Genomic DNA, 60948 nt, shown 5'->3' on the forward strand with positions numbered 1-60948 from the left:
CCAGGTATTCACTTGGGGTACTGATTTAGCACAGAAGTAGGGAGAGAAGTACCTAAAGTGTTGTCTTAATACATAGGTGATTGACATAGCTGTGACTGTGGTCAGCTAGGAGTGAGGAGGGACAATGTCCTTCTCTGACATTGCAATGGCAAGGGTCAGGGTGACCACTTTTAGGACCAGGACTGAGAGCCAGGGAGCTTGGGCAATTAGGTTTCCTTACAGAGGTGCTGGCATCATCCCTCATTGCACCCACAAAGCAATCTGACTGCAAGGATGCCCAAACTATTAATATTCAGGTAGCTTTTAAAATCTCAGGTTTGCCGTCATCCCCTCTCTTGCATTTTATTTCTATTCAATTAAATTTTTTTTCTTTCTTTCCTAGTCATTTGTTTGTGATTTTCTGATTTCAAACTTAACAAAGACAGGCCAGTTATTCATGATACCTGATTAATACAAGTGTTCACTGGGAGAGACCTAGCTGCAGCCTGATGGAGAAGGTTTGATGAATGAACTGCCAACCCTTTGAAAAACTTCACTGAATCTGAAACAAAAGGAAGGAGAAAACTTTTTCAGAAAAATGTTATTTTTTTTATTTGTCTGTTCAACTTCCACTAAAGACCTCTGGCAACACAGGAGGAGGAGAGGTGGTTATGCCTCTGCAGTAGAATGCCCAGATCCATGAGCACCCTGTGGGTCTGATCTTGCCTTAATCAAACTGATTCCCTTTTGAGGTAAGGGGACAGAATTTTATTTTGTGTTCTATTTTCCTTTTTTTCCTTTCCTTATTTTCCGGTGTAAAAAATATGATCTAATCTTTTCCCTCTCCTTCTTTCTATATGTTTCCATCTGCTCCAGCATTATGTACTTACCTATGGCATCTCACAATACCATTTTAAATTGTGGATTCAGTTCAATGAAATGCTCAAGCGTTGAACTGCTTTCCCATACAGGAATACCTTAATACACTAATAGCCAAGCACTTGTGTTAGAACTTCCTTCAGTGAACACTAGAAGACAAACCAACCAACCCAGAAAAGCAGTTTTTGCTTGGGAAATAAATTGCTTTTCACCATGCTATTAAAATACAGCTAAAGAGCAGTAGTTAAGAATTGTAATAAAATTATATTTTCCACAGTATTCAGGAGATGTACAATGATAAATTTTAACTCTGAAATTTCAAAATGCGTGAAAGTTTTCCTTAAAAGCCAGAAGACTGTCAGTACCATTGTTTCAGCTTGGAATGGCTAAAATCAGAAAATGTTTCGGAAAGGTACTATGTAATTTATTTTCTTGTATTCTAAAACTCCAGGTATTCTCATTTCTGTGGAGGGAACTTCAATTAAGAGTCTATCTTTATTCCTAAATATAAAAATAATATAGCTAAGAGCATAGAAAAAAATGCAGCTGTGAGCGCTCTTGCTCACTGGCAAGATACATGATTTGTATTTACTAATATTCTCAGCATGAATTGGCTGGAATCATTTAAAGATACTGATCAGTGACATACTGCTATCCAGTTGGTGTTGGAGGGAATTAGGAGGTGAAAATTGAAATTTAGAACAACAGCAATAATGAAACCAGACAAATTCTGCAGTTTTTTTATCTCAAACTCACAAACCCACTCTGAAAGAAAAGCATTCACAAGGATATCTTCATGCAAAGTCACATCATCTTGGATTTACTCCGTGATACTGGGAAAAACAATTGTTCTCTGTCTCCAGTACACTTCCTCTCTTTCTAAATTGTCCCTTCTTCAGTCAGTATCTCTTCCTAGGTGCCACCTGAATAACATCCTCCATCTTCTTTGGCAAGTTCCTCCATGAAATTAAAATAGCTCATAAATTAAATACTAAAATCAAACAGTGCTTAAAGGATTTTGAGGCCACACGGGACATGAAATTACTCCCCTCTCACTTGTGTGAGTGATGCTTAAGAAATCAGTAGCACTCCGTCAGAGTAAAATAGATACCATGGAAGAAGACATTTACATTAATCTCCCTTATCCTGCTCTTGCTCTTCATCAGCTTGTGACACAATCCCTGGCCCCAATTTGTCTGCATCTTTAGATGCTCTTGAGAGATCTTACTAGCTCTACTTCAAAAGAAATGCAGGAGAGTTGAATATTTTGGGTAGTTCTTGCTTGATTTATTAAATTGTTCAATTTTTTTCTTACATTGAATTTTTGTTGAAGGGTGCAAAAAGCATATGCTCTCATTCACTCCCTATTCCAAGCAGAGCACTGAATTCATTCACAGTCCACTCACTTGAAGCAAAAAGCCAGGTTCTTTTTGTAGTTCTTTGTCTTGTTTCAAAGCCAATTGTTTGCTTCTGCCAACTTGTAATTGCACAGAAAGCTTGACGTCTGTGAATGTGAAAGGAGGTTTTCTATCATTATATCTAATGGCTGTTCTGCTCTGTTGGTGATTATTCATTTACCTCTGATGTTTGCGTCTCTTGGCAGTGTCTGTTGGAAGACTTGCAGCAGTTTGGTGTTATTTCCTATTTGTTGTTCACAGAATCATTTGTTTTCTCTTCCAGGAAAACATCAACATCTTAATGCAATTTATTCTTCTGATTAATGAGAGAAGTAAACCCATACATTTGTCTAGTTTACACTCCTTTTATTCAATAAGCTACAGTTGTAGGTATTCAAGAGTATTTGAAATGAAAGCACACCATGAAATTTTAATCCTCATGTGGAAAACAAAATATTTTAGCTGATTAGTCTCACTTTATCCTATCACCTGCTAGAGAAAACAGAGATACTATGGAAAAGAATTTTGCAGTAATCAAGTGAGATTTTGTTTTCCTGTGCTCACTGTGATGCATGAGGAGCCAGCTGGCTTTTGTCTGCCATGAGCAATAGGTCTACTGTTGGGGAATATAAATCATGACACCCTCTTTGTGAATCCCAAGACCATGCCCAAAATACCATCATCCACTTCAGAGAGTAAAATCCACATTTCCTAATTAGTCCATTTTAAAAGTTCATTTAGTCTAATAGTCTTTTTCTATAAAGGCTGTAGAATTAAATTCCTACTTAGTAAGTGTGAAACAGGTCAGAATCAGTCCTGGTATTTACTGGGGCAGTGCCATGGACATCAGTGGAGAGATATATATTTACAGAATATATGTTTAATCCAATCAGTACTGGCTCAAGGTATGAGAAAAGCATTTTAACTGGTGTCCTGAAATCCTATGAACTTGGATGATGGTCTGAAAGAGGCACCCACCCCCTCACCTTTGGTTTTAGCAGAGAGTTTTTCACTTAAAAGGAATATAATTTCTTTAGGCCTTAAAGACAAAGCTTTTTGCTTGAATTTTTAGCAGGAACAACTTAACTACCTCTCACTGAATAAGTAATGATTCAATACATCTTAATCAGAGTATATGTCCTTCAGAGACTGAAGGTCTTGTGAAATTTCACCTGCAGCCCACTTGTAACATCAGTTTGACAAAGTTCAGCACTTGTTTGATACCATAAAAAAATGCAGATCCATGTCATCATCGTCTCCCTTATGCTTCCTGTGAAGGACATGAAGTTACTAGCCCAAACATCTTTTCTGGTATAAATAGGTATCAAATGTATAATTTCTCACAGTAGTTATACTCATTATTTACTACCTCCTTTCTTGCATGGTCTGATATGGTACAGGAATGAGAATGGGTTTATACTGTCTTCCTATACAATTTACATAGAGCTTGGCATCTTTGGCCCCATTTTCCCATGACAATGGAAGTACCCATTCAAGGGCAAGCTCTACTGCAAAGTTTTTTAGAAGAGAGTTGTTGAAAGATAATTCAGTTTTCAATGTTTTGTTTTGCTGGGAGTCTGGTGAGTGGCAGATGTCAAGGTACCATGGATATGGTCACCAGCACCTTCTGAATCCAAAGTGCTGCAAAAGAAGCTGAGAGTCCAGCAGCCCAAAACCTTCTCCAAAAAAATAGCCAGTACTGTACAGCAAACAAAAAGCCTGGAGCTTCCGTAGGGCAGACTAACAGATCTGCTTCTAGATGAAAATTCTCATCCTGTAAAATGTCCCCGAGGACTGATTCTGTGGGTATGAATAAGAGGCTCAAAAAGTCATATTTTTCCATGCAAATGAGTAATCTGTAACTTGCCTTCCCTTATTTTACTGCTGCTAGTGGGCCTCATCTGGGTCTTGCTGATATTCAGTGTAAGGTTCTGGTAACTTTGAGTAGATTTTCCTAAGAGGCTAGATAATTTCATGCAATCATTAACCACCTCTTGCTGCTTGGCATGCTGAAATAATAAGGGTAATCGAATATCACGCTTCTGGGTATACATTAATTGCCTGCAGGGCTCTGGAAGGATGTTTCCTCCCTGTACACCACATAGCATAATTGGATAGGTAATAGGCATTATGGGAGCCTTCCACCTTACTCAAGAATATCAGTGCAGAAGGCAAAATGTCAAGTTAGATGAACAAATGATTTAATCCAATATAGCAAGCCCTCTGCTCCTACAGTGCCTTGGTGAGCAACTGGTTGGATCGCAGATAGGTACCTGCCATTGTGTAATGAGGTCCTGAGTATCCTGGGTCACTATTTTTAACCTGAAATGCCAGCAAAAGCACCAAACTTCTCAAGATTCTCATTTCTATGGCAACCTCCATATAAAGTATTGCTCAGTTGTGAATTAAAATGTATTTATGCTTAAATGAGATCCAGGAGTGACTGTTCCTGGTTTTATAAGCACACCATCCCCTGAATCCCTTTAATCTTCCCTGTGTGCTGCTGAATGTCAGGTAATGGAGAGGCGCAGTGTGAGCTCAATTAGTTTAAAATCTTATCAGTGTAATTGAGCAGGATGAGCTGTATTAGTTTGCCAAATAGGACTCAACACTTTGAAGTTATTTACTCGTTTTTATATTCTTCCAAATGCAATTAATTGCATAACCATTAGAAAATATTATTAATTAATTAATGGGGTTCCAACATAATTGTATGTGATAGACATCCCCAAATGAGTCCTTCAAGATGACTGAAAGATAGGGAAGGGGATTGCCACCATGAATACCAAATCTCCTTGGCAGACTGACTCACCTATAAATCATGTTCAGGAACGATTAGGAAAATGGCCCATGCTAAAGATAACTCTAGAGCATGTACTGCCACACACATAGTCTCAGCATGGAGATGCAGCGTGTCATTAAACCAGAATAACCTTGGTGAAAACAGGACTTTCAAAAAGCTATCTACAAAGAATGACCTTAGTACTTTCATCAGCCTGAAACAGCATTTCACCAACTTCAACAAATTTCTGTCCTTCAAACTCTTTTTTATTAGCTAAACATCCTTCAGTATAATTTCAGCTAACTGGGGCCAAAAACTTTCCATGTAACAAGCCATTCCCTCTGGGGTTGTTCACCAAGAACCCCTGCCTGTGCTTGTCAACACACTGCTGCTCTTTTTTCTTCCCTTCACCACCCGAGTAGCCTCCTTCCAGGAAAAGTAAGGACATCGAAGGCGTGCTCTGGGCTGCTGTGCTGGCTGTCCTGTTTTCTTGCAGGCAGCAACGTGGAAGCCACACAAAATTATATCATTGACCATCCATTTTCTGAATTAAAGTCCAAGAGCACAGTTGTTATTCTGCCATTAGAAGTGCCATTGTTTATAGCAGCTGTAAACCCCTGAAAACCTGTGCTTATCTCAGGTCCTGAACTGCCTTACTAGCTAGAGCAGGCTGTTATGACCCTGACCAGTTTCCTGACATGTGCCCATTGCGCATTAGCAGGGTACTGCTGTTGTGATGAACATCATCTGGAGCAAGCATTCATTCAACATTCATGATTGGGCTGTCTAGAGAGCCTGTGTTTCAGCAGCGTGAGTACGTGAACTGGACCCCATCAATAGCCATTGTTTTTTTGGAAGGACACTGAGCACACATGAGACTCAGAAAGTGTACTCTAGCTAGGCAAATCCAGAAGAAATTAGAAATTTGAGAGGTTTGATCAAAATACAAGCTACAGAGCGTGACAGGCAGATCAGATACCTTCCACATGACATCTGTTACACAAATAGGTTTAAACCAGGTAAAGGATGAGATGAAGTGAAATTTGTTTTCAGAAAATTATAGTAGTGGAATATTCATTTTAGTTACACTTCTAAGTGAAACTGCTGTTTCTGCTGCATTCTGTCCTTCACTATGGGACAGTGTTGTTATACACAATTAAACACATTTCCAATTTGTGCTCCTGAGACTGTGGCAGCTGTACCTCAACAGAGGGTGAAGACAGACCAGATGGATAGAAGGTGAAGTGCTGTCAGTCCTTTGAGATTGAAGGTGCCACAGAAATGCAAACAGAACCTATAGTTTATAAGAGAAAATAATGTCCTGGCAGCCTGATGAAAGACTAACTCAGAAACCCTTCATCTTCCCAAAACTTAAGATTGGTTAAGATTGATATAGTTGCACTGTCAAGTGCTTCCTTTTTTTTCCTTTTTTTCCTTTTTTATCTTTTCTTTTTTTTTTTTAAATGAGAAACCAGACCAATCTAATCTGAATGAGGAAAGTCACCTTCACTGGTGCTCCATTTCATTTTCCTCAAGCAATAGAAATGAAAATGAAAATTCCATTTTAAAAACATGAAAAGAGGAATATTCTCATGAAGGTAGAAAAAAAATCTTCAACAGCCTCACAAGAAAAACTCTTTAAAACTGTCACTCATATCCCTAAAAAATGAAGCCATACAAAGCAGGATGTTCAAAGCCATATGTGGGTGCTGCTTTTTTTTTCAGCAAAGACCAGTAGAAACTGCCATGACTTAAAAATTCAAGAAATGCATAGCAAGGGAACTCTTGAGAAGGGAAGGAGAAGGGGGAGAGAGAAATGAAGTCAAGTTAATTTTGAAGACACTTTCAGAAAAGAATAAGAACACTGTTCCTCTGGAACTCACAGTTCTCCACGTTAGTCAGTAACAAAAGAAGGTGCTGACGTGTGGATCAACATTTAAATCTATAATACTTTTGGCACAGCACTGCTATTAGCTTTATCCTTTACTTCTCACTTTTTACACTGTACCTATTTCACATGCACGTGTTCCTATTTCTTATAGGCCAGATGTTGCATATTCTAAGCAGTGCAAAGTCCTGAAACTTTTAACATGAATCAAAAAGCAGGATATCAGTATGCTTCCATGTGTTAATCTTTATGATCCTAAGCAAAACAATCACCTGGGGCAGTAGGAATCCCCTGATCTCAGTGGTAAAAAACTCTTCACCTCACCAGTTCTAGCCCAGCCAAAAGCAATGAATTGTGTGCATATCTGCTCCCCTGTCAGATTTACAGATCTGCGCTTTGTGTGTGTTTTACAGTAAAGATTTCCACTCAGCCAATTTGACTTTTTTCTATGAATTGACTATGAAATGAAACAGATAAACAGATAAAGGGCAGTATGCCAAGGAAAGACCAACTCAATTGTAGTAAATATTGACTGAAACAGAATATTTCAGATTATGAGGCGCTCGCTTGGATTTTTCCATAAGCACCTGACACATATTCGGTATTTGCGTTCCCAGCATTCCCACCTGCTTTACAGCCATGCCTCTAGATGCAGTAGGAAGAGGAGCTTATTGCACTGTCTGCTCTCTAGACAGCTGAAAAAATTGCCGTTGCCCAAAACCATACAAGGAAATTTGTGTTTCTACAGGTTCAGGTTTTTCTCCAGTTACAGAGAAATAAAAGAAAGAATGGAAACAAATCCTGCATTGATGAGGTCAGTGACCTGAAATATCCAGGGAGAGATGATGAGCAAGGACAGAGGAAGCCTGCTCTCAACACCACTAAGTGCCATGAGGACGCATTGCACTGGCACTTGTCTGCACTGTCAAGTGAGATCAAGACAAAGGTGCTTTTAGGTGGGGCTCTCAGGAACTTTCCCCTTCCACAACAAAATGTTTCCCCTGCAAAATGTTGTCAGAGCTCCCTGAGGTCTCTTGTCAAGATGTCCCCATTAGAGGGTTAATCACAGAAATTATGTGATTCATGTAGGGGATGTTTGCCATTCCTCCGTTTCACAGTAACTTACAGATATTATAATCTGAAATACTATGATAAGAGAACACATTTTTCCCTTGGGAGTATCTTGTGGGGAAGTAGAAGAGACTATAATTTGAGGAAATTTGCCATTTACAATATGGCTACTTGCAGGGTAAATGTCTGCTCTTCACCAAGTGCAAAAGCATTACGATACAGTATAGAAGGACAGGCACATGGCAAAGGCAAACTGTAATATCCACAGAAGGTATTCTCAAAAAAAGGATCTTTTGTGGATTTCTGTATTTCCCCTATGTCATGTATGTTTTTCAGTCAGCAAGACACAGAACAACATAAAAACCCAAGAAACAGCAATTTCTGTTTGGGCCTGTATATGGACAGCAGATTTTGATGAGTATGTGGGTGACAGACTTTTTTATTAGGATCCCATAAACATCAGGATCTGTAAATCTAGAACCCTTTTCCCTCCATTTTCTTGGGGATGCTGGGAACATTTTGGCAGACTTGGTAAACCACTCACACACATCTGGGTATTCTCATAGTTTCTTCCCCTGGTATGTTTTGCCTCACTTTCCAGGTCTCTCATTTACTTTTCAATCTGGTTTCTCCAGCTATCCCATTTTTATACTATTAAATAGCAGTTTTATTTTGCGTTTCTCTTTGCCTGCCTGCCCAGACAGGCAATGGGTCAGCATGGCAGGCAGGTAGGAGGTCTTGGCTCTCCAATGCCCTCTGAAACATGATGGCAGGTGGCTGAGCAGGATCTCATCACAATATTCCAGATACATTTTGTGACAACTCTCAAAACCTTGCTCATATAAGGAGACTACTGTGGCTTTTTTTTCAGCATGAGTCTGTCTCTGGTTTTGTGCCTGACTGCAACAGCTGACATTTCTATAATCTCTGCCAAAGGCTAATCTCCACAAGCAGTGACAGGGGCTTCCTGTCGTGAGCCAGGGGCTCCCTACAATGGCTTTGCTCTCGTTCTCTCTCTTCTGCTCTCCCTGAGGGGAAGAGGTGCCCCAAGCAAGGAGTCTGGGCTGTTAGTGCCCACATCACTGCTGCAATGAGCTCTCACCAGCTTGGGCCCAAAGTACTTAAAAATCATCCATAGCTCTGAGGTGAGAGGCCAGTCTCTGCTGTGAGGCTGCCCTCAAATCTTCACCTCTCACACCCAGGAACTACCCAGCATGAGGCCACGGCCTGTCTGTGCACAATGGAGCTCTCCCAGACTACAATGAACTCCCACAGCATCTGAAAAATCATCCCTCAGCTTGATATCCACTTTCAGGTCATGATTTCACATGTCCTGTTTTTCATGAATATATTTCCTGAGGGACTTCAGCCTAGTTCAGAATTCCCCCAGAGCAGGACAAGTTGTTTGAGGGTGGCTGGTGAAGAGGGTTGGAACGGCTGCAAAAGCACATGTCCTTTCTCTTTCACTTTCCCCCCAGTAGCTACCATTGTTAGAAAACCACCAGTAAACAGTTTTCTGTGACTGCTCTTTAACTTAAAATATAGTTTTTTCGTTTAATTTTTTATTTCTCGACAATTTAGTTTGGTCATTGGGGAAAAAAGAAGAAAAAAAACAACAGGAAAATAAAATTCTTTACATTATAAACCCATAGAGTTTCTCTATTCTGAATTATAGCTTTTGCTGGCAGTACTTGGGTATCTTATATGGGCTAAGAACGGGAAAAAAGGAAATATTTCTCATGTGATGACGCAGCACCTAACCTTTCCTCTTCTGTTTTTTCCACTAGCAAATTTTCCCAAATTGTTGAATAAAACAGGGATTGCACATCACACTTTTTTTTGCCTCTCACAACAGATGACAGCCTCAAAAGGAGCTGAGATCCAAAATCCCCCTTAGGTTCTGGAGTGACAGTGGTGCCAGCATGGAGCACTTTCACACCTTGTATACATCAGTCACCAGGGACGGGATTTACAATGTTGCAGATTCCTTAGAGAGTTTAGGCTTCAGAGGACAAATATCACTTACCGGCTGTTGGTATCTTAAATGCTGATGTGAACTTATGCTAATACTTCTCTCATTTTTTCTGAAATACCAGACATTACTGTGATCTCTTTGGCATAATAACCTTCTTGTAAGAATATCTGCTTTGGAAATGAGCATAAAACATGCAAGTTCCTTTACCAAAAAGCTCTAGGTTAGGCTGCAGCATGGTGGGATCAAGTCACCCAATTTCCTCCCAGCCCCAGCATTATGCCAGAACTGTGCCAGTGTGCTGAACAGAATTCAAGTTTCATTGGGCCAGAGAGAAGGAAATCACAATACAGATGTTCATGGTAGGAACTGGAGATCACAATACTCATGGTTGACAAGGAGCTTGGTGGTGTCCCTCCTGCTCTCCAGAATGTTTCTGCTTTGTTGAGGCTCTTTAACACAAATTTCCTTCACACGCTATATGGTTCAGTGTCTAGGGCCACATCCTGGGAGAAACAGTCTTGAAACATTTTGGGCAGAAGAGTGACCTAGAATCCTGGGGTCCCATTTTCTAGGCCAATATTTTAAGCCCTGAAGAATTACAATGAGTATTACAAACTATCACCCCTGCCCCACTATCCTGAAAAACAAGGGTGAGTCAGCAACTTCATTACAAAGGAGAGATGTCTCCTCTAGGGATGACGCTATGCCCTGCATCCCAGGCAGGTTGAGGTGTTTGTCTCAAGGAAGTTCTATAGTAAGGGGGGCAGGCATCACATTTGCCTCTGATCTTTGATTTTCTATTAGGTATCTTCAGGTGACTCCTTAGTTGTTATGAAGGTAGTATGTGGGAGCTGGGACATCCAACAATATAGCCTCATCTGGTCCCTAAAAACCCTAAAACTTATGTAGTTCGATCAAGTTTTTAGCTGCTAATTAAAAAAGCTTATTAAGAAATTTCTTACTGTCTGCTTTGTAGCTGGGCTATTACAACTGCAGGTCACATACTCAGAAATAAAACTCTGAGGAAAGGGATGGGGACTGGGACAAGGACCTTAGAAGGCATTAGTCATAAACATGACCCTTATTCCTTTAAGTTATCCTCCATTACTTCTAGGTCTTTTATCTGTGCATATATGCAGCAGGATTTTTACAAATAAAATAAAATTCAGCAGAATTACATTAGTGCAAGCACCAGAGGAGACATGCAAGCAATGCTAATGTGATGATTGCTTTCACTTGGTTGCTTAATCACCCAGAAGCAGCATTTGGTGCCTGTAGGATTTTTGCATCTCTAGGCCTCTGTGAGATGGCCAGATGAGTGTAGTTGATCATTTCCCTCTTTGTGTTGGTAGCCTCTGACCACGGGCAGTGAACAAATGGAAATCAAAGGTAAGCAAGAGTTAAAAGAATGAAAACTATGTGGGAATGACATCCAGGCTTCATTTAATAACTTAATAAACCAGAAGGTTTTTGAGGCAGCAGAGGGATAGAGGAAAAAAATTTGTCTCAAGGAAAGCAGAGGTTTAGAAGTGACATTTTGAACCTCTACACCTAAATGAAGGCTTGGAAAAGGCTTTAAAACAGAACAAAATTTGTTTAGCTCCACAGCAATGCTGTTGAAGTCCTCATGCTCAGCAAAGCATTTGCAGGTGAGCTAGTGTTTAGCTTTGGGCTCAGGTTTTGTTTATTCCCAATGGAGTTCATCAAGTGCTTAATATTCTGTTATGTGTGTGCTTAATAGAGCATGTGTTCTCTAACAGAGAAGGTAGACAACAGATTAATTACACTGACTCTTTCAGTACAAAAACTTATGGATATGAAATGCATTGCAAAACAAACAAAATAATGTGGTTATTCCTCCAGCACACAGCAGACTTGTGGAGATTCTTGCCAGAGGCTACTGTGAATGCTTGAAGCTTATGCCTACATGAGACAGATAGCACAAGCACTTGAATTAGATTACTGAACAGGGAAATTACACCAGCTCTGGAAATCCCTTGAGCTACAAACAGTCAGAGAGTGGGGAGAGCACAGTACCCTTGATATTTGCCCTGGTCTCACTCTGCCCTTGGCTTTTGCTGTCATCCACCATCCAAGTGGGGTATTGGGCTGGGGGAACCTCAGTGTGACCTCATGCCACCGCTCTGTTAGTGAACCACTCTGTGCAGCTATGGCCTATGGGAAAACAACATTATTAGCCTCACTTTAGAAGGACTGATGGAAAAATCATGCTCAGCTGTAGAATTCAGATTCTTCAGTAGGGAGATTCCTGTCCACCTATTTGCTACAATTTCTGCACATCTCTTGGAGATGATTCAGAGCCATGCAGAATTGTCGCATGGTTTTGTGCTTCTCCCCACTGAGTTAAAGAACTATGAAGAAACAGGTGAAAAGAAGAAGCTCTGGCACTGAATTAGGTAGAGTGTTGTTCTTTTTTTTGGCAAGTCTAGAATAAGTAGTTACTAAGATAGGGTATAGAAGCCCACAAAGAATAAAAATTCCACAAGTCAAAGAATTTTCCTCAAAATTTCTGTAGTATTTGACTCTGTTCTAAATAGGAGGAGTAACAGAGACAGAAAGCAAGCAGAAAAGTACAAGAGTAAATGTGTACAGACTGGAGAAAAATCACACTCATGCATAACACAACAGAAATATTGCTAAAAACTGCAGGCTCTCTCCAAGACACTGCAGAGCTCATTTGTGTTTCCAACCACTACGTATTTGACACATACACCTTCATTCTTTTAGTGTGCAGTCTTGAAAACTCTGATCTTTGATAGGTTTGCTCTTACTTCTATTTGTTTTTCAGGGAGGCATGTGGCACATGAACACAGATGCTCAGACAACTCTGCTGGTGTGCACAACACAGTTCAGATATTGTTTGTGTAAAGAAGTTCCAACACCTATTATCATCCAATTGCTTGAAAAACAAAGTGATTTCACTTTACCACCTTGCACATCTTCTTTAGTCACAGAGTCATGTAACAAGAAAGTGTCCTTATTCTTTTCTAATGGCTCACAATTTGTGGCATTTGCTGGGGACTTTTCAGTTGCAGCAAACTTGTCTCATCAAAAATCATGGTGGAGAATGCAGCCAAGTACTTAGGCATCAAGTGTTAAGTTTTCAACTTGAAATCCCCAGGACTATTCTGGAACTTAAATTTCCAGAAACGGTGTGTGTTTTGTTAGATCCATTTACGTCTAAAGGAAGTGTGCCCTGAGCAGAGCCTTTCAGAGCACAGGAGGAGAATCAGCCGATCATCTGCCCAAGTCCACTGCTAAAAAAAAGGGAGGAAAGGTACATTGATGTGCATAAGCACGTTTTCTGTTTGACTTTAACAAGTTTTTCAAAATCATTGTCTCTCCTGCCTTGTTAAATGAAAAGCAGGTGACAGCAGGATAAACATTCTGGTAACTACTGCATTTCTCATCAATGCCCGTTTTACAGGTGTGGGGGTTTTAACAAAAATTTTAACGTGAAGAACCTTGGATCTTCACAGCAACACAAAAACATAACAGTTTAAGAAACAGTTTCAAACCTAGCTATTTTTTATATTATCTGTGATATCCAAGAATATATTTTAGTCAGGAATATAAGGCAATAGTTGAGTAAAAAGAAGATAACTGCACATTTTAAGTTTAGTAATACCCTAATAAACCTGACTTAAAAGCACAGAAATTACCCTATATATATCATTTGCATCAATTTCTGATATGATTCTTTGGGGGGTTGGTTTTTTTTTCTTTTTAAATCAGAGTGCCACTGAAAGACACCTTGAAATTACAGCTGTTCAGGAAAGAAAAATAAAACCATGTTTATAGCTAAAATTAAGTTATTGATTTCAGCTCCATAAGCAGAAATACACAAATGGCAGAGCTCAGCATTTTCTAAAGTGTACTCAAGTCATGTTCCCAGCAATCAAGAGAGACCTAATCAAATTTTTTCCTCTCAAAAATAATGATCTTGGCGGATTTTGTTAAATAGCTTGCCAGGTCTTGCTGTTCCCAAGGGTGTTGTGTGCTCTTGGTGATTGCTGGGTGCTGAGATGTATTTGTGCCTCACTGCTGCATTTCCTCAGTCCCTGTGTCTGCTAACTGCTGAATGAGATGTTTCCAAGTGCACTGAAATAACAGCGATGGTATGACTGCAGCTGTTGTTCCACTGCCCCCAGAGAGCAGGCTTTGCTTGCACCTCATCCCTGAGCCTCTGCCCAGATTCGTGGCTATTTCCCACCCATTCTTGGTTCACACAGCTCTCCCTGCACTATCTTTCCTCCCTGTCCTCAGCCTGTGTCACCAGCCCTCACTTTCTCCTCTGCTTATTCTCAGGCAACATGAGAGCTCAGGAAGGCAGGGCACCTGGCCACTTGCTCTGCCTTATCTCAGTAGACCCCTCCTTTCCTCAGTTCACATATTTTCCTACTCCTGTTTCCACATCTTCTTCTGATGGTCCAGTATATCTAGTTATTGCCTTACAAAACATTTTGCAGTCCTTTGCATGAAAATTGTTCCAAAGTAATGCATTTATTTTACCATTTAGGAAGAGTGGAAGACATAAAAAATTTTAGTTGCCTAGAGTTGTGTATCTAAATAAAGCTTAAGTAAAAAACCAAAAAAACAAATGAACAAACAAAAACCAAAAACAATAAAAAAACCAAACCCAACCAAAAACCTAAAACCACCTCACAAATGAGATCTTCAGTGATGCTAAGAATACCCTATCATGACTGCTTTCATCGTTCTTTTGAAGGGGGTGCTTGGATGGAAAGTGCCATGTAAGGCACCAAGAAAACGACACTAAGTCTGAGTAAAGACGACATGCATCCTTATTCCAAGTGAATAAGATGTCTCAGGTGGGAAGAAGGCATGTGTAGTGGGTTGGCTTCTGGATTTTTTTCTTTTAGGCCTTCCTTAGCAACGGGGGTCAGAAACCTAAGGAAGTATTCCATATCATCCTTTAGCGTAACACAACATATAAATAAGGCGCAGATAAGAGAGCTCTTCTCTCTTCCGGTGGCTGAAGACGACAGGTCTCTCCACAGACGGTTTTTGCTTGTATAGGCCAGGGCCTGCCTGCTTGGACCTGCTGTTATCTCCGGTCCCTCCGGGAGGGGTGAAGGAGTTGGTTGGTGCTTTGCACAGTTCTGCTGTCTTGTTCAGGGAAGTATTTAATTCGTTTTTTTTATTTATTCGCTAGCTCTCTATTAACGGTGTATATTTGGAGGATATTTGTTTTGGTTTTCTTTTTATCCCTGTTTCCCCCCTCCCTTTTCCCTTTTTCCCCTTGGGAGCTCCCTACTGTATGTACAATATATTCGAATTGTATATATAATTGTAAATATATGTAAATATCTATTTTTGATATAATCCCGCTTCGTTCGGGCTTCTTTCAGTTTTTCTGTGGTTCTTTTTTTTCCTCGCTTGAAAGAGCGGGAGGGAGGAGGGGACAGCTTGGACTTGGCAAGAAAGCCAGGCCAAACTGATACAGCATGATCAGAGTCCTGGTTCCTATTGCTAGACTGTGTGTTGCCTGTGAGTGCCACTGAACTGCAATACTCACATGTGTGCCAGGAAAGTATGTTGGGGGTATGAACAAGTAACTCTCAGTGAAATTTAAGATCATCATTTAGACCATATTAACATGGAATTCCAAAGTACCTGAAACATTGTCTGATCGAGAGCTCTCAGGCACCCCACAGGCACTGTGAGTGGAGGCACTGGGAAAGGCAGTTGGAAAGTAGTTGTCCATTTAGTTACTGTTAGGGGACTGAGGTTAAGCATCCTTTGTGTCATGTTAGGAAACAGAATAACTCAAGTATAGACATTAACTAATCCATTTCACCTGTAGAGTCTAGCTGGTGTCAGGGCCACTGCTACTGTGTTATGATTTTGCATTCTGGCACCCTGGTAGTAAGCACAGGTGTGGGGGGGTAAAAGACCTCTAAGAGGCTTTCCTGTTTCACCAGGACTGATGTGAAGAGAAAGACTCCAACAAGACGTGTGCTTGTTTAGACTTCCATCTGGAGCTATAATTTAAGCATAATTTAAGTGGTGCCCTTCCTATTAGCTCTTCTAAAGCATAGCCTTATCGATCCTCTTTCAGAACCACACATCTCTAAGCAAGGGATTTATGTGACTGCCAAACCACAGGGCACCAGCCACCACTTTTGTGCTCATGAAACTTCAGCAAATTAAGTACACTCCATGAGTAAGCACAAGAGAGGGTTTCCAACCGGTCTGTGTTCTTGAGAGCTTTACCCTTCTACGTCCCAACTGGTCTGTGTTCTTGAGAGCTTTACCCTTCTACGTCTTTCTTTATGCAGATAAATGTTGCAACTGCATTTTAAGTCTATATAATTTGGTGGTACCCCTTTAACTGGTTAGGGAACTTTAAATACCAGCTATACTTTTATCTAACACATTGATTATATTTTCAAGTGAGTCGTGATATTTGCTATCCCAATACAAAATATTTTTGCCTTTGACATTAGCTAGGATCACGCTTTTTATGTTTTTGCCTTTCTCTGAATATAAATTTTATATTAATTTCTTAATTCTGTGTTTATGTATTTTATTGAATTTTTGAAGATTGGATTAGTTTTCAGCATCTGATTTGTTGCAGTGACTTTGGGCTGGCTGCCCAACTTAACCATGGCTGATACCCTTGGATGATGGCCTGATCGTTAATTATTTCTCTGCTGAAACTGCACTACAACAAAACAAATTTTGTTATAATGGCATTAAGCAAAGACCACAGAAACCTGCCCAGCATTATAAATTTCTTCTTGGCAGCTGTTTTATGCTTTTTCATCACGTCACCTAAATCAAGAATGAGATATTATTTAATATTTTATCAGCTCATGAATAAACAGGCCTTCTATTTTCCTTGATGTAAATTTAACAACATCAGCATTGAAGTAATTATCAAATCACACTCATTATGCTGCAATCTTTATAAATTCAATCTCCCAAAAAAGTCAACATATTTAAGCACAAAAAGATTGAATCATACTGGGCTAAGTTAGTTACGAATCCTAGTTTTCTGGGTATAACAGTTCTTACTTCATAAGACAATATGTAAAAAGGCTTTCATACAATACTCATTACTCATCCTTACAAATGCAGCAATTTTTAGCCAAAACTGTTTGTAAACGAGTTGAGACTGGAATGAAAGACCTTGAGGTGAAAGTGGGTAGCAAGAGGAAAATATGTCTCATTAAGAATGAACACCCCATAGGTTCACTGTTAGCACAACTGAAGTGCCAACAACATGTATTTCAGTTGCTTATATCACAATCATACAATTATGCTAATATATGATAATGTCACTGCCCTTAAAAATATTGCTTTCCTCTACTAATTTAGGAAGGAGATCAATTATGAAGTCATGTGGTTCGGTCTTCCTGTTGGTGATGTTACTTTGTTGTTAAGAAACAGAAAAAGGATTAATTCCTTTCTACTTCCACCATTCCAAAAGTCTGCTCCCTCACAGCAGCCCCTTTCCCTTTAAGCTATATTCATGTGGAAAATAAAACACAAATTTTTTCTAGCAGAATGTTTTTAAAGAAATAACTGCAGAGGTGATTTACCACTGAGAATGTAAACAGAGTTGGAGACAGTCAGCTATATCCTATCCTTTGCTACATTAATCCAATTCCATTTTAGCTAAGGGCAGCCTGATGTTCATTATCCTTCAAAAAGGTAACTCTTGCTTGCCAAATATATACTTTTCCAGTTATCATCCTTCTAAATAGTTCTTCATTGTTTTCTGCTGCAGAGTGTATTTTCATAAGAATAATTCTTTTATAACTTCATCATTGGTTTGAAACATCTCACTGCAATTTAATGATGAAGAATAAAAGGAGCAACAGGGTAATACAGTAATGGTACATGTCTTTGGCTATTTAAAATCAATTTTTTTTCTCAATTATAGACCAGTCAAGTCAGTGGATTTTATAAATTAGAACTCAAAAAGGCCATCAAGATAGGTAATGGAGTAAGTTTGACTTTTTGCATTCTTGTTTTAAGTAAGGATTTTATTACCCATCCCTGCACAACCTACAGCCTATCTTTTTCCTTTGCAATTACCCAAGCAGGCTTGACTGGCACTCTCAAATTTTAATTCCATTCCAGAGCAGAAACATTGTTTTGCACATCGTTTTGTGCAGCACGCACAACTGAGTTGCCAGGTGTGAGACTTTCCAGCTACTTTGGAGTATAGCCTGGTATCAAACCTGCAGCCAAAGCTTCATTGTGCTCGATGCTGTACAGAGAGGGAAGACCATAAACTTACAACCAAAGCAAGTGCCAAAGGGACCAAAGTTCAAAGTGTGAAATAGGAAGGAGTGAGGGAGAAAGGAAGGTATTCAACAGTCACACCAGACAGACCAGTTCCCTTTCATGAGGTTGCATTACCTACCTAAAAATGTCATGGAAGATTGTCACTAGTACTTTTCTGATGTCAAAAGGAAAAATATTAACAATATTATACCACTTAAATCCCAATCCATCCCTCAAGGGGCTGTGCTTGTTACAAAATCACTTGTAAGAGCTAGAATTGCTTAGCTCCTTCATGTACATAGCCCTGGCAAAGAACATATACTACTGTTTGGCCTAATAATGACATTGAGATACTCTAAGCACCTGGAGTTATAAATGTTCCTATTTCATTCAGCAAATTCTACTTTCTTCTAAAATTTAACAGAGGTAAAAATATGGCTTAATGGAGGTAAAAACAGAGCAAAGAATACTGATGCTCATACCATCAGAGAACCATTTTCCCTGACTGATGCTCTTCAGTGATGAGTTATCAAAATATTTCTACCTGATTTCCATTATTGTTTGTGTATTAGTTTGACTTTGTGGGCCCACTCCAAAATATCCATTCCTGTCTCCCTGTTTCTAATTCTTTCTTTAGGAGCTGTTCTTCTCTAACTTTTGTAACACTTTATTACTAGAGTAGCAAGGAAATATACAAGTATATAAACAACAGCCTGTCTTCATCCTTTCATCCAAATTACATCAAGAGGCTAATCTGTGGAAAGAACTAATGATCCAATCAGCATAAGAATATATTAAAAATTGGAATTCTAATAGATAATTTCTAGAAGCAGATTTATTCTGTACTTACACATTTGGAGAAATTGGATATTTTTACATGATTGCTTTTCCTGTTGCTTTAGTCTCTGGTAATGATTCCTTTAGCATTTAAGTTCCTAGTTGCATTCAATAGAAATGGGTTTGAATGAATGTTGCTTGAGAGAGTAGCCTTCAATGAGGAAGGCAGGACGGTGGCAGTGAGGAAAAATAGGATGCTACAAATAGATACCAAGGGACTGCAAGCCCCTGAGGTCCCCCTGGGATCTTTTTGCATTCTTTGTTAATGTGATGCTATCAAGTTGCTTTTATGCAGTTCACCAGCCAATGCAATGTGTATATGATACGTGCTCCCAACCAGTTCAGCATACAAGCAAACTGAAGTGACAATAAGCAATGAATCAACAACCCTTTGCTGAAATGACAATAAACAATGAATTAGCAGCCCCTTGCTAGGGCTTCCTTGAATCTGTGACTCCTGTATCATTTGAATTCCTGCCCTACAAATGAAGCACCAGTCTGCTTCCATTGTCGATAAAATCAGAACTAGGAAACAGCCAATAGAGAGTGGCTGTACTTACCTAGTCATACACTTACTTGCTTGTGCTATGTTATGCACTGTTCAGTCACAAGAGCCCTAAAAAGAAATATAGTTGGCTGTGAAACAAGAACCAAATCCACAAGTACTTGTTCCAACATCTATTACAAGTTGCATCTGGTGGAAGGGTCTGTCTGTCAGGGATGCTTGGAAACACACTTGAAGATTGGGGTTTCAAACATATCTCAACAGAAATGTAAAACTTAAGCAAGTTGTACTCTCTGCTTATGCCATTCTCCTCCTCTCAGTGCTTGATTCTGAGAGGCACACAGTACCAAAACCTCACCATTTTTGCTTTAAACTTAGTCCAAATGAGGTAGCTCCTGGGCAGGCAGCTGTAGCTCCGCTATTTGCACATGAGCCCAACAGCCAGACAGCATCACTAACACACTTGCTGTGCTCTCTGCATGGGGCTAGGAGAAGAAACACCTTTTTTTGTCTTTGGAGATACCAGAGGTGCCATATCACCCACACACCTTTGCTGTGTTGTCTGTTTGAGATTTCGCACCAAAACTGACACAACACAGCAGACAAGACATCGCTGTGACCCTTAAAGAGGCTGGTCCCAGTTCTATACAGAAATATAAGTCATGACCCTTTTTGCTACTTGTGAAATTGGGAGACAAAGACATATGACAAAACGGGCTGCTGGAATTGTCATTATGTCTTTATTTAATAGAGAACTTTCTCATCCATTTTCTAAACAGGCAGTATTATTTCAAAAAACCAGAAACACAGTCATGACCAAAACGAAACGTAGAATAACTTAAATAAACATTTTTTTCTTTTGAAGGTGATTGAAGTATAGGATAAATAAAATGTATTATATTATTTTGGAATTTCTCCATAAGCAGTTCATATCTAACAGTTTCTCCATTAAGTATTCAGAAAATCAATATATATCAGCTAAACTACTCTGGCACTGACTGCATCTTTAGAGGAACAAGTTGGCTGGAAAAAATGAGATTTCACTGAAGAATAAACCTATAGAAATTAGGTTTCTTAATGTTTTTGCATCCTTAATCCTCTCCTCCTTAGGAAATACATTCTCTCCCTTCTCTCTTGAACTCAACCTACAGCAAATTGGTTTTACCTGAGCAGGGCTAGAAGCTGTTGGTGCCACTGCTTAGTTTAGCTAAGTGACCAGACAGCACTGGAAAACATTAGGGATCATCCACAAAACAAACATTAGCCTACTGAGGCTAAGCTCCTGAGAAACTCTTCTCAGAGCTCCTCTTTGCTCCTTTAGAGGAATGTATCCACTTTATTTACCCCAGAAGTAGCCCAGCATTAGCTTCAATCAGCTAAACCTAACATCCATGAACATCCACACACTGCTTGCACAAGGAGAGGCTTTTGCTATAGTGAAGATTCAAATCCAGGTCAACAGTCCAGAGGCTGTGATATCAATCATGCACAGAGGCTTATCACACAATTTCAATAGGTCCTGTCTTACCCCAGTGCTTAGATTGACTTGACACCTAGGGAGCCCATTGTACAGCACTGCACAGACCAGAAAAGCAAAATGTAGCTTCAACTCAGAGAACTCACAGCCCAGTATAATATAATAAATAGTGGTCCTTCCCCACAACAGAGCAAGACTGAAGCAGGTGGAGCTGTTTCCTCCCTTTGTGTCACATTCCAGCACAATCCCAACATCATAAAAGCATAGCTGTAGCTCATAATATTTAATATTAACTAGAAAGACAAAGAGAGTAAATTTTAGTTCACTGTATTAGACACTAGCTTTTTGTTTAAGAAACTGAGTTGAAAAAACGTTTTCCTTATGGTCTTTCTCATTAATACCTCTTGTCTACAAAATTACTACAAAACACTGCAACAATCTGCACTCTGCCTAAAATAGCTGAGCAGCTTTGATGATGATCTGCTCCACCCTAACCTGAAGATTAATTCAGTCAACCTTTATACTGTTTTTTTTTCAGAATGCCTTTGCTTTCTTGTCACTGAAATATTGTCAACTCTATTTCACCTCACATCTTGTTTAGTGTCTACCCTAAAATCTCAGTTCCTATAGGCAAGAGGCTAGAAGAAAATCTTAGTTTTGCTTTGTAGAGTTTCTAGGTCTCGCACCAAAAGGCTTGAAAACATGCATTGTATCAGCTTAAAGAAAGTAAATAAAAAATACTCCAAGGCACTTTTTAAACAAAATTCTCGTGACTTTTATGACAAGCTTATAATCTGAAGAGGTGAAGTTGGTGCCTGAGTCATGATTTCTAAGTCCTTGGGGTTCAAACGTAAGGGTTCCTCTTCACCTTCCTTTTTCTCTTCTGCTTTTCTACTCTTGTATTTGGTACGAGGAACGAAGATGCCCAAATTTCTGGTAGAAATCATCTTCAGCACGATTCAGAGCTTCCTCATCTATGTAGACAGCTGGTCTCCGGGAAGTCAAAAAGTACTGGACTTTCCGCAGGCTCCATCCCATCACGTACTTCAGCCACCCGCTGACAGCAGCTGTAGACCTGCCGACACCAGCATTGCAATGAACATAGACAGTGTGTCCATTCTCCAGCAGCCCGTGCAAGAGGCAGACAGCTTGTGGCAACATTTGTATTCTTCCTAAGGTTAAAAACAAGGCACGTTCATTTGCACTGGAGAAAGCTAGGTTCATGGCTGAGATTTTGTCTGTAGAGCCCCATGAACTGTGAATAATAATGGCAAACCTGATGTATTTGAGGTTTTTTCTTTTTTTTCTCAAATGACCTTCTACACTAACTTGTTCTTTTCTTGCAACATAGAATCAGATAACACAAAACTGTAAAATGCTCCAAGTCTTCTCTAAATATACATTCTGATTAACATTGGATGTGCATGGCATACTCATTTTCACAGGAACTGAGGCAAGGCAGCAAATTACATAGACCAGGACATCTTACATAGCCTTAAAGTTGGCAAGCCAAAAATGAAATGTTTTTTAGTACCAGAGGTTTGTGAAGCTACCTACATACTGCTGCTTTCCAAAACATTGTAATGAAGGCCATCAAGTCAATAGTGAGGGAGGGAAAGCAGAGGACTTAATACTGTTATGATTTTTTGCTGTACAACTTAATACTGTTATGATTTTTTGCTGTACAACTTAATACTGTTATGATTTAATTGTGCACTAAGCATACGGTTAAACAACACAGAACAGCCTTTCTCAGTCCCAAAGGGATGAATGTACTATATTTCCAGACACCTTTCTCCCTGCTATCCCAGGAATTGAAGCCGCAAACAGCAGAGCCCAACTTTTCCTCGTGGCACAGATGAGCATAGATGTTTAGCTCTTTCAAATCCCAGTTTTAAGGTCCCCTGTCTTCCCTGATGTCCTATTACTGAAATGACAGTTCTCTGTTTGAGGCAGTGGTATTTCACTGTGTTGAAAGCAGTCTCTTCTGCTGGTAGGTTGCTCACTCGAAAACACACTCACTTTCTAACCTTTTGGCTGGAAATAAGATTTTGAACTGAGTATTCCAACCAAGGACTTAAAAATACTAGTAATTTATGTTACAGCTCAGGTGCTATGAACATTCTAAGTTAATTAGAAATTATTATAAAATGTCTCTATGGAGATTATTGATTAGGCTGGGATACTACAGTTAAAGTAAAAATATTTGCTGGGGAAGGGAACAGCAGAGCACAGCTGTCTGACAGACAGCACTGTCTCTCCATTTTTAATCAGAAAGGGTGGCAAGCCATCCTGCTGTGCAAGCTTGCAGTCTTCCACCTACACAGTATATTTTCATTATATGGTCGGAATTCAAGCTGAAAGCAAAAACAGTCAAGCAGTTATTGATGTCGGACGGCTTTAAACTCAAATACATAATAATGCCAGACACAAAGTATTTTAGATGGCCTCTCTGCTTACGAGAAAATATGAATAATTTGTTAAAGACAGCACACAAATAAATTATAACTTGTGTGCTAAGTATATTTTTATGCAAAATTTACAAAGAAGAAAAAAACAAACTGTCATGAAAATGGCAGCTTAGTAACTAAAAGGGTTTGTTGCTACTAATTTACTGCAAGAGTGACCTAAACATTACCTTCAGTGCTCATGTCTGCAGTTGGCAGCCAGACATAGGCAAGACCTTCCTCTTTATACAGTTTCATGAGGATTTCAGGGCTCATGGGTTCTGGGTAGCGGTTGCAGCCCCAGGAATTCTGAACAATATCCCCTTCAGTCTGGAAGTTCATCACAGCCGTAACACCCAGCTCGTGCTTCAGCTTGATGGTCACATGCTCCAGCTGCCGAGGGCAACTTCCCAGCCAGATGTTTGGCAGAATCCTAGCATTGAGAAAATACTGCAGTGAGATTGATTAAAATATCTTAAAATGGAAACTGCCAAGTTCAGTGGTGTTCCAGTTCCAAACCTGCTTGACATCATCACACAAACACTGCTAAGCACAGCCTTTTCAGGTCATGCAGTAAGCAACTTCTCATTTCATTACAACTTCTTTTTTCATTGCTGTTGATTTGCTAATGTTTGAAGCTGGGGATCAAGTTCCTAACCTACCACAAACGGCCAAATGATTTGAGAAAAGAATTCAGAGCATAGTTAGTAGCACAGGTCTCCAAGGCATCCATCATTAAGCTTGCAGTAGAAGCTTAGTAACATCACAGATTAGAATTAGAAAACTCCGAAGATTCATGCAATTTGTACATACACACACACACAAAAAGAGACCTAAAGGAGTCACATGATCCAGATCTGAATTACTTTAGTAATAAATCAAACACATAAAACTCTTCCAACTTTGTAGGTACCACTATAAAAAGGAAAGTAGAAAAATAAAATCAATTTGAACTATCCTTCTGTAATGAAACTCAAAAATTAATCAGTAATTTTCTTCTAATTTTTCTCTGATCTTGTGGAGTCTAGTGGGAATCAAATGCAGAATTACAACATGTGTCTAGCTTCTCTCAAGGCCTGAAGAACCCCAAATTTTTCAAGAAAACTCAAGAGGTTTGTGTAGGATGGATAAACAACCATATTTTTGGTACTTATCTAAAACAAGCTTCAAGATTTCTGTGGTTTTCCCATTTAATTATCATAAAACTATTGTATGTCTCAACAGATTTTGACATTATAAACTGAATACTAAGAGCTTTTTAATCTGGTTAATAGGGTTTTAACTTGCACATGCAATTAAATTGATGGTGTCTACAAAAGATTATTTATATGCTCAAACTATTAGTGATCTCCTTTAATTTATTTTGCTTCCATAAACTTTGATTTTGAACACGCAACCCACAAACTACACAAAATATCCCTGCACCTGAACATGCAACTTTGCAAACATTATTAACTGCAAATCTGCAACAAAAGCAAGATCCTCAAACATAAAATGTCTTTCATGCATTTCTTATGGTCCTTTTCAATTTTAATCTCAGAAACAAATAAGGAAAGTTTTATGTTTATTCAGGAACCTATAAACCACCCTTCAATCAACAGGTAGCTATTTCCATTTCACTATCACAGCAATAAGTGCTTACTAGCATTTAATTAAGACCTGTAATTGACTCAAATTATTAAATACTGCTATATTAGTACTGAATATGGTCAAAAGAAAAAAATCAGATCCAGGAAGCACTAATTATTACTGTTTCCTGCATGTCAGCTGCATCCACAGTGAGTTGCATAGTAGCCACACAAATGCAGTCTTTGGCTTTAGCCCCTGTTTCAGTGGGACAACACACTTGATCTCAGCATATGGTAACTGAGACCAATTTAAACAAATATATTGCATAGCAAATAACCATTTCAACCCTGTTTCAACAGTGAGACTGTTTGAAGAGATTTGACTTAGTTGTTTCACATACATGTTCTGGTCTAGATTGCTTTGAGGGTACTTCCCACTGCTAATAGAAAATGCATTTGTTCGTAAGAAACAATAAATTCAATAAATCTGAAATTTCAAAAATTAAGATTTACATTCTTCATCACTTTTCTCACAGTCCTGAACACTACCTTTATAAAGGAGAGAAGACTTGGAAAGAAAGAAATCTTAATACACAGTCTTTCTTAAGCTACAAATTAAATTCAGATCATCTAATAAGAAATATCAGTACTCAGTCAGCAGTGGACTCCACAGCAGTCTGAAAGAAAGGAAATAAATACACAAATTGTATACTCCCATTATGTTCAAGGCACAATTCCACATACCGGTACAAGAAGGGAGCTTCTCAAAATTGCCCAAAATCCAGCACAACCAGTTCAAGCATTTCCACTGATCAGAGAGGGGTGAGCAGAGGTCCACTGCAACAACTGCTGTGCTGACCCACTTTCCACATGCCAGTCCCACAGCAAACCCCATCCTAACCTGAATGAGTGACCACTGTCAGGATTCTGCCGCAGGAATTCACCACAATGATTAGAGCATTTCAAGGTGGTGAATGGAAGTTAAAGTGCCCTAACAGATAGTGACAAATGGTTGGAGATGACCAATGCCCACAATACTTCATCACTGAGCAAGAAAAATGGTAGCATCATTAACATCTCATGACAATATGAGGATATCATTTCATGAACAAGAACATTAGTATCCTTCCTTCAAAGGCTTTTCTGGAGGCTCATATATATATGTAATTCAACTGATATTTTGGGAAACATCTAATATGCTAAATTACCTTGATAGGAGAGCAAAAGTGTGTTTTCTTGGATTTGATTGAATCAGGAGTGACTAAAGCATTTTTGAGATGAATAAAATTCTGGGTAGTACTCTTGCTTCCAGAAAAATCAAAGCTTTGTATTTTTTTTTACCCAATGATTATTTACAGGGTGAACATCACAGCTGTGCTATTTGCAAGACTCCTGGAATATACACTATTTGTTTATTTTGTTCTTGCAGCCTAACAGGTAAGACTCCTTTATTGCACAACAGTAATTGCATTTACCAAAAAACCTGATGAATTTACCAAGTTTTTATCCCTATCTTCCCTGTAATTAACTAAACTAGCAGCAGCCTTCAGAGACTGACCAAAAAAAATATTTAGGACAGCTAATTCTTATGAATTATTTTTATGATCAGGTTCTAGAGTTTAGCCTTTGAGAGGACCAAGATGTAGCCTTGACCTTGGTCTTCAAGGTCCTTATTTACCCACCTACAAATAACTGTAAAGTCTTGGTCTTGCTGAACAAGGCTTAGGCCTGACCATGCAGAAAACAGTAATGAAAAGCTGTCCTATCAGTCCATTTATGTAAAAGATAATCCTACTGCATGGTACCTATATTTCTATTTGGCTTTATCTGGTTCATACCTTACCTTTGTCTGACATCAGAAGGAAGGAATAAAAGGGTCAGTGCACATGTGAGTACAGAGATTGATGGAGAGTTTAGCAGCTATATTTTATATATATTTCCTGAAGGTGTAGCATGCAATTACAGCAACACATAACTTACAGTAAAACTTATTCTGCATTCCCAGAAGAGTAACATTTATAATTCAGTCAATTTACCCCCAGCATTTTGTGTTGCTTGTAGACATACAGAGGGGTTTTTTGTACCAATGTAATGTTATTACCCTGACACCACTACAAGCAAGCAGCCCAAAGGGAATGTAGGCCTGAAGTACAACTCAGTTAGAAATGTTTTTTGCAGCACTTGAACTACTAGAGACTCTTTCCAATTACAGCACATTCTTATTTCCTCCCCTGATGGCACTGGAGCAGGAACTCGTTCAGAATGAAAAATTATGACCTGTTTGTACCAAAAGCTTCATAGAAACTTTCAACTTTTAGCTGAATTTAAACTAGTTTTTAAGAGCAAATATCTGTTCTCTGTCTCATTTAACACACGCAAAAAGAGATTCCAAAAGTATTGCTTTGAGCATATTCAAAATGAGAATACAGGAAATCCTACCAGCTGTAGCTGAGATGCTCTTTCATCTTTTCTCTGCTCTCTGCCTTGTGACAAGGCACATCACTTTAAATGGGGATACCACTGGATTATGATGATCCAGAACTATCATCCTGCCTGTTCTCCTTCTTTTGCCAATGGCAAACAACATATAGCAGCTTATTCTTAGGTCTGTGTGCACCTTCCCTGAAATACCAAAGTATTTTCTAGGCCTTTCTTGTTCTTTTCTGCTGAACTTGTGACAGTGAAAATGCTAAGAGCACTTGCTAGAAAACAGAGAGGTTCCTGTACTTTTGTCAGAGAAATCTAGAAACATCACTTAGATTGCTGTGTAATGCCCTGAAATTTATTCAGAGAGAAGGATTTTCAAATCACCAAATTCTGCTCTCCAGTGGAAGATCTGAACACTTTCAAATATTGTTTGATATGTAGAAAGCACACTGATTATTATCCTTGCCTTCAGAAATACTTTTCTAATGTCCAATACAAATAGTGCAGGCACAAGTCATAGAGACACCTTCTTTTCTCCATAATGGACACAAAGAATAGATTATTCCCTTCCACTCTGCAAAATCCTTTTACTTCTCTTCAAGTTACTAACACACTCTGACACAGCTTTGTATTCTTCACACATACACATACATGCACACCCACTTGTTATATATTCAAAGCATCTGATCATTCTTGTTTGCCTTTGGCCTTTCTCTCTTTCTTAATATGTTATGCCCAGTACTGAAAGAGTACATTTCTGAGAAGACCCAAAGATTCTTACTTCTTATGCTTCAAAGGCTTTATCCCTCTTTATACTTCCCTGGCTGTCTTTCTACAGCATGTCATTGCTGACCTATATTCAACACGGAATTCGCTTTTCAAGTTAAGATCTCTCAAAACACATGAACCTACTCAAGGAGAGACCAAAGTTTGCCCCAAACAGAATTATTTAAGATTTTATCAGTTACAACTGCCAGTGGTGTCAAATAAAGCTAAATGAATATGCAGATGAGATTCACAGTTGATGAATGCATCTTAATAATATGTCTTGAAATAAATAATCTCACGTACACATCGTTGTGTTTTAAGTTAACTGTAATCAAATAGAAAGGGAACAAGTATATGCTTGCAGTGCTGCTAGGTGAAAATGTTGATTTATAAAGATTTCGAAGTGGTAATATGAGCCTATACAAAGTAGTGAACTGAAAGGAACAGAAAATTTATAGTAACCTTCCAAAAATCAGTGATCCCATCCTATGCACTCAAACTTTGAACTTTCTACTATTTTACTGCATAAAGATACAGAAAAATGAAAGCATTCAAAATACAGTACATTACAGATATTTTTTGTGAAAATACTTTCATATGAGGGCAGACTAAGAATTTAGCATTTTTAAGAGGGAATTAGACAACTGCTTAAAGATAAAACATGTGGGAGAGGCAAATCAACTGGTTTTAGCTACATAAAAGAGGTAAAGAATATAAAATTGCATGTAGTTTCACCTATAAAGCAACTACCAAGAGATGAGAAAGATGGCAACATTGTTTTAATAAATTTTTTTAGTTCTGCATTTTCCTCCAAAATACTGAAAACACAGGCAGACATCAAAACAGAGGAGTCCCTGTTTTGGTCTTGTACAAGAATTTCCTTGGTTTCCTTACATTCTCTTTAAATAAAGGACAAAGAGATCTCTCAGTAAAATGCCTCCTTATCAATGAAATAATAATGTAGAATAATAATGTAGGGGGGTTATGACACTGACATTTCATTGCACAGAGCACACGAGTAAATGGCTGTGGTCTTAATTCCTTCTCCTCTTGACTTACTGATAAAGTCTCCTTGCAGAAGACAAGCCAGTGGAGGTTTTGTGATGAGAGGCTTGGCTTCAGCAGGATTGACTGAGCACAGTCTGATGCACTCAACTGCCCAGCAAGCAGTCAAGCAGTACTGGCCAGAGTAGGAAAGCAAGGTTTTATGAGGCTATGGTCTAACTGATGGAACACCAAGATGATATAGACAGGCTTAATAAGGTCACTCTTATCAAGAAAGATGGAATAAATGGCCATAATCTTAGCAGAAGTCATCTGAGAAAAGTGTTGATTAATGATAAAACTATATCTTACTGAAACAACACAGCTGCAGACCTTGTAAAAACTACATATATTCTTGAACAAAAAATTGCTTTTACCTAAATGCCAGATGTAGAAGGAGCACAAGTAATCGCTTATAAATTTGTTCTGCTTTACCACTGAGAGAGTGCAGTTTGTTGTGAAGTTAAGGATTCTACCTCAGGGCTTTAAATGAGGAGAATTAAAAAGACTATAATGTAGTTCCAAGGTGGTTTTTTTCTTATCCTTCTTATTTGGCACTCTGATGAAAAGCAATTAAGGTCTGGCAAATTTTCTTCTTAGATGTAATTTGAACTACTTATCTAGCCTCTCACATGGGAGCAGTCTTGGAATCTAAAAAGAAACACCTGCTTTTATCACTTTAGAACAACGCTTTGTCAGCTTAGCAATACACAAAGTTTCTCAAGCCCTTGAATTCTGAGTGTTATACTTAACAGTATCTTATTTATTCCATGTTCACAAATTTGTGGCATAAAATTACCTCATTTGCTGATATGCCAAGCAAATAAACCATTAAGATTTGACCTCAAGCTGACAATGTGCTAAAATGAAAGCAGGTAAGAATAATATTAAACCTGCAACTGAAACACAGGGTTACCCAGACATGTATGAGACACTGAGCAACCATGCTAATGCCTAAGCTCAGCACAGCTATCTTCATTCATAACCTTCTGGTGACTTCTGATTCTGGAGATGCTATGTATGCTTTATGGATTGTCCTAGCTTTTAATTCACCAGGGATACAGGATAAGAAGAATCCACATGAGTAGAATTAAAGTCAGTCCCATAAGAGAAGTTTAGTCTAGATGGAACCACAAAGTTTTCTCTTTATGGCCCATTTTCCCCTTCCACAGCCACCCTAAACGTTCCCTTAACAAGGAGCATAAGAGCTTTATTAGAAGGAAGTCACCTCTCATAAGGACAGCTGCAGAGATCAAGAGCATTTCTAACATCCTACACCCTGCCACAGCAGGTGTATTGGGTCTGGCTGAGATGGAGTTAATTTTCCCATAGCAGCCCTCACAGTGTCATGCTTTGCATTGGTAGCTAGAAAGGAAGAATGGGGGTGGGGAGGGGATGGGGAGGCATTTGTTAGTTAAAGTGGTTGCCTTCTGAGCAACTGTTACACATGCTGAAGCCCTGCTTCCCGGGAAGCGACCAAATATCGCTTGCTAATGGAAAGTAGAGAACAAACATAGGGGTTTTTTCTCTTTGCTTGGGTGTACACAAACTTTCACTTTTGTTTCAGTAAACTGCTTTATCTCAACCTACGAGTCGTTTTCCATCTTATTTTCTCTCCCCTGTCCAGCTGGGAAAGGGAAGTGATAGAGCAGCTTGGTGGGCACCTGGTGTCCAGCCAAGGTCAACCCACCACAGCAGGGAAGCTATTTCATGAAAATACCTAAGCAACTGGGAAGTAAACCACATCCCCCACTGCAAAAAAATTACAATAATATTTGGATAAATAAGCAGTATCACTACTGTACTCAGTAATCACAGACCACCACTGGGAGAAATGGGAAGAAGGAAGAGAAACATGTGGACAGCCCAGCAGAGAGTGCCAGAATAATCAGAGTTCTAGGAGACAAGTTTTAAGAGAAAAGACTTAAAGGTCCAAGGGTTAATATCAGAATGAACATAACAGAGATATTCCAGCCTCAACCACTCTGTGATTCTGGTAAAAGAAGAACAGGAGTTGCCAAGCAAATATGAAATGGCTATAAAGGGGCGGGATAATAATTTGTTCTTCAAGCCTGCTGTGGAGAGAACAAGAAGAAATGAACTTAAATTGCACTAGGAAGACTTAAACTGAGATTAGTAATGCTTTTTAATGGTAGGAATAGTGAGGTAATTGAATGGAAGAGTAACAGGCCTGTCGAGTCTCATCACTGAGATGAGATCATATTTTAGATGAGGCTGGATAAACCTGGAATGATTTAAATGTAATTGAGATTGAGTTGGGGCAAGGAAATGGACTGGATGCTTTCTGAGGTCTCTCTGAGCCTATGATCTATGATACTATAATCATAAACTTTAATTTCCATTTCTGGAATCACTACTTATATTAATTTATCAAGCTCCATCTTGAAATAATTTAGGTTCCTTGTCCTTTCTGCCCTATTTGAAAGGTCATGCCAGAATTCAGACATCATTCCTTTGATGACAGAAACCTTGTTCTAATTTACACTCTAAATTCATTCAGAGGCAATTAATATCCATTTGATCTTAAAGCAGGTTCAATTTCAATAATTCTTCTTTCTCCTTTGTACTAATTCCTGAATGTCTTTTACAAATAGTAATAGATTCCCTTTCTCAGTCTTCATTAAATGTGCTGTCTATCCCAGGTACCAAAGTAGTCAAAATATGGTAGGACAGAGTTCCTTTCGAGCCAATTTATTTATTTTGAAGGAGCACACTGTATGTAGCAGAAAGCAGGATTTGCCTTTGTAGGGAATGACTCTTCCTGTACTTTCATTGGTACAAACATTCTCTGAAAACAGTATGACAGTTACAAAAATACAGCTTGAGAAGAGAATCAGGTTCCAAGGCTTGTACTGAACAACCCAAAAAGGGCTCCTCAATTGGCTTGTGAGGATCAATGCTGAAATGCTCCAATTATAGAATCTTGTCTCATGCAACCATAGTTGCCAATAGTTACTTCCTACATATGTCTCTGTGAGATTGCCAACATTCCCATTTGTTTTGAATTAGAACAAATACCCGGAAACGCAAGAACAACAGGCTGCTAAACTCAGCCAGATCACAATGAGCCATGAATCTCTTGGCATCAGGAATGAGAATTTCTAACATTAATGCTTAGCAATGGGAATGATGCCACTGCTGGCACCTGTAAGTTAGCTAAAGCATCCTAACAAAATTGACTTACACTGCTACAGATGAACTTTAAGTTAGTGCCTGAGAAATTTCAGGAACCGTTGGTAAAAATATATTCTGACTTCTTTCAGAGTTTACTTTTTAGCAGCTGCTTAGAAATCTAGACTGTGAAAATAATAAAAGATAAAATCACTGTTCCAAATGCAGCATTTCAGATACAATGGAAATGCATTCCAATGCTTCAGAAACAAGCATATATTAATGAAAATTACATAATTTCAAAGCACAGTTTATTGCAAAGTGGCCTTGTGATCCACATGGCAGCGTATGCACACATACAAAATAACGGAATCCCCTCAGAACCGCAACAATCAGAGGAAGATGCACATCCATCCCTTGTGGTATCATCCAAATACAGTCCTGATGAGATCTGTGTCTGTGTTCATTCCAGTTATTTATCCAGAGTTTCTAAATTCACATCAGCTAATTTCTATGAATTTTAAAGACGGACAGACATATTCTAGAGTCCACAGGCTGGGGGACAATGTCTTAGGAATATGGAGAAAAACTGAATCCATGCATCACCACAGTCAGATACATAAATATCTAAAATAATGTGTTTCCACAATAAATATCAAATAAAGTCAAATCAAAGGAACAACAGCTGTATACTGCTATCATAATAAAATTGTCAGAAAGCTTCATTTTAGCTAATGTACTTGGTTAATAGATTATAGACATAAGATTAATAACCCTGGTGGATGAGTTGTCAAAATCAAAGGTTGAGGCTGGAATGGTAATGGAGCTATTGAGAGGCCTCAGAACAACCTGTGTATGCCTTTTTAATGCAAAACTGCAAAGTATAGTGGAATCTCTTGAAGTCTGGGATGACAAAAGGGAAAAAAAGTCATGAGAGTTAAATTTATGAACAAGCAATGCTGCAGGTTTTATTGGAGCCCAAACACTGACAATTATTAGTTTTTTGAACTGCCTCTTTTTTTGTTTGTTTTTTTTTTTCCAGATTTCTTTCTTTTCCTAGCAATATCACTTCACCTGCCTGGAAACTGAAATTGCCAGCATTTGAACAAATATATTAAAGTGGTCTACTGTTACTAAAGTTTATTTAAATGCATTTACATTCTCAGCTGAAGCTTGACTTTGTAAAATACACCAGATAGCCTTATTACCAAGACTGTAAATACATTTGAGTAGCTTTTTTCCTCATTTTACCTTATCAGATTGAAGCAACTCAGTACTACACGGAAGCCAAGACATTCAGTCTTCTGCAGTGAAAGTAGTAGTTAACATTGTTTAGGAATGGTCTGCACACAGCCAACCTTCAAGCTGGCAGCCGGACTGCAGAAAGAAGGAACATTAAAGAAATTATTTTATTAGGGAAGCTGCATATCCTTATCAGATCTTCACTTTGGGAAAATGAAGGCTCTGGTTATAACTGTTTTAAAGAGTTTTTAAAAAGCAGTCCTAGAGAAGTTAGTTAAACAAAAAAATTTGAAAAAAAAAATAAAAAAAAAAAAGAAAAGAAAAGGCTCTACAAGCCAACAAACATCCACACACACAGACTAGTGCCCGGCATCCAGCCCCAGAACTGAGTGACAGTCATGGAGAGTCTTGCTGCTGGTCCACAGCTGATGGATGGTCTTTCAGGAGCGGAGAGGAGGGGAAGGGAGAGAAGTGAGGAGATGGGAGAAAGAAAGGGAGAAAGTAAACAAGCCTCTATTTCATTATTGATTTTATACATATTCTACATTTTCTTGTCTCTGTATTAAAACTGAAATATTTCCCCTCTATCCTCTTCTGGTTGCTTAAAATCATATATTCTGTTAGTAGGTTTTTCACATCAAAGAAAAAAGACATTTCATTTAAATTTACAAACCATGATGTCTACTGAACCAATAAAGAAGAAATCTATATTTCTTATAACTTGGCAATGTCTATGACATTTGACTCAATTTTTATCATAGTTCACAGGAGGACACACATTAAACTTCTGAATAACAGCAGGGATTATGTACCTGACTCCCTGAAATTAAATTTCTCAAAGTACAAGCATTAAAGGAGGGAATGAGATTTTTACATTTGGCCTCTTAATAAGTCCCCTGGGAAGACAAACACAGTTCATTTCTTTGTTGTGTTTTTTTTCTTGCAGAGAGAAAATTATAAATGGGAAAATAAAGCAGCAATTTGATAATCTCTGTTTACTCTTGGGAAATAAAATACTTATGTTTCTGAGACACACTTCAAAGGAACTAGAGCTACATTCAAGTTTCCTTGCTAATAAATAATTTTTTATCCTTTAAATAGAAATCTCCATATTTTTATATGGAGGTGCATTATTTGAATTATCTTGTAACTATCTAAAGCATTTAAGCTTGAAAACTTGCATTTGTATGTCTCAGCATTTATAAAAATTATTGAAGGTGGACGTAGAATTTATAACTTAATAGCTTCAGCTTACTGCTGTTTTAAATGAAGTATCTTTAACACTTTCCCCATTTCATTTGAAACAACTTTGTGGCTTTTTATGTGAGTTTTTTTTGACTTACAGTTATCTCTTTCAGAAATACAGTATACACTGACCAAGCAAACGCAAAAGCAGCTGGTGGTAAGAAACTATCTGATGGTGTCACCTTTCACATTTGGGGACTGAAAACTCTCTTGCTCTGATGCTTTTTTCCTGTAAGAGTCAGCTTCGGTCTGGCTGGGCTAATCTGCCCTAGAAGCCATGCCTGCAAAAATCACAGGACAGGGAGGCAGAGTGGACTACGCTGCAAACACATCATCCTGGTTCAACAGGTTCACCAGGTGTAAATGAAGGAGTTGTCTTAGTGAAGTTTTTCTAAAAACAACCACATATCTGAATTTGCTCCCTCCTGGTATTGCTATTAGCTCCTGGTAATAGCAATAAGAAGGACTACACAATCTCTGCTTTTGAAAAAGAGCTTCTGCTATCTTTAGATAAACTGTATTAAGAAATGCCAGCAATTACAGGGCACCTAAAAAATACATGCAAAAGCTAAGAGGAAATAAATATCTGCATGACAAGTGGAACATCAGTGAGAGAGTGATGCTGCCCCTTCCTCATCATCCCAGCTGGGAGTTAAATTGCCCAGGATTTCACAATCTCAGTCAATTTCATTCACAGCCAGCAACCCCAGCAAATTGCTTTCCAATGGAAACAGGACTTTACTACCTCACTCACAGCCTGAATGTTAAAGAGTGAACAGGCAGGAAAAAGGGCTGAAAACCACCAGAAGAAATACAGACAAGTGACAGGGAGACACAGTAAAACACACAGAGAAATTAGAAGCAACAATAGTTTCTGCTCCCTAACAGTGATACCCCACATAAAATTCATACTAACTGGGCTATCAACATTTTTCTGTTATATCCCACAGAGAAAAACAGAAGTATGGTTACTCCTCCAGGTTTTTGGATGGAGGGTTTCCAATCTTCCTTCTGTTTTTATCGCCCAGAATGACAGAGAATTGTAAGTTTTTCTTAAGAAGTAAGGAAATAATTTTGTGCAGAGGCACACCTATGAAAAGATCCATTTTAAAGAGCAACAGTGGTTTTAACTAAGTTATCCACTACCAGGCAGCTGATGAAAGGCTTCATCTTCCCATCAACAGCCAGTCTCTGCCTGCTGCCATTTTATTAAAGAAACACTCATTCCTGAGCAATCATCCCTCTAAATAAATAATTCTCAATCAAACACCCATTGCAAAAGCCAGATATGAATCACAGAATGTTAAAGAAAAATACAGAAAAAAAGTCCAGGAAAAACTCACAAGACTAACCAGACACCATGCTAAGATCCCCTTTAACTTGTTGGGTTTAGAAATTACTCAGTTAAATTGTGAGTTCCGTGGAGTTGAACCCTTATGTCAGGTTTTCTTCTAAAGTACCTTGCAAGCCTCATGCTTGTGGCATGTGAATAAAAGCAAGTTGCTTACACAAAGCAGCAGCCAATCTTTGCAGCTTTCTCTCCCTCTGCCATCTCACAACATTGGGCCCAGCTCAGCCATGCACATCCTACCAGTTTTTTTAAATGATTTTCAAAAGTTTTTAACATTTGTCCAATTCACTGAGCTGTCCAGAACCACATGAAGCCATGTACTTTATGTATCATTCATACATAAAAATGATTTGGTTTCCAGAGGAATGGCACATCTAGCAATCGCTGCCTTGTGCTGATGGGGTATTAACAAGTCCCTGGGCTCTCGCTGTGGTCCCATTCCTCCTCCTGCTGCCAAGCATGCTGGCAGCCCCACGGTGGCCCTGCACATACCCCATAAAGCCCAGTCCAGCCCTGCCACAGACAAAATGATACTAACTTCTGAAACAAAAGTACATAAAGAGCTTTGTTGTTGCAAAAGTTCTCTCTCTTTTGCCTCAGGGGCATTACTGCTCAGGGTTTCTAGCAATACTCTCAGGAAGTATGCTCATACCACTTCCTTAGACATCAGAGAAGCTACCTGGTTCCTCCTCATCTGAGCCACAGGGCAGTTTGAAGGGCCTTGACATTACTTCTCAATGTGGTTCAGAACGTGACTAGGAAGAAAGCAACTTTTTCAGACGCGTAACATCAAAAATATTTCCTTTATCTTTCTCGGCAGGGATAAGGAATGGAAAGAACTTCGCAACTCTGATCTTCCTCATGAGGAGTGTAACAGAGTTAAGCAAAAGAAGGCAAACAAGATGTAATGAAGGTGCTGTGGAAGCCATTTCTTTCTAGTACAGATGAGTGCTAGGCATTATGAAGGGATCGAGTGCACCCTCAGAAAATTTGCAGATGACCAGAGCTGAGTGGTCCTGTTGACACACCTGAAGAATGGGATGCCATCCAGAGGGACCTGGACAAGCTGGAGAGTGGGCCCATGGGAACCTCATGAAGTTTAAAAAGACCAAGTGCAAGGTGCTGCCCTGGGTTGGGGCAACCCCCAGTATCCATACAGACTGCCAAGAAGGACTTGTGGGTGCTGGTGGATGAGAGACTGGATATAAGCCAGCAATGAGCTTGCAACACAGAAAGCCACTTGTATCCTGGGCTACACCAAAAGCAGTGTGGCCAGCATGTTGAAGGAGGTGAGTCTGTCCCTCTACTCTGCTCTTGTGAGACCCCACCTGGAGTCCTGCATCCAGCTCTGGGGCCTCCAACATAAGAAGGACATAGACCTACTGAAACGGGTCCAGAGGAGGGCCACAAAGATAACCTGAGGCTCAAGCCCCTCTCCTATGAAGACAGGGAGAGTTGGGGTTTTTCAGCCTGAAGAAGTCTCCAGAGAGACCTAATTGCAGCCTTCCAGTACCTGAAGGGAGCCCACAAGAAAGATGGAGACTATTTACAAGGACATATAGTGATAGGACAAGGAGTAAAGGCTTCAAACTGAAAGAGGGTAGGTTTAAAGTAGATATTAGGAAGAAATTCCTGACTGTGAGGGTGGTGAGCTACTGAAACAGGTTGCCCAGAGAAGCTGTGGATGCCCCAACCCTGGCAGTGTTCAAGGCCCAAGTTGATAGAGCTCTGAAAAACCTGACCTAGCAGAAGGTGTCCCTGCCTACGGCAGGGGTATTGGAACTAGATAATACTTAAGGTCCCTTCAAACCCAAACTATTCTATGATTCTTTAATTACTTCAGAAGATTCAGTGATTTCTGAACCATGAAAACATTCTGTGTTTCATTACAAATACATTGTTTTTCATCAAAAGTGAGATCCCCACATCAGTGTGATGTGCCATTATTGTGCTATTAAGAATTATTCTAATTGTTCTAATAACCTAAAGCAATATAAAATATGACACTAAATAATTTATAAAATTTTATGCTATTTTAAACTATATATATAAACTGTTCAAAATTATTAATTTATCAATAATGCTGACAACATACATTGCAGCTTTATAGAAAGAACGGTAAACACTCAGAAAAGATTAATAGTAATGATGCCTGCCATTTGAAAAATTGCTGACATAAAAATATTAATAGTTCACAAGTTTGCTAGTCTTCAGACCTGTTTGCTGCCAAAGTCATTCCCTCCCACAATTTTATCATATTCACATAGGTAATGTACTGTTCATCAGACATTACTTCAACAGCGTCATCTGAAAGTCTAGACAATATTTTGTATCCCTCAGCCACTGCAGTAGACAACAATCCTGGCAGCCTGCTGGCTAATAGCCATTCATCAGGTTTAATAGGCTGGTCACTGCAGGTGAAAGTAATACTGGGAATTCACACACTGATGAAAGTCATACAAAAATCTTTAATCTAAAAGCTCTGAGATCTTTTTCTTCTGGCAAAATTTACATCACCCATTCTAAAGCCAGCTTTTGCTTGCTAATATGGCACTTGCAAGAAACACAATTAGAAATTATTAAGAAACATCCAGGATTTCCCATTTCAAGCTCCTTTTGACTGCTCAAGTGGTAGGTCACAGCAAGAGAACTGGAGCTGCGCAGGCAACAGCTATTTACTAATACTCAGAAAAACAAAATGACTGAAAAGTGAGTTTCTGCAATCTAGTTCATCCACAGTATTTGACAGGCATCATGGCTTGTGACTGCACTGCTGGCATGCCCTAACTCTATTTCTGTTCACAGGATTGAGACTTGTATCTAAATTGCCAAGAGCCTGGTTTAGGCTACCCCAAGGCAGGTGCCATCCTGACCACGCAAAATCGAATCAGTTTTCAAGTTTTTAGCCACTGTTATGGAGGGTACAGTGTGGGAATTTCATGAAAGGAGAAACTTCTTGTTTGCATGAGCAACAAATGTGGAAGAAAAATGCATTTGTTACCCAATACAGAGATCAGCCAAATTAAATTAATGGAAAAAAATAAGGACTTTAAAAACTGATCAAATTCTAGCCTCATAATTTGTCTTCTCATTCTTGCTCCTATTTCTTCACACTCCCTCTTAATTTTCAAGAACTTAAATAAAAAATTGCTTAAATGTCACTTCTTACACTAATTTGAAACCCATTTTCTTCAAAGCAGAGACTAGTAAAAGCATTTCACAGCTGTAGTTGAGGGTGATGTAGAAAAAACTGAAGATATACAAGAAACAAAAAATAGAATTACCCTTTAAGCTGTTCTATAAAAGGTGTTTCCCATTGGTAAGTAAAAAATGGCTCTAATTTAGACTAGTTTCAGACTATATCTCAGTATAATAAAAAAATATTCAAAGAGTAGTCAGATATCCTAGTTCATGGGATAAACATATCACAAAATGTGCCTTGGAATATTTTCATTATTTAGTGTATAATACGGCCAGATAACTTTACAGTTAGAGCCCCAAGTACTGAAATCAAAGGCTGAACTCCTATTGATGTTAAGTCTTTTTGATCAGGACTATTTTACCAGAATAAAATCGACAACTTTTGTTCCAGAGCTCATTATTTCTTAGTCTTTTCTCTAATATCACAAGCATTCTTTAGGCACAGGGGACAGCTAGCTCTCACCTTTTACTGTTAATTATGGTAATCTCTGTAGACATCATCACCTCTTCTCTTAATTCATAATGTAGGCATAAAATACCAGTGCAACTTTCTGTTACAGTAGCATAGGTCACAGCGCTCCAGGGTTTTTTGTGACAGCTTACTCTTTAAAGCCTTTTTTATAATTCAGTAATAAAAAAATACTTCAAAATTACATTTAAAACAGAAGGATATTTTATTTTGTGAATGAATTAAAACCAGTAAGAAGAAAAATTAAAGAGTAAAAACAAATAAAAGAACTGTTGCTTGTATTTTTTTTCAGTTGCACAATTCAAAGGTAATTCTGATTTCATACTGAACCAAATATACTCAGCCAGATTCTTGTCTTCCACCCCAATTAAAGATACTCTGTGCTCTATCAGCAGAATACTGCTCTAGTGCCTTCAAAAGGTAAATAAGAAGCATCTCCATTTTGCCCTGGATCATTTTTCATTCACTCACCTATATACATTAACACTTACCACAAATCAGGAACACACATTTTATGTGATGCTCCTGACCATTCCCACTTAACACTTAGCTCAGGTTATAACCTCCATTACTATTACTACAGCAGTGTTAAAGGAAACTTATCTTACCAACAAGCAGCAAAGCATTTGTAAAGACTACATCATAAATTAAGTTTCATTTGCAACCATCAAGAAACAAAAACAGTATTTCCAGGCACAAGAGTCAATTTTCTTCTATCTTTAGCTTTGTTTTGTCTTAGGGGAAAAAAATTAGGGACACAAACACTGATGATAGCAACACATTTGCCAGCTTCGTGATTTCTTGGATTATATCCAGTTACAGGAACCAAATAACTCCATAAACATGAAATATTAGTATTTGGTAGCCTTAATATTTAAATGCAAAAAAACTACTATAAAAAATGTACCTCCAAAAATTGTCAGGACCCATGGCTACTCATGCAGTGACTCCCCTGTTACAGATTGTGTATTTTCCTCTAAAACCTTTAGCAGCCATATAATGCTTCAGTTACAGGTTAGCTATCATTGTTGTCCGAGGAATTCACTTATAGAATCCAGGTTAGCTGCATTTTACATGCAAAGCATGTAAAAATTATTTTTCTTCCTCAGATTTGAGAAATATGACTCACAAAAAGCACATACCTAAAATTAATCTGAAAATAGAAAACTGTAAGTATAAGGCTTTTACTATTGGAGATATTCATTTCCACAGCACCTAATTCTGCCATCAAGCATCGTCTCCAACATATTATTGAAGTATTTTGTAATTTCAGTTGTCACTCCCTCTCTTGCTCTTATGCAATGCCTTTCTTCTGAGAATTGCAGAGGCTTTTATATTAATAATAAGGTATATAACATCTATGAATTAGGAATTTCCGCCTTTCACAGATGGAACTGAAACAGATATAACATGCCCCAGATTTACAAGTTTTCTGAAGTTATCTTCTCCCAGAAAAGATTACAATAACTCTAATTTACTTTGGAAAACTACTGTGTCCTAAGTGAACTCTCCTGCAATTTGAAGGCACCTTATTGCAGTAATATCTAACACAAAAGAAAAACTGAATGCTATTTTTTTTCTGAATCCAGTTTTGGTTATACGTGTCATTAAATGTCCAAAATAAGTGAATACTAACACCATGGAGGAGTCAGTCATGCCCCTTAAGCTGTAGGAAAACTCCATTTCACACTTACAAAAAATTAATTCATCTCTTACTATGCTTAAAAGCCACACCATATGCTCTCCTACCTGACCAAAACAAAGTGAGTTCTCTAAATATAAGTTTAAACATAAATTCACTGACTTATGAGCAATATATCTGTATCAAATAAGAAAAATCTGATTCCTCAAAGCACTGTCGACAGCCTCAGCATGATTCAAAATTATTTTTGGCACCAGTCAGCACACTCTTCTCATCCTGTTGCAGCCCCTTTAAAGTAGAAGCTCATGTTTTATGAAGCAGCGAGGTGGCAGCAAAACTCAGAGCAACTGTTCCTAACTGTTGTGATTAAGCAGAGGAGAAGTAAAATCAGTCCCAGGGCTCAGGTGAGAGGACCCTTTGACAGAGAAAAACTTTTCTCTCCAGCTAATTCACACATAGTAATCCTATTAAGTGGAGCAAGGTAGAGGCAGGGCTCACATCAAAAGTTTTCTTTGATAAATCACTTCTTTCCAGCCTCTACCATTCTGTAAAGATCCTACAACTGGTGACAGGACTCAGAATTTTTGGTCATAAAGCTCCTCGCAGTACTGCAGCCTCCACTACAGTGAAGCCTCTAAGCTTTTAACTTTTACAGGCACAGGGACTGGCTTTTTGCTTCTGTTTGGGTTTTTGGTTGCTTGGGGCCGGGGGGCGGGGGGGAGAGGTGGTATGTCGATGATTTTTCTTCTTTTTTTTTTATTACATTAATCTTCATAGTACTCCTCTGAATCAATAAATCTATTACAAAATAAAGGCATTTTCATCAACTCACTTCAGCTGCTATGCCAAAAATCCCCAAATCTAAATTACCCAGTATTTTTTGACTGCCCTATTATAAGAGCAGAATTGTGAATCTGCCCCCAATTATTAATAATTAAAAAAAGACATTTAAGACTGCATATCTTCAAAATACTAAAAGTATTTATGCAACAAGACTGTTACAGGGTATGCTTACTTAACATAGCTCAAAGAAATTAGATAAGAATTACTAAGATGCACATACAAAGTTGCTTTTCAATGAAGGTATGTGTGTATGAGAGGGGAATGGAGGAGGAGCTCCTCATCTGGAAAAGACTAAACAGCTCAGAAAAATTTTTTTTCAAATATTCTTTAGCAGAATTTGCAGCTTTTTACCTAATTTTTGAAATACACAGTCATTCAGATAAAGCAGCAACAAATGGATCAGTGCTGTCTCTGGAAGGAAAGATAAGTTAGCCTTTGGGACTTAGATATTCACTTTCTCACAGTTGTTCTTTCTCAAAAAATTTCTCTGCCAAACAAAGATTATTTGGGATTGACAAGTCTGTGCTTTGGAATAAACAAGATTTTTCTCTGATAGGATGTTGGAAACAGATGCTCAAGATCCAGATAACACTTTAGTCTGTCAGGTGAGGGGGTCTCATGGAAAAGGTAACAAGTCACACAAATACCTACATATGCGTGACAGTGTTTGTGAATCCATGATATTCCATAAGATACAAAAGAAATGTCTTTCCCTCACACACTGCAATTCTAATGAGAAAAAGACAATCCTACTTCCTACCCTATGAGATTGTGGAGACAAAGAGTTCAAAGAGAAGACAAGATGGTGAGGTTGGTGTAGCTGAAACAGGAGCCTGGAGAAATTCACACAAAGTAATGCTAAGACCTAATGAACGTATGAGGTGGTTTGATTTCTTAAAAAAATACATATCCCTTTGTGATCACTAACTGCTCTGTAAGCAACACCAGCTGTGTGCAACATAACAAGGCAGCCAGCATTTATAGAACCATTATCAATCCACAAACTTGCTGCCATATCCATTGAGTGGAGACGGGGAAAGAGGTTAAAAGGCTCCAAAATTCCTCAATACTCTGTTTATCACCAGTGCTAAGGCTGCTGCTCTAAATACAGCTTGTGCTTCATCTGCGGCCCTAAAGGGTGAATGCCCTCTTTGAGCTTTACGTCTCCTAATTCAAGCCAGGGTGCTTCACCGCAGAGACAGTGGGCTCAGGTGAACACTCTGGAAGTACAAACATTTTAAGACGTGTCTAAATTTTAGTATTTTAGTATTTTGTTAAATACATGCCAAGAAGCAGAATTCATCTACAGTGGCCGTCACTAACTGCAGTTGCTGCCACAACTAAATTCCTGGTGTTTCCCAGATGTTCTTCACTAAAATAATCCCAAACAAAACACATAACATACATGCAATTTTACATGTGTATATAGACAAGCATTTGAAAATTACTATCCATAAATTACCACAAAATGTTTTCAGATATGACACAACACACCTGTACAGGGTGCAGGTATCCTTGAACTCAGGATCTCTACTTTTTATTAACAAAAGTGACATTTCATTGCAAAGACGTGCTGAATCTTTCTCAAATTTTACTGTTACTTACATACAAACAAATATTCATTACTTCAAATGCAGTTTTCTGACATGCCAGTTCAGATTTTCTGTTTGAATATTTGACACCAGCCAAACTGCACTTTTCTTTTACCTGGAGTAATGGATAGCTTGATGTCCTGCAATATTAAAATAGAAGTCAGTTGTATGTTTCATCTCATCAGTATGTCCAGAGACTTCAATCCAGTGTGCTATTGGGAGGCAGTAAACTCCATCTACTATATTGCTCTGGTTGTAAACACAACTTCGATCATGATGGGGCCCATTACCTAAAATAGAAGAAAGGACAATTGCAGACTGTGTATCTGGATAATCTTCCAAAAGATTTGCTGGGAGGTTTGAACTGAGCATTTAAGGCCAGGAGTCACATTTGCCGCCTCTTCAAACTGCATTTCTCATAACATATTATTAACACCCAAAATAGTAGTAACAGAAGCACTGCCACAAAGCAAATGTTCAGCATTAAAACAAATTTTTTGCAAATTATTAAAACAAAAAACCCCTTTAAAGGTGCATAAGACTCCCAAACACTTCAAATTTCAGGAATAATTAATTTAATTTAAGTTCCTCATTTGATGTTTGCTAATATGTGACCCCAGCATTTAATGTTCTTACTGTGTGACCTCCCTCTGGGGGGTCCATCTTGCTGTGGCCCAAGGTCTAGCTCTGACATGCCACAGCAGTCTCACCTTGCCTTAGGCTGACTTCTACGGAGCAGCAAAGATATGGGAAAGACCTCAGGGAAAATTCAGAGGATGGCTGTGCAAGGTCAGAAAGGTGAAACCAGAAACAGAAGTAGGACTGGTGACATGGGACTTGTTACCAGCTTAATGATTCTAGAGGAAAAACATCAACGCGGAAAGGCATCAAATCCCAAAGAAGGTGGCAGACAGCAACCTAGTAACGAAGATTTGTTTCAGGGAGCAGAGAAGGGTGGCCCCTCTACCTCATTCACATCTGCCTGGCCAGCAAAGACTCTTCAGACGTCCTGTCACAGACCAGATACATACGGGTGCTTAGTCCAGGAGCTCATTAAACCCTACCTGTCTTTTATGTTTGCTGACTGACAAACAATCTGTTGTCTTCAGATGCAAATCTCACTTTCAGAGTCTGTTCATACACACTAAAAGTTGCCTAAAGTGACCCTCAGAGAGATGGTCAAATCTGCAATGGTGAATGATCACAATTACCTAAAACAGCCTTGTTTAAAATAAGAATTTTTTCTTATAGTTTTCCACTAATATTCATTGCTAATATTCTCTTACAGAAATAGTGTGAGCTTTAGTCAGAAAACCAATTTTTAACACCACGCCAGAGTAAGCAACTTGAATTGAACTGGGTTGTGTCATCAATCAAAAGGTTATTTAGCCTCCAAAAATATAGTATATGTATATTCTCCTGCCTCATTCTTACATACTTACTGTAATACTAATTGCACGTAGGAATAATTATTGTGCAGATCAGAAGTGACCTAGTCTATGGCTTGCTTAAGCCTGTTACACATATACATTATTAATGATGTTAAAACATTTCTGAGTAAAATTATGCCCACAGGAATACCTTCAATTTCACATTGCACGTAAATGCACGACCAGTTTCCAAACATCACATTTAGGGAAATCTGCTAGAGCAAGAGCATTTGGAGAGATGTATTAATGCATTGATTAGAGAGTAAGACTAACATTTAATACTAAAGCTCAAACCATCTTCTTTTTTTCCAGATGATATGCACCACGTTTTATCATAATTGTGAAACATTAATATTTACCAAACAGAAAAATAAAATACTAGGCAGAAAGCTGAACCATTTTGCATCACATAGTTTTTGATAAATAAGGTGAGGAAGATCAGTACCTAGCTACAAAGCTACAAATATTACCACTATATTTTTATCTCACATTTCTAATTATTTGCATATTCTTACCACTTTTAAACAATATGTGAAGACAGCAGTATATATGAACAAATACCACAGTGTAGCAAAATCTATGGATGTTTATGACATTTAACTGACTTCGTTCAGGAAAATACAGCCACAAGTACCACATCTTGCCTTCCCCATTTTACTTTCTGACAGCTGTCTGCAGAGATGCACATCACCGTGGCCCTTCCCTGGATCACAAAGCTGTGTCTGATCCTGACCCCCACCTGCCCACAGGCCCATGTCCTGTCCCAGCCTCAGCCCTGTCCCGAGGGAGGTGCCCGATGCTCAGGGCTGGGGTTGCCCTGGTGTCCCTGGCTGCCAATCCCAGTCCCCTGGGAGCCGCCAGACCTCACCGCACCCTAAGTTTTGACTCTGGCTGACCACTTTTGATCTCTGGCTCTTATGCTACTCCCAGCTCTGTTTTTCCTTGTACATGAGTGCCCTTGTACCCACTCTGGCTCCCTCATATACTTCCCCTTCCACTGCTCACTGCTGTTGCTCCTCTTGCACCAGGGTTTCTGCATGAATTTTTGCAAAAACAATCTATGGTCTCTCCCTCCTGCTTAATTATTCCTTCCCTCAAGGTGCTAGTCAGTCCTACCAGACAACAACCTCACTCTTGTCTTCACGATCTCAATTGTACCACCATGTGCTTTCTACTGCAGTCTGCCAGTTTTGCTGTCCATCCTCCTTCTCCTCCTTCTCCAGCTTTAATTCTTGTTTCTTTTTTTGCCTTTCTTCTCTATGATCTGCTTTCTTAAACGGTCATAACCTCCTTGCTTTGTAACCTTAACACCTTCACCATTATTAATTCCCTTACAAAGCCTACGGGCACCTATAGAAGTAAGGACAAGAGTAAATTGCCATAAGACGTTTGTTTTATTTGTTCCCTCAAATAGGTTTTGTCAAACCTCATTCTGAAAAGCTTTCTTCTGTAATCATCATTTATCACTGCACCACTCAATCTCACCTTCCCACTGTGGTCTACAGTCAAACAGATATCTCAAAAGGTATGTTTCTATTTTGCCTTTAATAATCAGGTAAACAGTAACAATTGCATTTATAGAAATTTCATGAGAATTGCCTAGCTCTTTACTACTCCTTACATTATATACTGATCTATGAATTAACAACCTTCTTACTGAAATAAGATGTCTGTGCAACAGAACGTATATGAACACATATTCAACATATATTCACATGTGATATTATTTCAGACAGGAAGGAGAGAGTGTTACCATCTTCAAGAAAGACTAATTTAGGGAACAGTATGATCACAGCGGACTGCATTCAGGAAGCTGAAATCACTACACTTCTTAAAAGAGTTATGAAAATAGGCAATAAGCACAAAAGATGAGGATCTCACTACCCAGGTAATACCCACATGATTACACAAGTGCTTCTCACCACAGTTTGCTTCACAAGATGCATTTAACAAATAAGTTTCAAAAAAAAAAATTGTTGTATTAGCTCACATTGTGCTTCTGCTAGCACAATTTGTCACAGGAAGACCATGATATTTTGGATGCCATAAAACAATGCAGGGAAACAGTTCCAGAAGTAGAGTCAGGTGACAAGTTTTGAAGATTATTGTAGAACTCATCAATAATTTAGAGCTGCTATAAAAGACTGAAGATTGAATTCTCTCAACTTTTATCTTCCAGAGTCATTTAATACAAAAATAAAAGTCAGCCAATTAAATCAGCTCTTGTTCAAGGTAATTGATCATAAGCTGTGTTTTAAACAGAAAACAATAAGCATCACTTAAATGTTCTGTTTTATATTTGCAGAATGTATACAGCTAGGAAAATGGGCACAGACAGGGGGATAAGCAGAAATGGTTAGCTGGATAGCCCTCAGTTCTTCCATTTCCACTCCTGCCTTCTTAAATATCTTCTCATGAGTTTCCTCTGCCTGAAGCAAGGTGCCATCACCTCACGGTGTGAGGTACATCCACAAAAAACATTCTTTAATCTCATCTTAGCCCCCTTACCTCTGCTGATGGAGCAGACTCCTTACATCCCCTCTGTGGTACTCTGTCACATAAATGTTTCCATCAGACTCAGGCTCAGAAGAGCCAGCCCAAGACTTCTCGCAGTCACTAGAAGAGCTCATGCCAAGAACAAAATAGCTTTCAGAGGCAGGATAAATATTTGACACACTAAGACATTTATTCTCCCCTCCCTCAACCCAGTAGGCCAAGAAAAGTCTATTCTGAGTGTGAATTCCTGGAAGATGGGGACTTTCCCAAGCCTAGAACGGCAAGTTGGGCAGAGGGTGTTAGCTCCAGGCAGCAACAAACAGCACCACAGATCAAAGACCATCACTGCTTCTCTTGCTCTCTACTCCAGGGCTGCTGGTGTGGTTGGTTTGCTTGGGAGGAAACTGTGTGTGTGATGAAGGTAGTAGGACTAAGGTCAGCACAATCTGACTCTTCTCGGTGCATCAGAAAGGTGTTGCCACCCTTTCTAATTTCTTACCTTCTGCTCAGGCACCAGAGAGAAAAGACAGTGGCCAGTGTAGACAGAAGTGCCTGTATGCAGTCTGAACATGCCTGGTTGTGTCTGGAGCTGGTCATAGACACATCAACTTCTTAATCCACTTAAGGTTAAAGTTCGTCCTACCCCACAGGTCCCATTATCTGCTTTATCTGAAATTTTCTCTGGATTTTCTAAGTGACTTCTCTAAGAAGTCAGACACAGCAGCCCTTTCTGACAGAAACTTCACTAAGCTTCATTGCTCATTTCTCAAATACACAGTTTTTCATAAAGTTACCAAAACTGAAGGCCTAGTGCTGAAGTTTAGTTTCTGTACCTGAAGATGGGAAAGGCCCCACTTACAAGCTGCAAAGGCTATCCTGAGTGTGCTGGGCAACCACATCTGTCAGAAGGCCCCTACATCAGTGGCTGGCACAGCACAAACAGAGAAGGCCCAGGGTACAATTTGCTACAATCCAACGTGCTCCCTGGACCCCAAATGCACATCACATCTTTACCAGCACCTTTTTGGTGCATAGGTAAATACATCTGTCCCCCTAACTAGTTTCCCCAAGCTTACCCAAACTTTGTACAAAGACTCGAACATACTTTGAATAAATCTACCATGATTCCACCAGTCTCCACAGTGGGAATTCATCATGATTCCCATTTAAACACTCTGGTCAGGTACAGCACCTGTGTGTCTCCTCACCAGTGTTTGCAAGACAAGAACTCTAGTCTCAGAACACACATGTTGCTCACGGCACATAACACCAGACCACTGAGTAGGCTTCCAGGTGCTTTTAATAGGAAATAAACAATCATTTGGGTGATTTATTTTTTTTTATAGTTAAGAAAACATTGTGCAGCCTAAAAGATTTGGGGGAATTTTAACAGCATTTCAACTTTTCTGTTCCTAGAGCCAAGAGTAAAGCAAAGAAAATCAAACGTTTTCCATTCACCTGCTTGTCTTTGCAAAAAAGAGAGCACAAATGGCCTTTGAGTGAAGGCCCTACCTAACAGCAAATACATGTTCTTAAAGCTAAACCCATTTCTATATCAGTATTTTTATTTATCTTGTTTTTATTCATATTGTTCTAAGTAGCAAAACATAGGTTTAATTATTTATTGTTGGGAGGCAAATACACAATCATTTGAAAACACATAAAATTCAACCATAAAAAAAGGGTAAGTCAAATATATGAACAGTAGTGATCCTCCTGTTAACTGATCATGTTGGCTTTCCTAATTAAAGAACAAAAGAATTTTGGAAGAGTTTATTAAAAGATACATGTTCTAGTTTAACTGATAGGATAGCACTTTTTTCCTTCAAAAAGTCCATTTTTTTTTTAATTTAAAATTCATCTTCGTGATTCTTCACAGTGAAAATGCTTATCTGAAAGAGAAACATAAAAAGTTTCTAGGCATTAAATTATAAAGTTTTGTATTGCTTTTGCAACCCACTTATTGTTCTCTACTGCAAATGCTTGTGCAGCAGAATCCACTGATGCAGGGAACTGCTGGAGAGCAAAGCAACCAAGTAGCCCCACCTGGAGCACAAGCCTCACAGAGGGCTCTTTCAAACTCTGCATGACTGCAGGTATGGCTCCTTGTTTAATGCATATGAAGGATGATCCAAGTGGCATAAGAAGTCGTTGTCCAAACAAATAAACAAAAGAATAAAACCAAAGATGTCCATATAACTGATAAATGGCACTAGCAAAAGACAAAGACCAGAACAAAACAAAGGAAAACTTTGGTTTTGAGCCTGCTTGACCAGGGATGTTGGAGCAGGTGACCCATTGTGGTCCCTTCCAACCTCAGTGATTCTGTGAAAAACAGATGAAGATATAGTAATACAAGACATCTACAGATATAGGACTGGAAGAAGGTAAGCAGAGACTAGAAGAGGATGTTCTGAAATTTGATCTAATGATGAACAATAACAGAATGCAAAGGAAAACCTGCCGTTACTATTCTATTACAGTTCTGCAGTTACTGTTCTATTACAGCTCTACTGTAGAGATGAAAAAAGTATAATCTAAGTCTGCCAACAGCACAGACTCTTCTTGACACAGAAGAGAACTCCACACAGATTGTACAAAATAGTCAGTGTAGAGAAATTACCAGCTTGATCTTAAAAGATACGAAAAAAAATCTGGGTCAATGAAATTTCTCATCACCACTAAGAGTGGTGAACAAAAAACCACATGAATGAATGAATATAATAAGATTGCCTCTCCAACTGTCTCTGCAGAGCTCTTTGCAGCAAAGGCAGTGCTCAGCCACTCTCTTCCAGCTACCAGCCTTTTGCACACCTTGCTGGAAGTACGGTCTTTTTTCTGTTCTCTGCAGTGTAAGAGAAGGTACGTAGGAACTCCAAGGCACAACGGCAGACATAAAGGTGTGTGTATCTCATCCCTACCTTAGCCAGACCCTAAAACACAGGCATAAGACTTCCAAACCTCTAAACTCCAGCAAGGTGTGTTTCTCAGTTCATTGCTACCTTTGAAAAAACTACAGGGCTACTTAGATACACACATTAGCTTCAATGGCAACTAACCAACCCAAACACAAACACCCAGGCAATTTTCAGATCACCTACTCACAAATCAATAAGAGCAAAGACCAACTCCTATAATCTTTGTCATAAATTTTGCATGAACCAGCACAGTTTACATGCCGATTCAAAATTTTACCTATGCCTAAATATTTTAAGTAATTCCATTTGCTATATTAAATGAGGTCCTTTAACAAGGTAAACAAGTGTCTTAAGTTCATGCCTAGAAATTCCCCTGGAAGAGTTTAAAATTATAAGCACTATCAACACTCTGGGGGCAGAGAAACAGAGAAGGATAGAGGAATGAAAGATTCCCTTTTCAAAAAGAGGAATAAAGCAACAGAAAGTAAAGGAAACATACAAAAAAATCTCCAAAATAAAGCATTTAAAAGATTAAGTTTTTGCTAGCTTCCTTACCTTTCATACCAACATTACAACGAAGAAAAGCCTCAAGCCCTATTTTGGACACAATTCTCAGTTATCTGAATGTGCTACTGCATGGTGTCGTTATCACACATCACTGTAACTGAACTTACTTCAGTACACTCACAATATTCAAATTTACTTACCCTTTACACCAGATTCTGTCACGAAAGTCTCCCTGCTGCCTGTCTGAACAAAATTCAATCTCTGATGTTTTGAAATGGGATCTGTCTCAGTCCCGCCAAGGCTGAATTGCTATTGATTGAACTGAGTGAGGTCAAGTATTTTGCCAGTTTGAGTCTGCCACAGGCTCTGGAGTCCCATCTTCCTCAAGCCTCAGCCAAGCCCCTGAGTAGTTGCCCTGACAAACAGCACCAATTTGGTATGGCATGTACCAAACCCTACTTGTATGCTTAATAAATACTTCCTCCGATTACAAGGCTACTTTTTCTGCTGCCAATAAACTTCCCTTTAGTAAACAGGAGATGAATTTATTGTATATTTATACTTATATATATTGTACACTTAAATACCTAGTATTAATATAAGACAAAATTGTTAGTTTGCCACACCTCATTCAGGAACTCCTTCATGATTGGTTTGATTTCCAGAAGTGTTTCCTTGCATTTGCCAGGCCAAATAGATACCCCAAAATCAGAAAACCATTTGCATCATACCCTGTACGTTTATTTTTTACCAAACTTAAATCAACATTCAATTTCTCATTTGGTAGAGTTGATATATATAACCAGAGAAATAAGTTTTAATTCTCTTAAAATCCAGGCTGAATTTGAAATTTTTTAGTCTATTAGTATACCCCTAAGAGAATTCTTTTTATAATTTTTAATTATGCCATTATTAGAACTAAACGGTTTACAAGAAAGCCCTTTTCAGCACTTCATGCTGTTAATCAACAAGGCTTTCTTCTTTTTCAAATTAGATATAAGAAAATAAGAATTTTCAAAGGCAACTTTCAAAAACATATGCTTTATTTCTCTCTCTAGGTCTGCTTAGGCACAGGTGTTTCTCAGTGGAAGCTTCCACCATACTAAGAGTTTTTAACCAAATGCCCAGTCTAATGATGTAGATTAAGTCAGAGAAAAGAAACTAACAGGAAATCCACGTCATGTAAAGAAGAGGCTCTTCTCTGACAGATAGTGGAAATAAGACTAAAGGAAATACAGATGATAGAATAACGGCTGAAAGCAACAAATGTATAACGTAGTAGAGTCTTTCTAATTGCTTTGAAAAATCTCTATGGCTTTGTATTTTCTATTACTGATTGCTACTTTCTACCATACCAGAAGAGATAACTGAAGTACAGGTAGGAAACAAGCTACATCAAAATAGTAACCATGGCAATATCTTAACCAAAGTATTATCCCAGTTATTGTCACTTTTCAGTGCTTCTTGCCATTGACCATAAATTCTTGACCTCTATTACATGCTGCTGTCACTTGGTGATGGGGAAAATGGTAAATAAAGTATTTGCATAAACAATGTATTTATTGTAACTTTGCCATTATAATCACAAATGCTTTAATAAGGCTTTAACAGCAGTCAGAACTGGACCCTGATTATCTCTGTGGGTACGAAGAGACACATACCTGCCAAATCCAGAGGAATGCAAGTATACATTCCTATTTTTATTCTTCTGATTTTGCAGTTTCATGGGCAACTCTCTGTTGTATTGATCTCTGGTAGTCTACTCAGTATAAGCTGGTTAATGCTGACACACAGACAGAAAGTAATGAGAAACTCACTACCATTTAATTGCAATCATGCATGCTAAGTATACATCTAGAGGGGGATGAAGAACAAAACATCAGGAGCTATTGCACTTGGTAAACAGAAGTTTCTTTCCATTCCTTACAGAGGTAGTGGGTAGTAGATTTGGAAGTTATCCACTTTTACTCATTAAGTTTCCTCACATCTGAAAGGTGTTAAGGCATCTAGCATTGTGCAGAAAGCAACAGCCTCGCAGGAACAAAATGCCTATGATGCGCAATCATTCAGCTATCAACATCCAGTTGTGCTTTGTGTCCCTTCATAGTCACCACCTACTTCAGAACAAGACTGCAATGGGGGAAACAAGTAAAATCCCAGATAATTTTCAAAAGTGGAACAGAAATTACAATAAATACCGATGAAATGTGCAAGTAGCTGCCAGGCACTGGCTATACACAGGGAAAATGGCACCACCCAGTGGGAACAACACTACATGAAATATCTGCATTAAAAGGTACGAAGAAATGTTATTCTTAAGAGTTTGGGGTTTTTTTGTTTGGTTGATTTTTTATTTTTTTAATAATAGAACCGCTCCCTATTTTGGAGATCTGTAGATTAGCTTTGGGGGAAAAAAAGATGTATCTCAGTTACAGAAAAATAACGTTATATCCAACTGTACTTTTCAGAATGCCCTCCAGGAATTTTTACTTTGCTTTATCCTGCTATGGCTTAACCCCAAATATTTTTTGTTCTGTTACAATCTCCAATGCAAAGGGCAACTAGATATTATCTTCCCATACAGTCTTAAAAGAATCTCCTTCTTTAAATTAAGAAATTATACTTCGTTTGTTCCACAGAGTTGAGGGCAAGAACTGAGATTCCTTTAAGTTTCAACAAACTACCATTTCAAAAATTAAATCTTTATCTGCTCACCTATCACTGATGCTTTGAACCAATCAAGGGCTCGACCCTTGAAAGCTATAATCAGAATTTACTTCTAATACTTTCACTCATTACAATATTATCAGAACATTTATTACTGTTTTATTATTACATTTATTTTATTACATTATAACATTATTTTATTATTACATTTATTCTGTGACATAAGTCACAGAATCACAGAATATGCCAAGTTGGAAAGGACCCACAAGAATCAAGTCCAACTACTGGCCCTGCACAGGACCATCCCCAAGAGTCACACCATGTGCCTGAGAGTATTGTCCAAATGCTTTTTGATTTCTGGAAGGCTTGGTGCTGTAACCACTTCCCTGGGGAGCCTGTTCCAGTGCCCAGCCACCCTCTAAGTGGTTGTATTCCTCTAATATCTAACCTGAACCTCCCCTGACACAACTTCAGGTCATTCCCTTGGGTCCTGTCACTGGTCACCATAGAGAAGAGATCAGTGCCTGTCCCTCCTCTAACCCTCAAGAGGAAGTTGCAGACTGCAATGAGGTCTCCCCTCAGTCTCCTCTTCTCCAGGCTAAACAGATCAAGTGACCTCAGCCACTCCTCATACGACTTCCCCTCAAGGCCCTTCATCATCTTTGTTGCCCTCCTTTGGACACTCTCCAATAGCTGAATATCTTTCTTATATTGTGGTGATCAAAACTGCCACAGTATTCAAGCTGAGGCCACACAAATGCAGAGCAGAGCGGAACAATCCCCTCCCTTGACCGGCTGGTGATGCTTTGCCTTATGTCCCTCAGGACACAGTTGGCCCTCCTGGCTGCCACGGCACTGCTGACATTCAACTTGCCATAGACCAGGACCCCCAGGTCCCTTTCCATGGCACTGCTTTCCAGCATCTCATTCCCCCGCCTGTATGAACATCCAGGATTGTCCCATCCCAAGTGCAGAATCGGGCACTTTCCCTTGTTGAACTTCATAAGGTTGGTGATTGCTCAGCCCTCTAGTTTGTCAAGGTCTCTCTTAAGGGTCCCCCTGGCTTCGAGGGAGTCAGCAGCTCCTTCCAGTTTTGTTTTATTATTTGCTTAGTATCCCTTCTAGTCCTGTTTCCAAGTAATTTATGAAGATGTTGAAGAGCACAGGGCCTAAGATGGAGCCCTGTGAAACTCCACTTCTGACAGGTCACCAGTCTGATGTTACCCCATTCACTATTACCCTCTGTGCTCGACCCGTGAGCCAACTGCTCACCCACCACATTATGTCCAGCTGTGTGCTGGACATTTTGTTCAGAAGTACCCTGTGAGAGACAGTACTGAAAGCTTTACTGAAATTCAAAAAGATTACATCAACTGGCTTCCTTTGATCAACTAAATGATTTACCTTGTCATGGAAGGAAATCAGGTTTGGTAAGCAGGACTTTTCTCTCATGAAGCTGTGCTGGTTGTGACCAATGACTATGTTGTCTTTTGGGTGTTTTTCAGTACTTCCCAGAATAATCTTCTCCATAACTTTACCAGGCACTGAAGTGAGACTGACAGGCTTGGAGTTCCAGGGTCCTCCTTCTTGCCCTTCTTGAAAATCATGACAACATTCGCTGGCTTCCAGTTATCTGGATTCCCAAGACTGCTCAAAAATCATTTAGAGGTTTTGCGATAACATCAGCCAGCTCTTTGAGGATTTTGGGATGAATCCCATCAGGCCCCATAGATTTGCAGGGATCCAGCTGGAGCAGCAGATCCCACAAACTTTCGGGATCAACTGTTCTCGCTGTCATGGTCCTCCAGCTCAGGCACTGAGACCCCCTTGGTCCTTCATCCGTGTTGAAGACAGAGGCAAAGAAAGCACTAAACACCTCTGCCTTGTCTCTGTCCCTGTCTGCGAGGTGACCATCCTCATCCTGTAACAGGCCAATGATATTTCTATACTGCCTATTGTCATTAATGTATTTGAAAAAACTTTTTATTGCCCCCCACCTTTCTGACCAGCTTCATCTCCAGCTGAGCTTTGGCTGCATGAATTTTCTCCCTACAGTGGCAAGCAGCATCTCTGAATTCTTCCCATATCACTTAACCTTGCTTTCACTTGCTGTATGCCTTCCTTTTTGCCTTATATCCAAGAGAAGGTCCCTGTTTAGCCAATGTACCAGTCTTTCTGAACTATCACAAGTGTACGTTGTCCAACATATGGCTTAAACTGCAACAAACAAGCTCACAGGAGCATGAACTGGAAATGTTGGAAAGCCAACATAGCAAGCCACAGGCTGAGTAATATAACTCTTTATAAATCAAACTGTATTGCATTATTTGGTTTGGGCCTCCAAGAAGCCACTAAGAACAGTAACAGCACCTACGTGCGAACAAGACATCTCTTTTCTCTCCTCCATCTCTTTTCTCTCCTCCCCTCTCTCCAAAACTAGAAAAGGAGGTTTTTTTGGAATGAATAAGGCCCTGTTCACCTGAACAAATTCCTAAAATGTAGGCTGATTGTGCTCTTGAGCTTTAACAAGCAAGATTGTATCTGTCAAACTTCAAACTAACTAGTTGGGTGAAAATCATAGAATGCTCAGGGTCCCATCCAACCTGGCCTTGAGCACTTCCAGGAATGGGGCATCCACAGCTTCCCTGGACAGCAGTGGATCAACATTTTAAAATACAAGCTCATGTTTTTTATGTATATTTTTACCCTTCTCAAAACATAAGGTGTCGATACACTGTATTCCATAATCTCAAAATACCGTTTGGGACATACCCTTAGTAACTCCTCTGTCCTTTTATGGAGTATGTTTCTTGGTTAGTACCTAAAGTTTACTTAGATGAGAGTAAAGGGGATAAAGGTACAGATAAGAGTTCAATGATTTACTCAAAAAAAAATTTCAAGTGTAAGTTTCAACTTGTATTTATTTAGTTTTGACAGTAGGCACAAAATGCTTTTACTTTCCAAGCTGAGACACCTTAAATCCAGTTTTGAAGAATCAACATCGGAAAAAAAGTCCACAGACAGACACAGGTGCAGCTGGGGAGAACAAAGTATATATTATTATTTTTTTCTAAACCTATTGCCAGATTCTAAAGCTCAACATAACCAACCTGTTTTCCACAGATACCACAGCACAGTTAAAAATCCTCCTGAATACCAGGCCTCAGCTTTCGAGACAGTTAAGCAAGTACCAACCCTGAAGAAACCTTAGACAGCTCATGTGATTTGAGCCAGAAATGCTCAATGGCTTCAAGTACAGGTCCTGGTTGCAGATCAGCAACATTACCCTGGGACAGCAGAGGTAAGCATCTGATCCTTCAGGAGCAAAAACGAATTTCCTCTTCCACCTCCTCCTCCTAGAGAGCGGAAATAGTTCCCTCCCAACACAAGCAGCAACCCAGAGATTCTCACATAGACCAAGCCTTGCCTGAAAGCTTCCTACCAGACCACCTGGCAGAACCCAGAAGCCACAAAACACTGGCCTGTGACTTTGACTCTTCCAGCCCACAGAAACAAATACCCTCACTTTATCTTTCAGTTTCCCCAGTGCATTGGAATGGCTGTAACTTATACACAAAACATGTGATACAACATGTACTGTAGTATTATGAAAACAGTATGTGTCACCAGAGGGATTCTCACAGGTATGTAGTAATAAAAAACTGGGAGTAAATACAGTACATTATTTCAACATCCAATATATGTAAACATCTAAGACATCCATAACTTGACTGGAGTTTCTGTGGTTACAGATGAATGCCACAACTCATAAACTTAGAGCAAGTATCATTCTGCACTTCCTCTATCTCCCATAACCATTCTTCAAAACTGCAGATGTTCTGTAAATGCTAAATGTCTCCCAAAGCACATTTTAATTCTAAACACATGCTAAAGAGGATACTAAAGAGACAAGGCACAGCTTATTACACTTGCTTATTACAAAAAAAAATATTCTTTTCTTAAAAATGAGAGTTGTCTTTTCAAATTGTGATCTTTAAAAGAATAAGCAGATGACAGTCAAAACTTTTATTGATACAGTTAAAAAAACCCCAACACATTAAAACAAATTAAGTAAAAAAAAAAGTGCAAGATTGCTTAAGTATCAGACAGAAAATCATCCTTAGGCTCCCTTCACGTAATAAATGAAGAACAATAATTTCAAGGTTTAAGCAAATTTAGTTCTTTCCTGTAAGTATTAACTTAGGAAAAAAGCTGTTGATATGAATGCCTAATTAAAAAACTCTTCTGCATTTGGATGATATGCCCATTTGCTTTCCATCATTCCAGCCAAGCAGTGAGCTAACTGCTGAGCATTTACAATAACAAGATCAAAATGCCACAGAGGTTAAACCTAAAACTGAAAATCTGATAAAACAGAGTATGTTTATTACTCTGATTACAGAAGTAGTATTCCTGAACATGCCTCCAGGAACAGACAATATCTTGAGCTATCACTACTTCCAAACTAAACAGTAACCATCAACCTTATATTGCCGATTCTCTATAGTCTGGAACACTCTTATTATTATTTCTGTATTCTATATGGCAAAGATCTCTTTATATACCAATATCATTGGCATACTATGTACAACTTTGCACTTTCAAAAGAGACACAATTCTGCTTCCTTGGATAGATGTAAAGATTTTTATTCCATAAATTCAATTTTCCTGCAATTCTGCAAAAGAAAAACATGGTTAAAACAGGTGAAATACAGCTGCTAAATAAAACGATTACTATTGCATGATGTATATAGTATTTCATGACGTAACCTTGTGTGAATGTAGCATTAACATGCAGCCTTTTATTAGCATAAAGAAGAAAAAACAAATGCAACAGTGATGACAACATGCATGTTTTAGTCTACATGACAGAATGGCAGTTTAGAAGTGTGGTATGTATTCTTAAAATGGTTGAAGAGCAACTGCTCTACAATGTGTTATTTTGGTATACGGATTATAAAACTATGAGTTAAAAAAAAACCTCACAAATCACCTAGTCATGTCTTCCTTTCACAGGGTCAGATCCATTCCTCAGTAACAAAAGGTATATTTAGAGCTTTATTTGACTCAGCAGACAACTGTATGAGCGTTCTCAGAACAGCACATGTAAAATGACCAGTTATTCAACATTTGACAGCACAGGAGAAAACCATGGTGAAAATACTACTGAAACTGCAAAAGGAAAAGCTGTGATAGAACTTCTTGTTGTTTTGGGGTTTTTTTTAGAAATTCCAATGGTAAAATTTGTCAGCCTGAAAATGCCACCATGACATTTCAGCTTAGCAAAAAAAGTAACAGCCCGCACCTTACTGCCTAAGTAGAAAATTCTGAGTTCTTACTTCTGGGAAAAATAAAACCAAAACAAAGCATCATGACAATGGTGGTAAAAAAAGGGGGATAAAAAAAAAAAAGAATTAAACTGTTTTGAAGGGCTTTTACCAACCTAGAAGAGCTGCTTCCTTCTGCATTCACTCTCCTCCATCACATGGTTAAAAAATGTTTTTGTTAGCGAGAACTCATGTCACGTCACGACAGCCTGGGTAGTTCTACCTGCAAGCACAGTTCGGGGCACCCCCGCACAAGAGCAGCGGCAGGATCAAACTCGAGCTGCGGCCAGTCTGACAGGGACACTCTCCCGGACGCGGGAGGAGGAAGGCGGAGCTGCGGGAGCCGAGGGCAGGGAATGCCCTCCTTCAAGGAGAAGCGCCGGCTCCGCTGCTCCCCCCTCCGGCCCGACCCGGCAGGCGGGCGCGTCCTCGCGGCCCGGGCAGTGCTGGGGGTGCGGGGGCGGCGCAGCGGGGCCCCTCCGTTACCTTCCAGGAGGCGGCCGCCCTCCCGCCGCAGGAACTTGTACCAGAAGGGGCTGGCGGCGTCCTCGTCCGGCAGCTCCACCTCCGCCAGCCACAGCGTGGGCTCTGCGCGGGCAGTGGGGCGCTCGGCCGCGCCGGCCTCATGGGCACGGCGCGCTGCGGGGGTCCCACTGGCCCAGCTCCGGCCGCGACCCGACCACCAGCAGCTCCGCGCCGCCCTCCATCACCCGGGGGCAGCACCACCCCGAAGCGGAACAGCATGGCGGGAACCGGGCCGGAGCCGCCCACCGCTGGGGGAGCCGCTGCTGTGGGTTCGCAGCGGGCCCGCCCTTCCGTCGGGGACCCGACACCGCCCCCGCCCCCGTCCCGGTCACCGCTCCTGTGGCTGTGCTTTGGCTCGGTGGCGTCCGGGCAGCAACTCGTTGAGTAAGAGCTTTTTCTGGTGCGGTTGTTTTTGCCCTAGCGCACGTAGCCGAAGGAACTCCCCTCCGAAAGTACCACCTGGGAGTCAAAAGAACACCGACCCCCGGTCGCCTCCTAAAGCAGGGACTGGGATGGAGAATTCTCTCTGCAGCTCAGTAGTGGCTTTGCAGGTTGCAAAAGGCTACGCGTTATGCGTGCTGACTTTAACAAGGATTATTGCTTCATTAAAGGAAGCCAGAGCAATTACTCCCAAGAGCCCAGGCTTAATTTAGCGCAGAGAACACATCATTAAAAACTGCCGTACGTGCAGCGCTACAAACAAGGACTACCCGCAAATAACCCTTCCGTGTTCATGTTTGTGTCTTTTCCCACTGACAGGGAGAGAGTGGTGGTGAGAGCAGAAATGTGAAATGCTGGGGGAAGTTAGAAAGCTTTCTAAAAAATTCCATAGCCCCCAGCTGCACCCGTTCTGTTTACAGCCAGAAAGGGAAAATTTGGCAGCTCCTACATGTAGCAATATTCAGGACTTACAAAGAATGACTGAGGAAGAAGATGCAATCCAACCATTTATAGGGCGGTCTTTGAATACACCCATTTCAGAAACAGGAGGGGTAACTTTATTTAGGTCAAGTTCTGGGAACAGGATGAAGGTCTTT

General features: G+C 39.3%; 1 protein-coding gene across 1 annotated transcript; it reads right to left on the bottom strand.

Moving 5' to 3' along the window:
• Positions 1–20311: 20311 nt before the first annotated feature.
• Positions 20312–60130, bottom strand: EPM2A (EPM2A glucan phosphatase, laforin). Its single transcript, XM_018078056.2, is given in 6 exon segments — positions 20312–22242; positions 23709–23950; positions 44157–44331; positions 59873–60021; positions 60023–60079; positions 60081–60130. Coding segments are annotated over 6 exon segments (954 nt in total). The 3' UTR covers positions 20312–21961.
• Between the last annotated feature and the right edge of the window lie 818 nt (positions 60131–60948).

The sequence above is a fragment of the Manacus vitellinus genome, unplaced genomic scaffold (assembly GCF_001715985.3).
Source record: "Manacus vitellinus isolate BGI_N305 unplaced genomic scaffold, ASM171598v3 scaffold_4_pilon, whole genome shotgun sequence".
Taxonomy (NCBI): Eukaryota; Metazoa; Chordata; class Aves; order Passeriformes; family Pipridae; genus Manacus; species Manacus vitellinus.